The sequence below is a fragment of the Lucilia sericata genome, unplaced genomic scaffold (genome assembly GCF_015586225.1).
Source record: "Lucilia sericata isolate MDLA Ls3-8-SP2 unplaced genomic scaffold, ASM1558622v1 Contig000148F_arrow, whole genome shotgun sequence".
In the NCBI taxonomy this organism is placed as follows: Eukaryota; Metazoa; Arthropoda; class Insecta; order Diptera; family Calliphoridae; genus Lucilia; species Lucilia sericata.
This window is the reverse complement of record NW_023994180.1, coordinates 1-52,206: the sequence shown is the minus strand read 5'-3', so window position 1 is coordinate 52,206 and position 52,206 is coordinate 1. Positions and strand designations below refer to the sequence as shown.

The following is a 52,206-nucleotide window of genomic DNA, read 5'->3' as shown; positions in this document are numbered from 1 at the left end:
TTAATTAATCATATTATTGTTAAAAGTACAAAGTCTGAGGTCTGTTTTTTCATAATTTCTTTAATACGAAACCCTTTTTCCTGATTAATTTGAAGTTAAAAAAATCCCAGCCTTTCTGCAGGACTATCCCTAACTATTTACGTAACCTAGCACTTAAGTTACAAAGAGTACACTCTTGTTGAAAGACGGATTAGATATGTTAGAGGAAATTATTGTCATTTTCGGATACATTGACTCTTTGTCAAACTACCGAGAGTGTACTTAGGCTTTTGCTACACACACACATACAACCATCGCTTTTTACTCTTGTCTTCTACTTAATAAAATTTAATAAACGTCTTTCAAGCCCACTGAAGCGAATTAATTAATTATGTAACTAAAAATTCTTTTAACGTTTTAAATACATTTTAAGCAAAAAGGTAATATTTGCCAAAAAAGGCAATCGTTGCTCTGACAACCTCTTTACCAAAAGGAAATCTTTTATACAACATAATGATGACTAATAAACATTTCAAGTTACAAAATTAAAAAAAAATATACTTGAATAGAAAAGTAAACGAAAGAGAAATATGTGTGTAACTGAAATATACTGAAGAGGAAAACGAAGTTTGTATCTAGAAGATAGAATTGCAGTATTTATATTAAATTACATAACAAATTTGAGAGAAAACTTTAACAATCAAATTTCTAATAATATTTACCTAAACTTGATTTATTAATTTGTTGTTTTTTTTTCAACAAGAACCCATTCTTCCCGATGGAAGTTGATAATATCAAGATTTTCTCCATTTGTAGCCCGAGCAATTCGATCGGCTTATCACATGCGAAAACACCTATATGTGACCAATATTTCTATTTTCAAACTTAAGACAACATAAATTTAATAAAAGATAAAATTAGCAATAGATTTGTTTGATTCAACTAGACTCAACACGAAACATTTTCAACTTCATCATGAATTAAACAGCATATGATGGAATGCGAAAACAACCATCAACTTAATATAAACTAGATCACATAAAGCAACAACTACTTTTCAAAAAAAAGGACATAAAAAAGCTGCAAAAATGAAAATATAGCCAAAAGGGAAAGAATAATTACAAAGGATTAGAATAAAAAAATCAACAATCCATTGCTGACAAAAGTGTGCAAAAAACTGCTGTAATAGAAAATTGAAAAAAGTAAGTTAAACATAGAAAAACGTTGATGTATGAAACTGGACTAGACGTAAATTAACAATCTAGAAGAGTTGAAGAGAATTCTCTTTTTTACTTAAAACAACTGAAGCGAATGTTCGGCAATAGGAAGTCATTGAAGCAGTGTTTTGTCTGTACAAACATATAACTGCAGCAAATGTTGGATAAGAGGAAGTCATTGAAACACAGTTTTTTTACGCTTTAGAGTTTTACAAAATATTTTTTACTGTTGGATAAATACTTTTTTACACTTCTAACCGAAATATAAATTTGTTTTAATGTTTATCATCCTACTAAATAACTTCTCAAGATATTCTAAAATAAAGGGTATGTCTAATTCGACATACTCGAATATAGTACTCTTTGTTGCAGTCATATTCGTACCTAGCACTTTTATGTATATTTGTTAAAAAGTGTTACTTTACATTGTAAAATTATAATTGCAAAAACTATTTTTTTAGCTTTTCGTAAAGTTGTTAAAAGTTTACCATAAAGTTTTCGTTGCCTTGGATAATTAACTACGTTTAAACAATAAGTTTTTTCTGTTTGAACAAATTTTTCACCACCAATAGCCATTTAGATTTATAATTTCTGTGCCAACAGCAATGGTAATAAAGGCAAAGAATTGAAAGTAATAAAAAATGCAAATAATAAGGTATAATTATTAATTAGAATATATTAGTTTTTTTGCACTTTTGCTAAATGAGTTAATTTCAATAATTTATTTTTATTTTTTGGTATTTATTATTATGAAATTATTTATTTCCTTGCATTTATAAATAACTGCCCAAAAACTTTAAATAAATTGTTTGACTAAGTGCATATTTGCTTAATATTTACATACTTATTAGGCTTCGTTTCAAAAAATAAAATGTTTCCCGTTTTTGTGATATCACAACTTTTTAGAAGGTTTTTGCATCAATAATTACTATGCTATAATAATTATTTCAAAATTCCAACTCCTTCCTCTGCATATCTGAGGCGGAAACCACTGATTTTGAGCGACATTTTTTACAGAGCACAAACTGTATAATTTATAGCAAATCATGCTTTAATAATTGATTTTATAGGAAAAATCAATAAGAATGAGCTTAATTTCACACTTTTATAATGCTCCAAAAGTGCATTTAGTATTATTATCCAAAGATACACTTTTTTCAAAAAATATTTCAAAAAAATTTTTTCTTTGTGCATAATCAAAGTATGCTTTTTGCTGAGACAAATGGTGCAAAAACAAAAATTTTATCATTAACCCTTCAGATGTGATAAGACTTTAAATTTTCAGATTTTAAACTTTACAACGCTATATTTCGAAAACCACGAAAGTTATAAGGCCCAAAATTTGTCATTATACATGTTATATATGGAACATTAATTGGATGGAGTTTTATTAAATTCGGAGATGAGGATGAAAAACACCATTTTTTGATGGGAAATTATTAAAATACAACAAAATACATTATAACCATCATAACTCCTAAAGGGCTTACAATAAATTAAAAATGTTAACACTATTTTTAAGGGCATTGAATATTATATTTACGAATGATAAGATCAAGTTTTGAATTTATTTTTTTTTTTTAATTGCATTTTTTCTTTTGCTCTTATGCATTTATAGTGCATCTAAATTATGTCAAATTACGTGTATATATCTTAAATTTTCCTGTAAAATAGTATACTAAAGTCAGATTTGAAATATGTACAGCAGTTTTCGGGCTATAAAAAAATGTCGACCAAAATATGTATTTTGGCGGCAGATATGCAGATGAAGGAGTTGAAATTTTAACAAAATAATTACGCCAATATTAGCGCTGTTCCAAAAACTGTCATAAAAGGTATGATATCACAATTTCAAAAATATAAACAGTAATTACTGATAAGTTGTGAAGTTAGTTATTCGGTTTCTGATGTTGTCTGCAAAGAGAAATATAGAAAAATAATACAGAGATAATTTAAACAATCTATGTTGTCAATATAATTACTTATTGTTTCATTTTCAGTCAAAATGTATAGTCGAGCGTGGCCAACCATATGAGTTATGAATATATCTAAAAGATGTATTATTTTTAATAATAAAACATTTATGTTGAATTTTTCCTTCATTGTTTTCAGAAGGGGACTTAGCAAGGGTAACCCTAGCCCGGGCCCGCCATTACGAAATTTTGCAGTATCATTAATGCTTGTATAAAACGTAGGTGTGCCTATTTTTGTTGGATGTTAGTATAGTTGGTATAATTATGAGCTCCAAATCCAAATTTAGGAGGTACGGTTATATGGGGGCTAGTAGAAATAATGGACGATATCAACCAAAATCAATTGGATTCGTCCTTGGGTCAAAGGTTATATGTGTACCAAATTTCATCTAATTATCTTCAAAATTTCGACCTGTAATTTGATTACAAGGTTTACATGGACAGACGGACCATGTCCGAGTTCATGTCCGACCGATGGACGGACATGGCTTAATCGACTCAGAAAATGAAAACTTAAAAGTAGATATAGAACCATTAATACTACGCTTTACAAACAACGGCACAAATCCAATATACCCTCCCCACTAAAGTGGTGTAGAGTATAATTATATGCTATTTCAGGTGGCGGATGAGTGATATTAGGCAATATATGTATTTATGTTGTTCTAAAGCATTGTTCAGGTAGAATTTGGTCGAATTTTCGATATCTTTTGATTGAAATTATAAAATTTGAAGTTTTATATAAGAAATAAAAGAGCAAATATTAACTTATTAAAATGTTCGGAAATAATTAAACAGGTGGCGGATGAGTGATATCAACGACATAGAGACAAAACGGTTATGTTGTTCTAAAGCATTGTACGGGTATACTTTGGTCGAATTTATCCTTCGATATCTTTTGATTGAAATTGAAGTTTAATTTGAAGTTTAATATAAAAATTAAAAAAAAAACTTATTAAAACTTATTAAAATGTCCAGAAATAATTAAAAAGTTTAAATTCATATGAATTTTCAAAGACTTCCAAATTAAATTATGATTTTCAGCACATTTCAATTTACCATTAACAAATTAGGAACATTTTGCAATTAAATTTTAATACATGGTATATTTTCTAAACTATCTATCCGATATTAGTCTTTTTAGTCCTTAATTAAAGTCTATGTCCTGTAGTCTAAGAATACTTTTCTTTAAATATTATAGTTTAAAAATAAGGATAAAATAATAAATATATTGACACGGATACGTTTTTTGTTTATATTTCGGTATAGGTAAGAAATTTCATGTGCAATCATGTGTTTGGCCAAAATTTTCTTTATAGGACAATAATCTATTTTGGTCACTTTTTCGAAAAAACGAGTCAACTTTGCATATTGTATAGCAAGTCCACACCATTCCTATCAGTATGATAACATGCCACACTTCCTCCTAATAAGGACTTATTACAAAATTAAGAGTATAATTACACTAGTTTGTACTATTTCATTTATGTTAAAGTTCCTAGAAAACCATGCAGTAATGCTATTTAATAAAACACGTAATATATAACAAATGTCCTTGCTCTGATAAATACAAATTTGAAATATTTCTAAAAGTAAATATGCCAGCAAATGTTAAAAACTTGTAAACAAAAAGTAAAACTAAGTTTTAATAATAACAAAATATAGGAAAAATATGAGAAAATTTTAAATTCAACTAAAACTGTATAAGAGACCTGCGCTCTTACACCGTAAAATCTACAGTTTAAAAACTACAACAAATTCCTGCGATAATATGTATTTACTTCACTCTTATATTAAGAAATATATTTACTCTCTCGTCCTTGTTAACTGTTATAATAAGTATATTTGTCATTGCAAATGCTGCTGTAAGAATGCTTATATACTCAGCACATTTAACTTTGCATTTTTCACATTTTATTGCATAGTTTTTGGCGCTACACCCCAAAAAACAGTATTATTTTTTTTTGAGTATGTGTTTTTATCTCTTATGTTGTGAAGTTTTATTTTTTTCTCTCATAGTCTATGTACGTGTTCTATAGTAAGGTCAGTAGTAAAATTCCATTCAATCTATCTAAACGCACGTCAATTTACGGTCATAAAAAGGCAAAATATTTTCGTGTTTTACAAGCAAAAAGTGTTTTATTTATTTTTTGTGAATGGTAATAAATTGACGCTTAAATGTGAAATAAATTAGTTGTTTTGCACAAAAAAGTTAGTAAAATTAACTATAACACAAAATATAAAATATTCAAATACTTAAAATAAGTAATTGAACATTACTTCTTTAAACCAAATCTTATATATCCTCCACCAAAGCGTATGAATGTTTTAAATTGAAGTTAACTATGAAAGGTGATTTCGATGTGAATTTGGATTTAATATGCAATCTTGAAATTGAAGTAAATCAATTGTTTTCTCGATATAAAAATATGGAATATTGAATGCCCATTTCAAAATATTTGTTTTAACTAATTATTAAGGGTTCACAATTTATTAGTATAGCAATAGGGCAATTTGTATAAAAATTCTACTAAATTTTTTATCTTGTCTTTAGTTGCCTGTACTAATGTCTCACTGTTATTGAGGTTTTTTATTTACTTGAGAAGAATGCTATTCACTTTTTTTCATTTTAGTCACTAAAAACACCTCTAGATATAGTCGTATCTTACACGTATGGCACGAAATGGCATTTTAACTTTTTAGTGCAAGTATCTCTCAAGTATCTCATTGTTGGTATATAAACATTTTTCATTTTGCTTTGATTTTTATTGTTCGTAGTTTTTTTTTTACAACAAACTTGTGAATAAACAATTAGAATTACAATGTTTGTATGTTTGACAGTATGTGTGTGTGTGGTACATGCAGAAATATGTCATACAAGGAGAAAAGTAACACAAGAACTGAAAAACATATCTAAGCATACATTTGTATAATAGTTACTAATACGAACATATGGATACAGTAGCTAACCAAATGAAAATGATCGCTAATTATTTGGGTGTAAAAATTTGGCCAAAATATAATTCTCTAAATGTACGAAAATATTAGTGTTGAAGAAACAAATCTAAATTTGCAACATGTTTTCCTTCTGTGATGATGAGTAACATCAAGTATGTATTACTTTTTTTAAATATGCCACGAAGATATTTGGCTAAAACTACGTTAATCATATATTTTTAACTACTACTGTATTACGAATTAAAAAAAAACATTTCTTTTATATAAAAACTAAAGAAAAACATATAAAAAGTAGAACAAAACTAAAGATAAAACAACATAATGGCAAATTCAGAGTGTTGTGGTTTTTCTAACTAAAACACCAAAACAGCTGTGATTTTCATATTCATACTTAAGAATATTATACAGCAAAACTGTGGTAAAATTGCGTAATATTTTGTCGTATGGCATGAAAAGTGTAAAGTCGACTTAAAATTTAACCAAAAGAAAATTTAATGCCTGAAATATTTAACTAATGTTTAGTTAATTGATGTAGATATTAGACAAACTAGCAAATAGTTAGTTAAATATATTACTTCTAAAGACAACTGACCACTACTATCATTTTTAGAGGAATCTGAATGAAAAGAAAATCTCAATAAAAGCTTTAGGTTAGTTACACAGTTTTTAAGAAACCTATAACATTATTTATTACACTCTAGAGTAATATTACTTTAAGATAAAACAAAAACATTTAATACTTGTGGTAAAAGTGTAACAACTACAAATGACATCGTTGAGTGTTATGTCTATATTTTTAGTTTTTGCTCGTAAGAGTACTTTTTCTTCTTCTTCTAGTAGTTGTTCTCTTTTAAAATCTGTTACTTTTGTCTAAATTGCATGAAAATATAATATCATCTTATGTTTTATTTTAAACAGAATTTAAACAAATTCTTAATAATTTAATTCATACTTTTAGAAATAACAGTATCATCCTGAAAGTGATAATTAATCAATATATAAAACACTCTAAATTACTAATCGATTGTCAGTTTTTATGGAGCAATGCTGCGTATACTTAATATTTATTTATTACAATATATTAAATATCAATCATACGTATGAAGGTACATGTAATGAATTTCATCTTAATTACACAGGCCAACGAAATTAAGGTTTCTAAAAACTTTTGAAACCTATTCCGATATACCGATTTTAATATATTTTAATGTATTATCTGTTATTCTCTATCACCCACAATTTTCAGAGCCGTGGCGTCACCAGTTAATGTAGTCATATGTATAGTTCATTAATTCTTCCCAGAATGCACTTCTATAACTTAAAGTTTATGTCTAGAGGCAGAGACGACCAAGATTCGTGATTTCTGTAAAAATCTTTAAACATTTAAGACACAACTATAATGTCAGGGAAACTAAAATTTAAAAATGTGGAAAATTGCTTGGTGATACGACTTTTTTTGTTATCATTGGGATTACCACACCACATAATTCTAGGATAAGTGAATATTATTTAAAAAGTTTTTCATCGTTAGCCTGTGTAATTAGTCAAAACGAAAACCAATCCAAATTACTAATCAATTGTCAGTTTTTATGGAGCAATGCTACGTATACTTAATATTTATTTATTACAACGTAATAAATATCAATCATACGTATGACGGTATAACAGTTCATGTTTATTTTATTAATAATTATTATTTTTTTACTAATATTAATTAAATTTTTACCTTAATTCAGAAATATTTTAAAAATTTGTTGACAAAAGAGGGATTTTCGAAAACAGGGGTTAAATGGGGGTAGGAGGTTAATATGGTCCTATCCTTATAAATTTTGGTAGAGAAATTTACGTCTACATTAGTTATTTATGCGGAATATCATTGTGATATTAGTGTTTATAAGTAAATTTTTACTATAAAGTCATTTACTGAAGGGGACTTTAAATGGAGGATATTGCCAAATGAGGCCCGATCAATACGAAAATCGGCAGTATCATTAAGTCTTATATAAAACTAAGTTTTGGCGATTTTTGAAGTGATACAAGAACAGTTAACATACATATTTATGAGCTCAAAAGCCCTATTTGAGGAGTATGGTTGCATGGGGGCTACACGAAATAAAGGACTTAATACCGATGTATTTAAGCAATTTATTGATGAAAAACTAAATTTTTAAAAGAGGCTTTATATGGGAGCTAGGGTCAAATATGGGCCGATCCTCAAAAAATTGGGATGATGAATGTAATTTTATATAAAGATTAGTTATGCTGAATTTTATCGCGATACTGATGATTATAAGTAAACGTTTGGGCGTTGAAGATATTTTTTAAAGGGGGGTTTGTATGGGGTCAAAAATTTAGGGTCAAAAGACGGCCGATCATTATAAAAACTGGCATGGTCATTAATGCTTATATAAAACTTAGTTGTGACAATTTTCGGTGAGATGTAGTAGTATATTTGACATAGTTATGTGTTAAAACCCCAATATCGGAAGGTCAGGTTGTATGAACCGATTTCAACAATTTTCAATAGGCATCGTTCCTGCTTTGAAAAAACTCGTATGGACTAAATTTTATTCAAATATCTTGAAAATTGTGGCCTGTAGCTTGCGCACTAAGTTTACATGGATAGCCAGCCAGCCGGACAGACAAGCGGACGGACAGACGGACGGACATGTCTTAATCGACTCAGAAAGTGATTCTGATACTTTAAGGTGGGTGTAGGATCAATAGTTTTATGCGTTACAAACATCAGCACAAAAGTATAATACCCTCCCCACTCTAGTGGTGTATTTTATAAATAGGCTTTCATTCATTTCGTTTATACAAATACAAGTAGCAAGAATAGATTCCTTGTTTTAACACTTTATTTGAACACTGCGTTTTGGTATGATTATTTATTTATTTAACCTAAATACACAGTACATTAAATTAAAAACACTAATTTAAATTACGTACATTGTTTCATAACAAAGCTCGTATCGGAACTTATGAAAGTATTATGCTCTCTATTCAAAAAGGTTTAGAGTACAAAAAGAATTTTCCTTTTTTTGCGCGAAATATTTAGTGCGAAAGAAATCGTATTATGTCAAAGTTTTTTTGATTGAAGACATTTTCTAAAGCTTAAATTATGTTTGAGAAAAACTTTTATATTTGTAAAGAAATTCTTAGGGAATAACATAAAATACTATGCTTTTCAATTCCATCAGTTAAAGATGAATACTTAGCATCTTCTGTTGTGTATGTTTTACGCCCTCTGAATGTCTGTGAACCGTAGTAATTCGAATTACATTCATACGACACGTGATTTTAAATAAGTTTTTTTTTCGTTAAAAATGTGTTCTAACATACCAAACATTTCTTTACACTTTAATATCACTTAAAAGATGGAAAGTAAAAAAAACTCTTTGAAAGTAAGGCATTAAAATTTTTAAATAAAACTTTTAATGTAAAAGTTATTTAACACTCTATTCATCACTTGTACAGTAGTGAAATATTTAAAATTTGTGAGATTTGCCGATGTGGAGTAGATTCACAGATATGATGGTTTTTATGATGTATTGTAAGATACAGTACAGATTTTATTAGTATAAACATACCTATCGAGCTACACCTCTAAGGTGAGGAGGATATTATACTTTTGTCCAGACATACTTCTAGGCGATTTAAAGTTATTCAAGTTGAAGTATAAGTCATTGCAAAACAATTTAAAAATTATTTAAATATAATTTAAATTTAAAACAATATTATTATTCCAAAAACTTTTATGCAAAACAACTATATAAATAAAGTTTCAAATCATCTTATGTAAACAAACATTGTAATTTTTCATGAAATTATCACTTCAAATGTCAAAAATTTATAAATTGAAAAATATTTATGTAGATTTATGTATATGTTTACTGAATTCATGTCATAATGCTGCTTTTTCAGGGAGAAACAATAATTCAGTTTATATAATTTTTGAAAACACATGATCCAGTAAACATTTTATAATAATTCTAGATTTTCTAGTTGAATATACAGGATATATTATTTCAATTATGCTGTTTTTATTAATATATTAATTGGGTAATATGTTCTCCCACAACAATAACTTTGTGGTTTTGAGCAGAAAGTTTGTCGACCATGAAAATTTAGGAAATTAATTACAACTCATTAAACTAACAATAAAAAATAAAAACAAGTAAGAATTTATAGTCGTCATGGTCGACCATATGATACCCTACCCCAGTGATTATGTCACAAATTTTGATAATTTTTTCAATAATAAACTATTTAATTTCATTTTTACCTTAATTCAGAAATATTTTAATAATTTCTTGACAAAAAAAGGATTTTCTAAAAGAGGGGTTATATGGGGGAAGGGAGTTAATATGGTCCTATCCTTATACTTTTTGGTAGAAGAATTTACGTCTACATCAGTTATTTATGCAGAATATGTACCTGATTTAGTGTTTATAAGTAAATTTTGACTATCAAATCATTTTCTGAATTGGACTTTGTATGGGGGATAGGGTCAAGTGAGGCCCAATTATTATGAAAATCAGCAATATCATTAAGACTTATATAAAACTAAGTCTTGTCTATTTTTGAAGTGATACAAGAACAATTGACATATTTATGAGCTCAAAAGCCCTATTCGTAGGGTACGGCTGTATGGGGGCAATACGAAATAATTGACCATTTTCAACAGGTTTCGTTCCTTGATCAAAAGAAGAGTATATGTCAAATTTCAATAAATTATCTTAAAATTGCGACTTGCAGAGTGTAAGGTTTACATGTACGCACAGATGGACAGACGGACACTGATGTCGAGAGCTTAACGTGAACACCTGCCTTGACGGCCTTAATTTACGGTGGTCTTTTTCAACCAGTGGGTGAACTTGGGACATTTACCACGCGTCCCTGAGCAACTTCCCGGAAAGAGAAGGTCCACTCAAGTGGCAATTTTTGTACATGGCTGATCCTGTCCATGTACAAGCACTTTGCTGAAGAGCTCGAGCTATCTAATCTCTTGCCAAGTGATCACGTTGCGGAAAGACAGGTAGCAAGCTACCCCGAGAGGCTGAAAATTGCGAATCGAAATTGAATCTATAATAATAATCGCACCCATTGAATCTATAATCTCGGGATCAACACCGAGATAGGTCAACAGGTATATGCATAGTCACAAGCGACGCCGTAGCGTCCGCATCCTCTAACGATCTGCACAGGTAGTATTAACAACCAATAGTCGCGCAACCACATCACGAGGCTCTATTGCTTCGGCAACAGCATCTAGTGACAAATTGGTAGATCAAATCACAGATTCCATAATAACTTAACAAGACTTATGTCAGTGGCCATTAGGACCTACACCATGTTAAATAATTCCAAAGAAAGGCCAAGGATACATTTGATCATCACTATAGTCCCGGTAAACTAGAGGTACTGGTAGCACCTCTTTACCCCGGGATTGCTATACACCAAGATGGAGATTTCATCAAGGAAACATACCCCGGGGGGGACAGACAAATAGACAGACGGACGGATGGACGGACGGACGGATGGACAGACGGACATAGCTTAAACGACTCAGAAAGTGATTCTGAGGCGATTGGTATACTTTAAAGTGGGTGTAGGACCAATATTTTTGAGTGTTACAAACATCTGCACAAACGCATTATAACCTCCCCACTATAGTGGTATTAGGCCATAACAATAATAAACTTCAGATATAACAACAAAAATTTTATTCATTGAAATAATTTGTAGCCATTTGTAAAATACAGACATCAGAAAAGGCAATATTTATCAATAAAAATATTGCCGCACAAATTGTGCCATGTAACAAAAACAAAAGCAATAAAAGGCAATTAAAAAAAAAATAATAAATTGTGTGTAAATTTCTAAAATGTCAACAATTATTAAAAGTTCAGTTATAGCAAATCGACAGAAATTTCAATACAGAGTGGCAGAATGAACGAAATTTTGAACGAATAAATGAGTGAATAAAAATAGAAAACTCTACAAAATGTTTGTGAACATTTAAATTTGTTTTCTTTTATTTCTTTTCTTTATTTTATGCCATAAAATAGGGAATAATAGTTCTTGATTTTCTCCCTCTTGTCTCAGACATTGCAGAAATGATGAGCAGACTGCTGCAGTGCACAATTTAATTTTTAAAATTGATATAGTTTTACTTGCACAAGTATTTTTACTTTTTAGATTTTTAAGATGAGAAATGATAAACATAAATTAGCTAAAAAAATTCAAATTTTAATATAATATTTCAACAAAAATGTATGAAGAAGTGTGTTATTTATTAGTCCAAATAAATTATTTGAATGAAAAAATAAATAAGAGTAATCTTACAAGATATTTGAGTCTGAAAGATGCATAAAAAATTACGGAATATTTGTCAATTTAAACAAAGCCTGAAAAATGGTGGTATACGTTTGATTAAAGAAATCTGTTTTTTTACTTAGAAAAATTTATATTGTAGTTATACTGGTATTTTGCTATCAATTCTGAATTTTGCTGGGTTTCTTTTAATATTAAGTATGTCGCTCAAAAGCCTAAAATATTGGTTATACAATCACGGAGATATACCAATCAAGAGTTTTTCCATTAGTCCACCCGTCCGTCCTTCCATGTAAAGTTTGTAATCGAAATAAAACTTAAATTTAGGAACACATCCATTCAAATTTGTATTAAAAATCCTGCCAACTTGTAAAAATACTCACCTAATAATTTAACAATATTTCCAACATTTTCTATTTCCTGAATACTTCCTTTAATTTCCATAACTTTTTATTTTATATTCTATTCGTTTTCTTTCTATCACTTCAAACTCAATTAATTTGTTTGACTTTCTTTTAGTTTTATTTTAATTAATAGTTTTCAACTGCAATTTCAACATTAAAAACTAGTAAGAATGTATAGTCGGACATGGTCGACCATATGATACCCTACATGAGTGAGTATGTTTAAAATGTGGATTATTTCTCTATCAATAAAGCATTTTTCCTTAATTCTGAGATATTTTAACAATTTGTTACCAAAAAAGTAAGAGGGGTTATATGAGGGTAAAGGTAAATATGGTACTATCCGTATAAATTTCAGTATACCGATTAGCGATGACAATAAAGTTATTTATGCAGAATTTTAATGTGATACTAGTGTTTAAAAATGAATTTTTATCTTCAAGTCATTTTTTGAAGGGGACTTTGTATAGGGGTTAGGGTTAAATAAGGCCCGTCATTATTAAATTTGTCAGTCATTCAAAGTTATATGATACCGAGATTTGTAAAATTTTATAGAAATTCTAAAACATTTAAAATACGATTCTATGGGGGCTAGGCGAAATAATAGACCGATTTCAACTATTTTCAATAGGCTCCGTCAAAATATGAATTTCATAAAATTATCTTGAAAGTTGCGACCTGTAGCATGCGCACAGGGCTTACATGGACATACAGACGGACGGACGGAGACGGACATAGCATAATCGACTCAGAAAGTGATTCTGATTGGTATATGATTGGTATACTTTAAGGTGGTTGTAAGACCAACATTTTTGGGTGTTACAAACATCAGCACAAACGCATAATACCCTCCCCACTATAGTGGTGTAGGGTATAATCACGAGTATTTGTTCAAGATTTTTTCTTTCTATCAATTAATATTTCAATAATTGCAACTTTTTGAATGCTGACTTTAGCAGTAAAATAGATTTAAAGGAAATCAAGATTCAAGTTATGAGTTTATTGCCACACACACACACAATCATAGTCATAATTCATGATAAATGTTACATTTTTATAACACTTCCATAAACAAAAAATTTTGATGATGTTTAAGATTTTCTAAGAAAAATATTCACGCATGTCTTTTGGGAAATTTAAAGCTTCTAGTTACGCTCTTAAATATGGTTTCTAACCCCCATATTCATAAATGCTTAATAAAGTTCTTGATGGTTTATGGTAGGAATTTTGTAAGGAAAATATTCATAATTAATAAACGATTTGTATTTTTTATGAATATGGGGGCAAAAGTTTATAAATATAAAAGTTTTTGGTTAATTTTTTCTTTGTGTCACAAGTAAGTGTTGTATTTCTGGTCGACCTTCAACATCATAATGGTTGATTACAATGGTTTACATTTGGTATTCAAGTGAGATTAACAATACCCAGCAGCTTTACAAGAAGTATTCCTTTTGGGTTACCCAAAAAGATTGATATAATCAATAGTTTGGTGTGCCATCCCGAACAACAAGGTCGCAAAAACTACTATAAAAGCCACTAAACTTTCTTGTCAAATCCTTTCAAGCTGTCAAACTCAATTATCTTCCATTCGCTTCATTATAAGGGAAAGGTGAAGGCTTTTATCTCTATGAAGGAAACTTATCAACAACATTCATCAAGAATATAATGAAGGTTTTCTATTATTTGCATATTTTGATTTTTTTCACCATAATTTTTACATAATTTATGTTAAGCTTATGAAACTTATGAAGTTCCTAACCACTTCACAACTATTTGTAAAAACTATGAATAAATTATTTAATTGAATTCAAAATTATATTTTGAACTTGTTTAAATGATTTGAATTAACTCAATTAAAATCCATTTAAAATATTTGTATCTCCCTTTGTTTACACATCTTGTCCAATCCATGCATTCAAATTGCTTGCAACAAACAGGATATCTTCCTTATCTACACATAAATGTAAATATGTAAACCAATAATCGTCTACATACATACATATATTAATGACACAAACTATCCATGTATGTAAGAATGTATGGATAAACGCTCAACATATACAATATAGTTTAATTTAATATTGATAATCTTGTTTACATTATCATTTATGGAATGACTGAAACAAGTGAATGTATCCATTATGGTAAAAACATTAATTTTGATTATTTTCATAGAAAATTAACAGTATTAACAACTATACTCTACTCATGCACCAGAAAGTAGCATGAATTGCTCTACTTATTCGTTGCTTTGTTAACATTAGTGTTAAGTTCAATGAGTTAAGTAAAGTTTAAAGGGTGTTCATAACATTATTAGATGGAATAATAATATTGTTCATATTAATTATCAGATATGGAGTCCTTCTTTTCAATTGGCAATATTGTGTAAAAAAAAATAACTCTATAAAAAAATTTGTCGCACAATATTCTGAAACTTAGTTTCTTGGAAGCACTTCATTAGAATATTTCACACTCTGTTACTGAGGGAAATTAAAATGATCACAAATTTTCTTTTTTCTTTGTTTTTGCCCTAGCGCCCCTAGTTTAGCCAGAAAATGCACTTTTATGTTTTCACTCAAAAAATCGTTTTTTGATATAAAATTAAAGTGATCACAGATTTTCTTTCTTTTTGCCCTAGCGCCTCCAGTTTAGCCAGAAAATGGACTTTTATGTTTTCACTCAAAAAATTGATTTTTGATGGGAAATTAAAGTGATCACAAATTTTCTTTTTTTGCCCTAGCGCCTCTAGTTTAGCCAGAAAATGGACTTTTATGTTTTCACTCAAAAAATCGATTTTTGATGGTAAATTATAGTGATTACAGATTTTCTTTCTTTTTGCTCTAGAGTCTATAGTTTAGCCAGAAAATGGACTTTTATGTTTTCACTCAAAAAATCGATTTTTAATGGTAAATGATTTCACAGATTTTCTTTCTTTTTGCCCTAGCGCCTCTAGTTTAGCCAGAAAAAGGAATTTTATGTTTTCACTCAAAAAATCGATTTTTGATGGTAAATGATAGTGATCACAGATTTTCTTTCTTTTTGCCCTAGCGCTTCTAGTTTAGCCAGAATTTGGACTTTTATGTTTTCACTCAAAAAATCGATTTTTGATGGTAAATGATAGTGATCACAGATTTTCTTTCCTTTTGCCCTAGCGCTTCTAGTTTAGCCAGAAAATGGACTTTTATGTTTTCACTCAAAAAATCGATTTTTGATGCTAAATGATATGATCACAGATTTTCTTTATTTTTGCCCTAGCGCCTCTAGTTTAGCCAGAAATTGTACTTTTATGTTTTCACTCAAAAATCGATTTTTGATGGTAAATGATAGTGATCACAGACTTTCTTTCTTTTTGCCCTAGAGCCTCTAGTTTAGCCAGAAAATGGACTTTTATGTTTTCACTCAAAAAATCGATTTTTTTGTGTGAAATTAAAGTGATCACATATTTTCTTTCTTTTTGCCCTAGCGATCAAAGAATCGATTTTTTGTGGTAAATGGTAGTGATCACAGATTTTCTTTCTTTTTGCTCTAGAGCCTATAGTTTAATCAGAAATTGAACTTTTATGTTTTCACTCAAAAAATCGAATTTTGATGTGAAATTAAAGTGATCACAGATTTTCTTTCTTTTTGCCCTAGAGTCTCTAGTTTAGCCAGAAAATGGACTTTTATGTTTTCACAAAAAAAAAAAATAGATTTTTGATGGAAAATTAAAGTGATCACAGATTTTCTTTCTTTTTGCTATAGAGCGTATAGTTTAGCCAGAAAATAGACTTTTATGTTTTCACTAAAAAAAATCAATTTTTTGGGAATTTCAAAGGATCACAGATTTTTTTCTTTTTGCCCTAGCGCCTCTAGTTTAGCCAGAAATTGGACTTTTATATTTTAACCCAAAAAATCGATCATAGATTTTCTTTCTTTTTTGCTCTAGAGCCTATAGTATAGCCAGAAAATGGACTTTTATGTTTTCGCTCAAAAAATCGATTTTTGATGTGAAATTAAAGTGATTACAGATTTCCTTTCTTTTTGCCCTAGCGCCTCTAGTTTGGCCAGAAAAAGGAGTTTTATGTTTTCACTCAAAAAATCGATTTTTGATGGTAAATGATAGGTATCACAAATTTTCTTTATTTTTGCTCTAGAGGGTATAGTTTAGCCAGAAAATGAACTTTTATGTTTTCACTCAAAAAATCGATTTTTGTTGGGAAATTAAAATGATCACAGATTTTCTTTCTTTTTGCTCTAGAGCCTATAGTTTAGCCAGAAAATGGACTTTTATGTTTTCACCTAAAAAATCGATTTTTTGGGAAATTAAATTGATCACATATTTTCTTTCTTTTTGCCCTAGCGCCTCTAGTTTAGCCAGAAAATGGACTTTTATGTCTTCACTCAAAAAATCGACTTTTGATGGTAAATGATCACAGATTTTTTTTTTTTTGCCATAGCGCTTCTAGTTTAGACAGAAATTAAACTTTTATGTTTTCACAAAAAAAATCGATTTTTGATGTGAAATTAAAGTGATCACAGCTTTTCTTTCTTCTTGCCCTAGCGCCTCTAGTTTAGCCAGAAAGTGGAATTTTATGTGTTCACTCAAAAAATCGATTTTTGATGTGAAATTAAAATGATCACAGATTTTCTTTCCTTTTTCCCTAGCCCCTATAGTTTAGCCAGAAAATGGACTTTTATGTTTTCATTCAAAAAATCGATTTTTTGCCAGAAAATGGACTTTTATGTTTTCACTCAAAAAATCTGACTATCTAAAAGTACTTTAACTTCTGTTTGCACCATATTCAGTAAATCGATTTTTTAAGTTTAGTCATTTGACATGAAATTGCCCTTATACAACTTAAATGACCGTCTAATTAATCCAGTACACTCTTATGACGTTTTCTGCAACTGTATTTGTTCAATTTGTCCATTTCCAAAGAATGCAGAATATATCCAGCTTGGTTTTTTGTCATATGTCCTTTTTACACGAGTGCTTTATAATTACTATCATGTCAATTGCAATTACGTTTATCTTTTCTATTTATAATCCCTTCCAAAGGTATTAACTTGATGATTATAATGGAAAATACTTGCTAAGTATTTTTTAATAAATTGCAATATTTCTAGAAATATATAATTAATTTTACTCATTGAAAATAAACTCAATATCTTGTAGGTTATTCTTAGAAGTAATTTAAGTGTAAATATTATCTAGTTATATATACCCAGCAAAAACTTACATTGAAAATTTACAAAACAAAACTTAAGCTTTGTATAAAAACTATAATTATCGTCAGTGGCAGAGTATATACACACATCCTCCTTTCCCCCTAACCTAATCTGATATAAAAATTTAAATACATAAATGCTTTTTTTACAAAATTACATTGTACAATATCAACACAATTAAGTATTCTGACCAACTCACTAAACAATAAACATTTCATGATAAAAACAATTACAGTAATTTCCTTTTAACGCATACATTTAAAAATAAATTTGTTTTCAACAATCTGAAACCAAAACAATAAAAAGTTTTATCATTAAAAAAAAATTATTTTGGCAAGTTTAAAGCTATTCAAGAAAAATTCTTAACAAGGATTAAAATAAATAAAATTAAAAAAAAGTTTATTTTGCATACAGTATATAACCACATTCATACACAAAAAAAACACAGTTCATGTTCAATGTTAAACTTGAAGTAGTTATAAAAAATTCAATTAAATTGAAATTTAAAATCTTAACAGAAGTGGAATAAAACATGTTAAGCAATTACAAAATATATAAATTAATTGTCTGATAAAGGATTATCTTAGTTTAAAGATGATGAAAGAGAATTTTGTTTAATGAAAATAATGAAGATTTATTGAATTTTAGTAAGCAGATATTGCTTACTTTAAATTATCTTGAATTGAACTTTGTCTCAGATATTCTTTAGCCATTTTTTGTTGAATACAATTGTGAACATTTAAGTCATATTTCGAAGGGAGCTTTGTATAGGGGCTAGGGTCAAATGAGGTCGTATCATCAAAAAATTCATCAGGTTCATGAAGGCTAGTATAGAACTTGGTTTTGCAGCTTTTTGTCGAGATACGATTATATTGAACATAATTATGAACTTAAAAGCCCTATTCGGGCGGTTCAGTTGTATGGGGGTTAGGTCAAATATTGAACCAATGTTACCCATTATCAATAGGATTCGCCTTTAATACAATAAAAGATCATGTACCAAATTTCTTTGAATTATGTTCAAAAATGCGACCTGTAGTTTGATTACAAGTTTGATTACGGTCAGACGGGCAAACGGTCAGACGGACAGACAAACGGACTGGACAGATTGACGGGCAGACGGATGGACATAGCTTAATCGACTCAGAAAATGATTCTAAGCCGATTGGTATACTTTAAGGTGTTTATAGGAATTGTGTCGAATTTCATCGCTATACTCCTACTTTTAAAACAGATATATCCGTTAATGCCGTTTTTTCGGGGGTCCACTAGTATGGAGGCTATATGTGGAGGCTAACGTGGACCGATATTGCCCGTTTTCAATACCAAACAAACCTTACCTATAGAGAATAATTATGGAAAATTTCAACCATCTAACTCATTCCGTTCGGACTCTATCTTGTTTTCAACAGACAGACGGACAGACGGACAAACAGATAGATAGATAGATAGATAGATAGATAGATAGATAGATAGATAGATAGATAGATAGATAGATAGATAGATAGATAGATAGATAGATAGATAGATAGATAGATTGATAGATAGATAGATAGATAGATAGATAGATAGATAGATAGATAGATAGATAGATAGATAGATAGATAGATAGATAGATAGATAGACAGACAGACAGACAGACAGACAGACAGACAGACAGACAGACAGACAGACAGACAGACAGACAGACAGACGGAGGGACGGACGGACATATATTTCGTATACATCATGTATTTAAAAAAATATAGAATTCTGCAACAAGATTTATGTAAGTGTTCTGAAGATCAATTCTTTGAAATTTGCATTGCTATTAGGTGCAATAATTAACACCTAAAAATAAGTGCAGTAAGCAGATCTTGTAAAGTTTCTCAGATCTATTATATTACAAAAGAATTAAACTCAAATTAGGAAAATATGCAAGTATTAAAATTAACTAATGCAAATTTGTCTTCATGTGAGATATTCTAAGAAATTCATCGTTTGACCGCTTAATAAAATGTTATGCTTTCTATAGCAAGAAATATTTCGCTCTGCTTTTAAAAATAAATCAAAAAGAATACAAACATGAAACTATTTTTCTAACAGATCTCCAATATGGCAAGGAAATGCATTTTTATGTTTTGTTTTAAATCCCGAACAATTTCCTACAAATAACAACTATAGCAAACAAACCTAAAAATTAGAAAAACAAAAACATGCAGAAAACAAAAAAAAAGTTATAAAAAATGCACTGAAATCAATTAAAACATACAAAACAACGAAAACACAATGTCAGTTGTTCAAAAATATATGTATTTCCACAGAATAAGATTGACTAGCATACTGATTCTACAGTACCAAATGAAAATGGAACATACAAACACAGACAATTTAAAACTGTAGAAAAAAATGGACATTTAGCACAAGCAAAAGTTAAAAAATCAATCAAATCAATCGAGTTAATTAAAATTGTCTTTACACATCAACGACAGCAGCAACAACAAATAGAACATAGAAACACAACTATGTTAGCAGATTTACAATAAATAGTATTGAATATAAAATCACATCAGCTTTATAAAACAATCAGCCAACAGAAGCGATTAAGGTCAAACAAAAACTACAAGAATTGAAATAAAATTTCAAATAGATTTATTTATGATGGATTTTAAGACAAATGACAGCAAACAGTGATAGCAAAGTATTGCACAGATGTTAATAAAAGTGAAAGATTATAAATAAATGTGATAAACTAAAATATTTAATATCTGGCAATAATAAATGATAAATTTCAGTAATAAATTATGAAAGTAACATTTTCAGTTATTTTCTTAAGTTAGTTATTTGAAATTTATACAAGTGTATAAAAGTCTCTGTTTTCAGTTATTTATTAAAGACATTGACATTAATAAAAGTCACCTAGTTTCAGTTTTAACTATATTTCACTTGCTCATAAATACAATGACTGAAGGTCAAATGAAATATGGTCATATTATCTTTAAGCTTTATGACATAAAGGTGTCGGCAAAATAAATGATGATAACTTCCGTTTTTTTTCTGCAAAGTTAACAAAAAAAAATATAAACTGATTCATGTGTACAATGCCACTAGCAGACGATACATTTTTACTTTAGAGGGGGAAACATAAAATGTTATAATGACTTTATGATTTCACACCTGTTTCTTGGTTTATTTTTTGTTACACTAAATAACTTAATAGGTAAATATTACAGAGTAATGAAGAATATAAAAGACAGAATTTTATGTTTTCTTTTTAATGCACGTAAGTTTCTAAATATTAACCCCCTTATTCACAAACAAAATTTTTATTTTATAAACGGTTTATAAATTAGATTTTGTATGAAAATTTTGTTTTATAAAGCTTTTATAAGGGGTAAATAAATAATAAAAATATTTTCTTTGCAAAAAAAACTAGGAGCCAAATTAAAAACAAGGAAGTAAATAAAGTATAGCATGAACGACCATATGATATGCTATAACATTAATGAATAAATTAGTTTTAATAAAGCATTTATATTGAATCTTGCATTAATTTTAATATAAATATTTTAGGAAAATTTTAGCCGATCATTATAAAACTTGTAGCTGTTATATTAATATATTTAACATTATTATTAGCTCCAAAGTCCAATTCGGAGAGTTTGGTTGTAAACCATATTACCTGTAGTTTGATTACAAGATTTACGTGGACAGACAGACGGACGGACGGACAAGCATATCTTAATCGACCCAGAATTATTCTGCAAAAAGCACATTTAAAAACCTTTCACATGATTCTTAACTTGCATATAGTTTCTTTGAAAACCTCATGATGACAAAAGGTTTGAGAAACGATATTTTAGAATGAATTAAACTTTAATTTTTGGTGGAAACATTAGTACCTTATTGTACGCTTCACCTTCGTGAGATGGGTTTATATGAATATAGACTTCTTACTTGTTACTCCTTCATACATACATAACATTTTAAACATATACAGCAATTAACAATAAAAAAGTGACACCAGTGCCATGGCGTTTTTCCCATTTTCTAAAAAAAACTTTTTATCGTAGTTCTAGGGGCTTTGAGTATAGTTTTGTCTGGTAAGAAATTAACAATGAATGGAGTAAAAATTTAAAACTGAACAACATTTTATAGACAGCACACGTAGAAATATATAATAGAACAATGAACACCAACATAGCTTTAAACATTAATTCATATAGGTTGATATGTGTTCGTTTGACATATTAAACACTGGAAGCTATTATACAGCTGATATACTAGTCAGTTGAATTAACTCAACAGAGATAAATAAATATACCCAATGAACAGTTTTGTGTCGAGAGAATCCTAGTCTAATTACTCAAAATTGATAGACGATTAACTGCTGCGCCTACATTTAATATTTTTAAACTTTAGTGAACTTTCAAGATATATGTTCCAACAATCTTTCTAAAACAATATTTCAAAGTAAAATAGCTTACTGATGGATCTACTTATGTATGTATGGGGTAATGAAGAATTATATTTAGAAGTTTTGATAAATCTATTTTTAAAAAATTGTAACTAAATTGGAATTAAGGGTATACACGAAGTTCTGCCACTAATGAGTATTATATTATTTGATGTTCATTTCTCTTTTTTCCTGTTTTATCTTATTTTTTGTTTACTAGGTTACTCATCAGAGTCAATTATTCTAGTCTATAAATAATGTATTTTTATTTTGAACCCAACTGAAGCATCTAATCGGATATAATAAATTATTCATCAGTTTAAATCTTTGCTTTAGAAAACTTTTTTTTGATTTAAACTATATTACAAACAGAATGACTAATTAATATAAATATGTCCAGCAAAAACTCTAATTAAACTAAAATGATAATGTATTAATTAGGGAAGCCAATATGAAAAACAGAAATATTTAAGTTCCCACCAAAAACATACATGTAAAGTAATGAGTTAAAAAGCCACTTTTCACTACTTATTTATTCGCATCTTAACTCATTATTTTAACCCGATGATGACACTGGAGGCAAATACTTGCTATGCTAGCTTACAAATAATCACTTAAATAAGTACTTACAAATAGGAAGTAAATAGTTGTTTTGTTTTACGCCCAAAAAAATACAAACCTGAGCCTCTTGTTCGTTAGTTTTCAGTCTTACTCACAACACCACTGCTTAGTTATTTTACGTCAAATAATAGGTTTCACGCAGAAAAACAACTTTCTTTCTGTGTGTGTAAAAAACTATCCCGCGATCAAATAAAATGGGCAAATGAAACGGCAATATAAAGTACTTACTTAACTGATTATATGTAAGTCATAGTAAGAGTACTTCAAAGTAATGCAGACTTAATATAGTATTCTTTGAAAAGTAAGTAAAGTTATTACCGGGTTTTTGCGGGGTATTTGTATAAAAATATGGGAAATGTATAAATAAATACAGAATTTGTAAAAAGAGTTTATTAAGTTGTAGTGAGTTTTAGGAATAATCTGTAAATGACCCACTGACAGTAATCAAACTTAACTATGTTATAAAACGAACTACTTCCTTCGACCTACTTCTTTTCCTATAGCGGCCATAATTACCAACTATTGTGGTATATTCGCTCCTTCATTCAGCAGTTGGATTGTTGGTGTTTGTTAACTTGCTCATTGAATGCATAGTTTCTCAACTATAAGTCCAATATAATCATTGTGTTTAAATTCAAACATTTTTGTCCTGTAAGCATACAAAGTTTGGCAGTTAAGTTTTATTAAAACCCCAGGGTTTTAAAGTCACACTGAGCTGTTAATGTAAGTTTATGTATTCGAGTGCAATAAGAAGAGCTCGAAAGGTATTTGAAAATATCTTGAGGAAAACTTGCATAATATAATAAAATATAATAAGGGTATTCATGAAACACGTGTGCAAACTGTTATCTGTATTATTTAGAAGAGAAAATTTAGTTTAAAATTATTAGTTCAAATAGGCGATCAAATGTATCAGTCTTCTAGAAGTAGAATCCCATACAATTTGTATAAAATTTAATGTCAAAAATGCACAGTTTGCGTGGCTTTTAAACATTTATATGAAAACCCTTACTATATTTAAACCTAAATAAACAAATAACCTTACTTGTATTGACTTTACTAGATAAGAAAGTGGAATGAGATTATAATGTTTATGAAATATTTATTATTCTATAGGCGAAAACGTTGGACGTAAACGTTATATTTTGAATTGTATTCAGAATCATTATATATAGCAGAATCGATAAAGATATGTCCCTATGTTTGTTTATTGAAATAAAATTACTGAACTCACTTGTTTTTATTGTGTCCTTTCGCATATTTTTCATTCCAATTAATTTTAAATCTAAAATTTCGTAATAGTCCCCAGTGTAAAACAAAATTTCTAATGCAGAGAAATACACACACTTCAATCTAAACATATACTATGAATACTTCCTCAAAAGAAAATCGTTTGTATGGTGGGTGAGTTGGTAAATCTGAAAGTGTGTTTAGAATACTAAAGTACACGAAAATTAAAGGCTCAAAAAAACATTTTGTTAACAAAAACAACTAGGAAAGTATAGTCGGGCGTGGCCGACCATATGATACCCTACACCATTGAGTATATTAAAAATGTGGATTATTTTTAATAATAAAGCATTTAAGTTGTTTACCTTAATTCCAAAATATTTTAACAATTTGTTGAAAAAAGTAATCTTCTAAAAGAAGGGTTATATGGGGGCAAGGGTACTTGGTTTTACATTAGAGTTATATATGCTGGATTTCATCGTGATACTATAAACACTAGTATCACGATGAAATGAATTATTGACCTTCAAGTTATTTTCTGAAGGGGACTTTGTATGGGGGCTAGGGTCAAATAAAGTCCGACATTTACGAAAATCGGTAGTAGTATTATTAAGACGTATGTAGAACTAAGTTTTGCTGATTTTTGTAGTGATACTGCAATATTTAACATAATTATGAACTCAAAAGCCCTTTTCGGGTAGTAGGGTTGTATGGGGGCTAGGTGAGATAATGAACCGATTTCAACCATTTTCAATAGGCTTCGTCGCTGGGCCGAAAATGGTCCAAATTTCATCAAAATATCTTGAAAATTGCGACCTGTACCTTGCGCACAAGGTTTACATGGACTGCCAGCCGGACCGACGGATGGACGGACGGACAGAATCGACTCAGAAAGTGATTTTGAGTCGATCGGTATACTTTAAGGTGGGGTATACTTTGTGCGTTACAAACATCAGCACAAACGTATAATACCCTGCCCACTATGGTGGTGTAGGGTATAAAAAAACCCAAGAAGTACAACAAACCACAATAAACTTCTTAACTACATTGTAGACTGCGGGTGAATGGAGAACCGAAAAAAAAATATTCTAAGGTCCAGCTAAAAAAATTTATTTCACTTCAAATGTGAAAATAAAAAATAAAACACCAAAAAAATCTGTTATTAAATTTACATCTTATCAGAATAAAAATATCTTTACAGCTTATTGCGTTTAATCTGTATAATTTCTAAAACATTTTTGTGTGTATGTCAAATGTTCTAGAAAAACGGTGCTTATGATTTGTAGTTCTCATTATTATCTTCCTCATATTTTATTCACCCTCGCCACATATTTATAGCCATTGAATCTCATTAAACCTTTGGTATAAATATTTGTTTAAAATTTAAAAGGTATTAAATATCTAAAGTATGTTCTTTTAGTGATTATGTTTCAATTATCTTCTCAAAGTTTATGCTAGTTTTAATTTATGTAAATTATATTTTTAATTGAAGGGTAATTTTTTATATTATTGTTATCAATATCTTCTTTATAAAGTACACAAATTTATATTGTTTGAACATTATTTTGGAACAAGTAGTTGTATTCGTTATTTTACAGAATTATGTATAAAGTATACGCCATGAAGTCCATTGTGAGTTGATAAATCTGTATACATTTATATGCATAAATATACATATATAAAACTAAGCATGCTTTTCAATAGAAATAAGATTTTGTATTTTATGCATTTAATTAGTTGAATGAGAATCTTTAAGAAATATACATAGATACGTATACGTTATTTTATTGAATCATGTAAAATGTATACGCCATGAAGTTGATTATGATCGGTCGAGAACAGTTACAGTGGCAAACTTTACATTTTTGTCGAATTTTCAAGTGATTTCGCAGCTTCCTTCTGAGCACAAAATAAAAAGGGCCTATTTTGGAAAAAAAATAATTGCCAAAGAAAAGTAAAATTTTTTAAAATTATTTTTCCGAATGATCGTAGATATCTAAACTATTTGGAACAATTTTTTCTATAAGCAATAGTTAACATAGATAAGAAAAAATACATTTTCCGCAAAGATGTCAAACTTTGACCCACTGTAACTCAGAAAGTTTTTGACCAATCTTGTTTAAAAATTTTGTCTAAGCTTATTTCTAATAGGACTGATATTAATGATATTGGATCGGAAGACATTGGTTTCAAAATTTGGGTCACATGAAATCTCCCATATATATTTTATGTACATTAGAGGTGTCCAAATATACCTTTTTTGAAAGAAAATTTTATAAAAATATAATTGGCATTGTTTTTGAAGAAATCAAAAAGGTCCTATTTGTACACAATTTTACCCTACTCAATCGATTTCCGGCACGGGTTACTGTTACCCGATTTGACTAAAATTTTACACCAGTAACTTTTAGACACTAATAAACAAAAAATGATGCATCTATTTTTTGGATGCATCTATCTTTATCCTCTAATATACATATGTATATTACGTACACATATACGTAGTTTTAAAACTTTGTTGTTTTGGCAAAAATAATAATTTTCGACATTTCTAAATAATGTTGTTGATTGTAAATTCTTTTTGGTTGTAATATACATAAACAAAGTTTATGGCAATAGAAAACATAAACTTTTGCTGATACAGTGAAAAGCTATATAATGACATACATTCACTCTCTCTCATACATAGAATTATTTTTACAACCATTTTATATAGTTAACCTTGCAAAAAATTTGCAATGACAGACTAAAAAGGACTTTTAAAAATTGTAAACATAAATTTTTAATTTTTATATTATAGAATGTATTCTAAAGAACACTGAAAGATCTAAATAACTTGTATGTTTATTTATGACAAAATATGGCAATGCCAGTATCCTGCTGCATTATCATAATGACTGTTATAACAAGTGATGCCAGGAGATTTTTTCCAGAAATCCCTACGCTTATGAGAAAAAATCCCTTTTTTCCCTACACTCACTTTTTATTTTCCCTACATTTTTCCCTACACTACTTTTTTCCATTTTTTTCAAAGTTTATCTTAAAAAAATACAAAAATAACATAAACCAGTAAGAGTGTTATATTCGGCTATGCCGAATCTTATATACACACCATCACACCTCGTTTGACTCGAATGAAACTTACTTATGTCGAATTTCATCTATATACTCGTATATTTAGGCCAGTTATAAGCGTTAAAGTAATTTTCTGAATGGGACCTTATATAGGGGGTAGGGTCAATTATGGGTCGATCCTCATAAAATTTGGAAGACGGAATTTGGTTCGTATTAAATTTATTTGTGTCGAATTTCATCGTTACACTCGTATTTTTAAAACATTAATGAGCGTTGCAGTCATTTTCTGAAGGGGACCTTATATGAGGGGTAGGGTCAATCATGGACCGATCCTCATAAAATTTTTTAGATAGATTTTGACTCGTATGAAACTTACTTATGTTGAATTTCATCTATATACTAGTATTTTTAAGCCAGTAATGAGCGTCAAAGTCATTTTCTGAAGGGGACCTTATATGGGGGGTAGGGTCAATTATGGACCGATCCTCATAAAATTTTGCATGATTTTGGATCATAAGGAACTTACTTATGTCGAATTTCATCGCTACATTTGTATTTTTAAACAAGATATGGCTGTTAAAGCTGCTTTTCGAGGGGCCACTTGTATGGGGGCTATCCGAAAACGTGGACCGATATTGCCCATTTTCAATACCAAACAAACCTTACCTTTCGGACTCTATCGTGCTTTCAACAGACAGACAGACGGACAGACATGGCTAGATCGTCTTCGAATTTAATGAGGACCCCGAATATATATACTTTTGTGGGTCTATGACCAATATTTCGATGTGTTACAAACGGAATGACAAAATCAATATACCCCCAACTAAAATATTAGCTCCGTTTTATAATATACATATGTATATATATATATATATATATATATATATATATATATATATATATATATATATATATATATATATATATATATATCTATATATATATATATATATATATATATATATATATATATATATATGTACCTATATATATATCTATATATATATATATATATATTTTTTTTTTTTAATTTTTAGGAATGAAATTTCTAGAATTTAAATTTAATTTTTTTTTTCTTTCAATTTTACATCATACAAATCTTCCAACCCTGACTCTTCAGTCAAGATTAAAAAAAAAACAAGACAATTGAAAGATTTATGGCAGTATCACGATCCGATGTTTAAAATTTATTTTATGTACCTCCAACAAAAAAAATTCATAAAATAATTATTTTGAATAAGTATTACTTTTGCGTTTACTTTTTGCGGTTTACTTTTATAAGTTTTCAGAACATTAAATTCATTTTTTAATCCTGAGTTACTGCATTAAGCCCCCGACTACTCTATCTATAAGGAGTCAGAATATATATATATATATATATATATATATATATATATATATATATATATATATATATATATATATATTTTTTTTTTTAATTTTTAGGAATGAAATTTCTAGAATTTAAATTTAATTTTTTTTTTTTCTTTCAATTTTACATCATACAAATCTTCCAACCCTGACTCTTCAGTCAAGATTAAAAAAAAACAAGACAATTGAAAGATTTATGGCAGTATCACGATCCGATGTTTAAAATTTATTTTATGTACCTCCAACAAAAAAAAATTCATTAAATAATTATTTTGAATAAGTATTACTTTTGCGTTTACTTTTTGCGGTTTACTTTTATAAATTTTCAGAACATTAAATTCATTTTTTCAATCCTGAGTTACTGCATTAAGCCCCCGACTACTCTATCTATAAGGAGTCAGAATATATCGCCCTACAGGATTGGAATAATCCAAAAAGTCGTTTCAAGAAAAATGGATATGAATATTTAATGACATTTAACAATTTTTTTAATAACTTTTAAACAAATCAAGGGATTTTAAAAATCCAGATTCAGATAGTTGAGGTTAATATGTTTCTCATCTAACCATCATCAATGAAATTGAAAAATCCCTACAATTGTACAATAGTAAGAAATCTTTCCCCTTTTCCCTACACGTGAAACTTTTGTAAAAATTCTCTACAAAAAGGGAAAAATCCCTACACTTGGCATCACTGGTTATAACGCTCATATACTTACACAACATTTTAAAAATAATTTGTAAAACACAAACTGAAAAGTTACTCACTTTTTACAGTTTTCGCCTCTAAACCTTCCATTACAATTTGTATAACCCTAATGCTTTTTAAGTTTATATAAAGTAACGTTATACATACATATATTGCTGTTTTTATGCAAAAAATATTACTGTTTCATTAAAAGTTTCTATTATATATAATAGTTTTTGTTATTAGAAATAACTCATACATAAGTGGTGGCTACATTTTGCATTGAAACATCCTAAACAGAGAGTAAGCTAAAAAAAAAGATAATTTTTCCATCATTTCAAAAAATTTGTGAAGTAAAAAATACAACACTACAGATAAGCATAAAGGAAGTAATTTGTGAAATATGCATGACAGCAACTACTGACGGATGTTTCTAATAATAGTAATTAAAACTACATCAAGTTCTTTGTACTTATTTATATGGAAAAAGTTATTGAATTAAGTATTTACGTATATTATTGAGGATAATTGAATTTAATTTATGAGCCCATTTGAGGAATATATTTAGGGGAAACATTGGTTAAAAAAAATGCATTATAAATAAATATATAAAAACAAATCTATTGTACATTAATATGTTTATTATGTTGCAAAAAAAATCCGGTGGCGACTGTTTCTAGTATGGAATTTTTTGTTGCAATTATGTTTTGAACATGTGAAGTTTTAACTAACTAACTAACTAACTAACTACTACTAACTACTAACTAACTAACTAACTAACTAACTAACTAACTAACTAACTAACTAACTAACTACTAACTAACTAACTAACTAACTACTAACTAACTAACTAACTAACTAACTAACTAACTAACTAACTAACTAACTAACTAACTAACTAACTAACTAACTAACTACTAACTAACTAACTAACTAACTAACTAACTACTAACTAACTAACTAACTACTAACTAACTAACTAACTAACTAACTAACTAACTAACTAACTAACTAACTACTACTAACTAACTACTACTAACTAACTAACTAACTAACTACTAACTAACTAACTAACTACTAACTAACTAACTAACTAACTAACTAACTAACTAACTAACTAACTAACTAACTAACTAACTAACTACTAACTAACTAACTAACTAACTAACTAACTAACTAACTAACTAACTAACTAACTAACTAACTAACTAACTAACTAACTAACTAACTAACTAACTAACTACTAACTAACTAACTAACTAAATACTAACTAACTAACTAACTACTAACTAAACTAACTAACTACTACTAACTACTACTACTAACTACACTACTAACTACTAACTACTAACTAACTAACTAACTAACTAACTAACTAACTACTAACTAACTAACTAACTAACTAACTAACTAACTAACTAACTAACTACTAACTAACTAACTAACTAACTAACTAACTACTAACTAACTAACTAACTAACTAACTAACTAACTAACTAACTAACTAACTAACTAACTAACTAACTAACTACTAACTAACTAACTAACTAACTAACTAACTAACTAACTAACTAACTAACTAACTAACTAACTAACTAACTAACTAACTAACTAACTAACTAACTAACTAACTAACTAACTAACTACTAACTAACTAACTAACTAACTAACTAACTAACTAACTAACTAACTAACTAACTAACTAACTAACTAACTAACTAACTAACTAACTAACTAACTAACTAACTAACTAACTAACTACTAACTAACTAACTAACTAACTAACTAACTAACTAACTAACTAACTAACTAACTAACTAACTACTAACTAACTAACTAACTAACTAACTAACTAACTAACTAACTAACTAACTAACTAACTAACTAACTAACTAACTAACTAACTAACTAACTAACTAACTAACTAACTAACTAACTAACTAACTAACTAACTAACTAACTAACTAACTAACTAACTACTAACTAACTAACTAACTAACTAACTAACTAACTAACTAACTAACTAACTAACTAACTAACTAACTAACTACTAACTAACTAACTAACTAACTAACTAACTAACTAACTAACTAACTAACTAACTAACTAACTAACTAACTAACTAACTAACTAACTACTAACTAACTAACTAACTAACTAACTAACTACTAACTAACTAACTAACTAACTAACTAACTAACTAACTAACTAACTAACTAACTAACTAACTAACTAACTAACTAACTAACTAACTAACTAACTAACTAACTAACTAACTAACTAACTAACTAACTAACTAACTAACTAACTACTAACTAACTAACTAACTAACTAACTAACTAACTAACTAACTAACTAACTAACTAACTAACTAACTAACTAACTAACTAACTAACTAACTAACTAACTAACTAACTAACTAACTAACTAACTAACTAACTAACTAACTAACTAACTAACTAACTAACTAACTAACTAACTAACTACTAACTAACTAACTAACTAACTAACTAACTACTAACTAACTAACTAACTAACTAACTAACTAACTAACTAACTAACTAACTAACTAACTAACTAACTAACTAACTAACTAACTAACTAACTAACTAACTAACTAACTAACTAACTAACTAACTAACTAACTAACTAACTAACTAACTAACTAACTACTAACTAACTAACTAACTAACTAACTAGCTAACTAACTAACTAACTAACTAACTAACTAACTAAATAACTAACTAATATTAAAACTATATTGCGTGCCACATTTCAGGACTTTTGTAACGTATAAATGTGTTCAAAATATGTTGCCATAGTTAGCTCCGACAGCATATAAATTCCGCGTCAATAGACCTACTCATACTTTGAAGTGAAGTGTATACCCGACTGTGCGCTCTTCATCGACTGAAACAAATTGCAGTTGAACAGGCCAAGGTTTGGATTATAAAGTAGAAAAAATAACTTTTAGCGGACATTTCAACATGTTGCCGAGTATTTTTATGATATAATATTACGCTTTTATGCCTGGCCACTGCAAAGGAATAAATTGCATTTAGTATAGGTTTGCTGTGATAGGAGTTATCGTGATGAATTCATATTTCAACTCAAATATTGATTTGGTGCAAAACTGATTATCTTTTAAATTGCTTAATTACCATTTCCGACATGCGAAATCATCTTCATTTCAATCCTGATTTTAGATTCTGTCTATCATAATTATTTTGAAATTGCTGCTTGAGCAGCTCCTAAGAATTTTTCTTGCTCCTGTTTAGCAAAACACAATCTTTATATGTGATCTTAGCCTTCCGTGTCAAAGAAGAAAAAATAACCAGAATCATATTCTTCACTTTGTTCCGTACATTGGCATACAAAATTATTGACCAGCACCGGCCTATAAACATTTATATGTGTTTTACCTTTTTTAATTCTCCCTAAAGGAAACTTCCTTCAAAAACAATGTATTAATATTTTTCATATTACATTTTAATGTTAAAGATTTATAAAATTCGTAATACTCCAATGAGCCGGTCGCTCCTAGATTTACAAATATTTGCTTTAATTATAAAAACATTATTAGTTTCTACGTGATTGTTTAAAATTCATTACCACCCTATACGAAGTTATTTATCTTCCATCTTGGAACATTGTGAAACATCTTATATATCTTCGATTATATAAACTTTTCATAAAAAAAATTCCGAAAATTTAAGTATTTCAGTATCACGTTTGAATTACTTTACACGTACATACCTTTTTCGTATCACAAAAATATTTACGGTTAAAAAGCGTATACTATTAATACGTATATATGTATGTACTGCTTTCTTTAAGGTCATTGTATTGTATAAAAAATCAATTCAAAATACTAAAAACGTGCCAGTTTAGGCCTTTTTTGTTTGCATTTTGATTTTGTGTTTTTATAAAATTTTTCTTTTTTACTGAAAACACTTCCTGAGGATTAAATAAACTGAGTAGCGAGATTTCAAAACTGCTAATATTTGTTTGTTTACTTTTGTTCTTATTGTTGCTGTCATTATTATTAATGGTTGGTTAGGGCACGGAGAAGGACCTGTAAAAAAGCACATTATTTACACAACTAATGTAATTATGAGCAAGAGCAGTGTAAAGGCAACAATATAAGTATCAGGACTTTCATAGGCACAAGTACTGGAATTAATGTAAAAAATTTAAATTTATTACGTCAATTTACATTGAAAGCAAACAGCGAAAATTCAGATGAATTACATTTAAAATAAAAGGGGATATAAACAATAATTACTGTTTAAATTTTTTGGACTAATATTTTAAAGTGAATTTTTGTTACTCATACGTAAGGTGAGCTAGTTTACCTTTTTAAATTTAATAGAATTTTGCACTTGATTAATTGATATAGGGGGATTTCATTGAAAACGATGTCTTCAGATCGGAATAAAATTGGCACCAAGGGTAGTCGTAATGGGTAGTAGTTCAGAAACAATTTTTCAGCATGATCGTTTAAGTACTCTCTGACTTATAGTGGGTTAAATTTTGACAAATTTTCAAATTTTGTTCTAAGCTAAATTTGTTCCAAATAGACATTTTTTAGTCCTTACGATGCGGTATATAGTAATCAATTAAAACTTATACTAAAAAGAAGTGATATTGTCAACACTTTGTATGTCATCATAAATAACTCAATGTATTATAATTTTTAAAAGCTTTATAATAAAATTTAACTGCAATAAAAGCTGTACAAAAAAAATCAAAATAATAAAACTCTATTAAAGGAAATAAAAAAAAATAAACCTGAAAATTTTCCAGCCATTTGAAATCCATTTTCATCAGAAATAGGTTCAATCTAAAATAACATCAACATCAGAAAATTGTTGGAAAATAACAAAGGAACAAAACTAAATAGATTTTTCATATAAAATACAAAGAAGAAACAGAATACTAAAATAGCTTGCAAAAGTAGTATTTCCTAAATCTTTGAAATATGTATGAATAAGTACATGTCTTTTCTTTAAATATTTTCTGGCTCTGTATTGATTCACCATTTTCATTGTATGCCGAATATATTTACGTTATAGTTGTTACTAATTTGATATTATTCTATTTTACTAAGAAGAACATCATTTACAAGGTAATGACCTATATATACATTTATTGATAAAATTGATTATTATCTGTTATATGAACACAAATCTACTTCAAAAATTAACCGAATCTACTTCAAAAATTAACTGAACTTTTTACACCCTACACCACTATAGTGGGGAGTATATAATGCGTTTGTGCTAATGTTTGTAACGCACAAAAATATTGGTTCTATACCCACCTTAAAGTGTACCGATCGACTTTCTGAGTCGATTAAGACATGTCCGTCCGTCCGTCTGTCCGTCCGGCTGGTTGGCTGTCCATGTAAACCTTTTGCGCAACTACAAGATATTTTGATAATATTTGAACCACACGAGTTTTTCGCTACAAGGACGATGCCTATTGAAAATGGTTGAAATCGGTCCATTATTTAACCTAGCTTCCATACAACTAGACCTACAACTAGGCAAATGGACTGACAGACAGACATAGCTAATCCGCTATCTATAAGAATAAAGTATATATACCTAATGAGGTCGGAAAATTGGAAATTAAAAACGGTATATAACAAATTTGGTGTGATTGCAATCTGGGGAAAAAGGTGCTACCAGTACCTCTAGTCTGAAGGGATATATACAAATGTATCCTCGGCCTTTTCTTGGAAAGATTTGATCTTGGTTAGAACCAGAGAGCCATATAATCATGTATCAAGGGAACCGGTATTAGTTAGTTAGTTAGTTAGTTAGTTAGTTAGTTAGTTAGTTAGTTTTAGTTAGTTAGTTTAGTTAGTTAGTTAGTTAGTTAGTTTTAGTTTAGTTAGTTAGTTAGTTAGTTCGTTAGTTAGTTAGTTAGTTAGTTAGTTAGTTAGTTTAGTTAGTTTAGTTAGTTAGTTTAGTTAGTTAGTTAGTTCGTTAGTTCTTTCGTTCGTTCGTTATTAGTTAGTTTTGTCGTTAGTTTCGTTCGTTCGTTCGTTCGTTCGTTCGTTCGTTAGTTCGTTCGTTCGTTCGTTAGTTCGTTCGTTAGTTCGTTCGTTAGTTTTTTCGTTCGTTTCGTTCGTTCGTTCGTTCTTTAGTTCTTCGTTTAGTTCGTTCGTTCTTTAGTTCGTTGTTCGTTCGTTAGTTCGTTCGTTCGTTCGTCGTTCGTTCGTTCGTTCGTTAGTTCGTTCGTTTGTTCGTTTTCGTTCGTTATTTCGTTCGTTTTCGTTCGTTCGTTCGTTCGTTCGTTCGTTCGTTCGTTCGTTCGTTCTTGTTCGTTCGTTTCGTTCGTTCGTTCGTTCGTTCGTTCGTTCGTTCGTTCGTTGTTCGTTCGTTCGTTCGTTTTCGTTCGTTCGTTCGTTTCGTTCGTTCGTTCTTCTTCGTTCGTTCGTTCGTTCGTTCGTTCGTTCGTTCGTTCGTCGTTCGTTCGTTCGTTCGTTCGTTCGTTCGTTTTCGTTCGTTCGTTCGTTCGTTCGTTCTTTTCTTTCTTCGTTCGTTCGTTCGTTTTCGTTCGTTCGTTCGTTCTTTCGTTTCGTTCGTTATTGTTCGTTCGTTCGTTAGTTCGTTCGTTCGTTCGTTCGTTCGTTGTTCTTGTTCTTTCGTTCTTTCGTTCGTTGTTCGTTCGTTCGTTCGTTCGTTTTTTCTTTCGTTTCGTTTCGTTTCGTTCGTTTTCTTCGTTTTCGTTGTTCGTTTCGTTCGTTCGTTCGTTCTTTCTTTTTTCGTTTCTTTCGTTTCTTTTCGTTCTTTCGTTCGTTTCTTTCGTTCTTTTTTTTCGTTCGTTTTGCGGAGGATGAATAACATCAAATCCGAAGAAACACCTAGGCCTCTATCGGGCCTGTTGTGCGCTCCTTAACCAGTGCCTCAGTGGGAATCGAACCCACCACCTCCGGTCTACCAGACTAGAACACTAACCACTAACCTACCGGAGGCCGGTAACCCATTGGGTATAATATCGGAGTTTGTCCCGGTTATTGGAGAGGTTCCTTCGTGGTGCACTTAGATCCAGTGATTTAAACCCAAACTCGCGGGAAGAGAATGTTGGTAAGAGGACTGACACACTGTTAAATCTATATTTTGAGATAAGTTTGATGCTATTGCCGAATGATAAATGAGAAGTGCGCTTGGTTGAACGTTGATGGTTGTATCTAATTGAAGAGATACGATTAAATTTTCTTGCTTGTCAAGCTATGTTCCAGATTTACTCTGTTCAAATTTGACATACCACACAGTAGGAACTTGTCTTTGGCTTATTTGATGAACTAATATTTCGGTCTGCCGATTACGTCTCTAGGTGTTGTTGCAGAATCAACACATTCCATAACATCTGCGTAATTGTAAACAGAAGTGATGTTTTTGCATCTCGAAAGTTACGCAACGGGGCAGCAATGGTCAGAGATTAAATACCTCGAGTATGAGTGTGAGTAAGGCACAGAAAGGGACGGTGGTGAGTTGTCTAACAGCTCACCCAGAGGTTATAAACCACCGTAATGGCTGGTGTTCATGTAAAGCTTTTCTACTTACACCCGTTTAACGAAGGGGAAGGGCATAATAATTGAGGTCATTCATATTTATTTGTATATACCGATTTGGATTTTTTACAAAAACACACACTCAATTAAAATCCAAATAGATATTCGATTAATAAAAATATTTCACAAAAACTATTTATTGGAGAATTATTTATTATATGAATTTTTACCTATAACGATAAATTTTAAAAACCATTTTAAAATATTTCTATTTAAATATATTTACATACATAATTCTTTAATTTTTTCTATTTACAGCCACAAAATTTCCTAAAAAGTAAAAATAAATTCTAAAAGAAAGAAAAAGCGAAAAATATTACATAAATTTTCATAACTAAGATTTAATAGTCTTCATGAGTACAAGCATACGCCAGCAAAATTTACAAAGTCTAAAAAATATAGTAAAAGACCATAAAAAGAAGAAATAAATGGAGATTTAAAATAAAAGTACTTTTTGTGTAAACAAAAAAAAATAATATCAAAGAAAGAGGAACTAAATACTAAAAAGACCAACTCAAGTAATGGATATTTAGAGCCACTAAAAGTTAAATTAAATTTATAAACCAAACACGTAGAGTTTTATTTATTTCTGCCATCCTTCAAACAGAATGTTGTTCTCTATTAAAGGCTTGTTAGTGGAGAAAAAAAATAAAATCAAGAAAAAAATCTTCCAAAAAGATATAATATAACTGCAGGCAACTAAAAAATCTAAAGAACGATCTACATTATAAGATTTTCTGCAGCTCTCAAGACGCAACAAAAGCCAAACAAATATTCCCTGAAGCAAAAATAAAGTTTTACCTACTAACTACAATCATACCTTGTATTTTCAACTCCAGGGTATATAACTACTAATATATATATGTATTTCTATCTTTGGCAGCTTATTGATTTCTTTACTTCATTATATACACAATCATTAATATTTTGGCAAAATTTCAATATTTTAATACAATTTAAGGCAGATAAGGAGACAGCGATAAATTTAGCAACCTGGCCAACGCCAAGACAAGAATAATAACTATTTAAATACTTTTAAGTATAATAGTTTCAAAAAATAGAAAAAAAGCCCATGAAAATAGCCATTTGAAAAAAACTGACAGCTACTCCAACTAAACACAAACTGAAGTAATCAAAAACATATCAACAAATTTAATTTATCAAGTCAAACAATCGGCTGGAAATTAAAACAAAACTAAGCAGAAGCGAAATATACAACAAATACACACTATTTTAATGATCACTCTATTCATTTTGCAAAGCCAATAACAGAGGAATAAACCAAGCAATAAACCAACTGCAAGCAACAACAGCATCCGCCAAAATAAAAAAAAAAAACAGCAACTGCAACAACCCAGTGATAAACGCCTCTGATTATTGTCCTATAGACAAAATCACACAATTAATCTCAAACAATCACTCGTACTTAAACAGTTTAACATTTAAAGGAAAATAGTTCTACCTTTCATAGTGGTTTTAATAAACTGTTATATTTGCTCAACTGTGTTGCTAGGTGCTGTGTATGAGTGAGTAGTTTTTTGGTTAAATGTCTGTGGTTGAATTAAATTAATCTGAATTTTCGATGTGGAATTTCATTACCATCAGGTGAGTTGCTTTCATTGTGTACTTTTTCAATGAATATTTTACAAAGACAGTTAACTATTTATTATTTCTGGGATAAACGAACCGACAGACATTCAGATACTACTACAAGCCAGCAGTCACACAACAAAAGTTTGTTTTTATATCAAAAAAATTATGGTAAAAGTAAAAAATTGATAACACATCGAAATATTGTTCAAAGACCCGCAAAAGTATATGTATTCTGGGTACTTATTAAATTCTAAGACGATCTAACCATGTCTAACTGTCTGTCTGTCTGTCTGTCTGTCTGTCTGTCTGTCTGTATGTCTGTATGTCTGTATGTCTGTATGTATGTCTGTATGTCTGTCTGTCTGTCTGTCTGTCTGTCTGTCTGTCTGTCTGTCTGTCTGTCTGTCTGTCTTTCTTTCTGTCTGTCTGTCCGTCTGTCTTTCTGTCTGTCTATCTGTCCATCTATCAAAAACCGATGGTGATCGTAAAACATTGATAACACATCGAAATATTGTTCAAAGTATATTTATTGTGGATTCTTATTAAATATTAAGACGATCGAACCATGTCTGTCTGTCTTTCTGTCTGATGAAAGCACTTTACGGTTCGAACGAATGAACTGAAGGGTTGAACTTTAACACAAATATTCACTATAGGAATATTTTTTTATAACGATTTTAACTCTAATTACTGTATTAAAAATTATAATATTAGCGATGAAATTCTACATAAACCAATGCTCTACAAACTAAAATCAATGTACAAAATTTTATGAGGATCTTTCTACAATGTTCGAGATAATGAGTTTGACGAAGTAGTATGATGTACATAAGTATGCTTTTCAAGTATCTGATGTGGTTTCGTTTACCCACGTTATGGATTTAATTCTTTTATAACAAATTTTCAATTTTTACTTTCTTATTTGTTTTTAAAATTAATTTTCTAGTTTTGCGTTTTTGTTTATTTTTTATCTTTTAGCTTAAACTCCGGGACATCCATGAACGCCGATGGTTTGGGTTACATTTCTATTATACTTGACCTCGGTTTCGGGAAACCATAAATGGAAGGAAAATTTGCATTAATCTCTACAGAAACTGAATAAATTTAACTTCCTTATATATGTATATATTTTTTTCTTTGCAGGAATCAATGAACATTTCGATTATAAAATAATTGCTTGTTAATTGTGACAAACTCCCGTAGTTTGTGATTGGTATATTTGTTGTTCCCATTAGATGACCAAACAAATTATATAGCAAATGCATATTTCAGGTTAGAATTGTAGTTGGAATATGGTTTCAAGTAAAAATTATATCTAAAAAAAATTTTGTGTTTAATTTACTTAAATATTTATATTTATGGAAGATATGACACGTAAGTACTAACCAACAAAATAAGAACTTCCAAAGAAGCGAAAGAGAGGTAGAATTTATTCCATAGAAATACTGGAAAAGACCTGAAGAAGTGATGATTTTAACACTGGCTTGTCATAGGAGGGATGTCCTTTTTATTTGATTCCAAATTCACTACTTCTGAAGTCATTCTCAAGAAGTAATTTTAATGCTCTTCTTTGGTTATTCGGTAGAGAAATTGCGGTATTATAGAATATAACTAATTTGACTTAAATAATATTAACATTAATTAGGGTAATAGAAACATTTAATACAAAAGCCCAAATATAAAATGTTTATCTCATAAAAATGTTAGAGCCAAAAATATATTTTTAACATTGAAAAAAATAGAATTATTTTCACTTTTTCGAAAGTCTTTAAACATCACTTCCTCAGAAGGTAAAAAATTCAATTAGTGCTACTTTTGAATTGGTGATAAAGGTTATTCTTTTTACTGGGTAATTTGCTTAAATAAAAGAGGAAATATAATATTCCAGAGAAAATTTAAATATTTTATGGATTTTACGGGCATAGCCGACCATATGATACCCTAATCCAGCGAGTATGTTAAAAAATGTAGATTATTTTTTTAATAATAAAGCATTTATTTTGATTTTTACTTTAATTCAGAAATATTTTAACAATTTGTTGACAAAAAAAGAAAATTTCTAAAATAGTGTGATAGGGGGTTAATATCTTGAAAATGACACCCAGACGGACGGACATAGCTAAATCGACTCAGAAAGTGATTCCGAGCCGATTGGTAGACTTTAAGGTGGATATAGGACCAATATTTTTGTGTGTTACAAACATCAGCACAAACGCATAATAACCTTCCCACTATGTTTTTTTTTTAATAATTGGACCAACACTCAGGGGATGACACCTACTTATGCGAAGCTTGTGTTGGAACTAGGAAAATGGGTTGTGGGAAGGAGGATATCGAAAGTGGCAGGGAATACCTCTGCAGGAAGTTTATTCCACATACGAACAGTGCGGCTGAAGAATGAATTTACCCTGTAGTGTGTTGTGCGGTCCACTGGCCAATCTACCACAAATGGGTGTGTTCTTGAAGAAAGACGTGTGCTACACAAGAATATACGGGTATCCTTTGAAATTAAGGAACTTGTTCCATTGTAGTATCGATAGAACAGTGCAATACACCCCACGTAGCGACGTAGCTGTCACCGATAAGTACCTTCGCCCTCTCCTGTACGCGGTCGAGTAGCTCCAAAATAGACTTCGAAGCTCCGTCCCATACATGAGAGTTGTATTCCATTTTCGTTCGGATATAAGTGGTGTAAATAGCCAGCAAAAATGACTTATACTTACACAACAGCTTACTCGTCAATGACTATTTTATAACATTTGCATTACTATTAAGTAGTCAAATGACTTATTTATGTATAATCTGATACAAAAATACCTATTTTTAGGCTTTTGCCTAAAAGTGGTTATATTAGCTTTTTAAATCATTGTTTTTTTTTTTTTTGTAAGTTTTTGCTGGGAATTTATTGATATTTTTTAATCAAACATTATTCATATTCTACTTAGATTTTACAAAAAAAAAGATTTTCTTATCATTATAAATCCATCTGATAAATTATTATTTAAATTAATATCTTAAATATCACAGAATTTCTATAAAAGCACTTAAAGTTATTAAAATCCCACAGAGCTTTTACATTTTTTTTTTTTTTTCCATTTCAGTATTTAATAAAATATTTCTAACACATTTTTGTCTCCTTCGGTTCATTTCATTTTTATTCATTATTGCTCCAACTAAGCTGCTTTAAAATAATGTAAACAGTATTTTTTTCATGGATTTTCTTTTTTTCCTGACTGTTCTTATGTTGCCTTAAGTCATGCCAAAAAAGTATTTTCTTTTTTAAAATATATGAGATATATAAGAGAAGAGAAAAATTGAAAAGGAAATACGCATAGAATTTCTATATAAGTCCTATATATAGGAATTGCTTTCTTTTTATTTTCACCACATACAAAACTCACAGACAGCGACACTTTTAAATAAATAATCAGACATACATATACTCACAATAATGAATATTTGCCAAAAAAAATTGTGTGTTGAATAGTGAAGCAGAATTTATTATTTTTGTAAAAAGTATTAATCTATATACATATATAAAATAGCAGCGTTACTGACTGACTGATTCATCATTGCACATCCCAAACGGCTGAACCTAGAATCATGAAATTTTGACAGTAGATGTGCTTTTGGTTATGTAGCTCCACTAAGGAGGGATTTTTGGAAATTTATACATTTACGGGTAAAAAGGGGAAAAAACGGGTAAAACAGGTTTTCTTAATTATGTTACACAATATTAGTGATACAAGAACAATTTTAAATGCACCTGTATCTACTCTTAAAATTTTACTTTTTTGAAATTCGTACTTTTAAGGGGTAAAAATGTATAACAAATGTGATTTTGGTACCCTTTTTGGCCCTTTATAAATTTTGAACTAATTAACATAATAAAATTTTTATAAATATTTCAGATACAAAATTATGAGACACCTGTTTCGTACTTTTTTAAAATTCAGTAATTTTTGGGTGTAGAAGGGAGAAAACTGTATTTTTGGTACTTTTTTAAGCACATTAAGAAAACTTTTTCGGTTTATTGAATTATTCCTATTATATTACGGACTAACTCTGTAATATTTATTGTAATAACATTTTTGCTATTTCACTGGGTAAAAAAGTACCAAGAAAGGGAAAAACGGGATTCAAACTCATTGAGCCAATTTTTATAAAATTTGAAAAAGTAGTTTATTAACTCACACAAAATAAGCTATTGGTATATTATTTTGGCATTCGAGTACTAAGGCCTATATAGGACCATATTCGAGTATTGTTTGGTACTTTTTGAAAGCACAATTTTTCTGGAACAAATGAATGCAGATTTGAATCTTTTGAGTTTTATCTGTGATATATAGATTTAAATACGGAACATTTTGTAAACTTAATTCTCGAAAAAGTATATTTCTAAGCGAAAAAGGGCAAAATTGTACTCTTTTTATTAGTACTTTCCACTTAGGTAAAAATTTATTCCACTTTTGGTACTTTTTCTTCTTCAAATGATACTCTTTGTATGTTCTTTAATATGAATTCAAAACACATGAATATTACACATACACGGTCCTCATTGAATAAGATACTTTAAGAGAGAACTTTTTAGTACTTTTTTCTCATAATTTTCTAAAATATTCCACCAAGGAACATTAATATTAATATACATGGCCTTTACTGAATATTATTCTGTAAGTGGATACTATTTAGTACTTTTCTATTCTTCAAATGGTACCTTTTAGATTCTTTATAATGGTTAACCGGAACACACGGTCCTTATTAAATGAGAAATGAGAGGTATTTTTTAGTACTTTTTTTCAAATAGTACTTTCAAAATTTTCTATAATGTAAAAATACAAGCTTCTTACAGAATGCGAATTTAAACATTAAAAAATGTTTAATAAATTTTAATTTTCTATAAAAGTAAACAAAATTGTGTATGTATTTAATTTAAGTTAGGGTAGCGAAGCACCCAGGGTATGCTAGTATTTTCTAAAGGAGATAATTGTCAGTGTGTTTTCTGCTTGCCACAAAGTATAATATTTCCCTAGAATATTCTTAAAATTTAAAATTACAAAAAATCTATACAATACTTATTCCTTCACGTTAATATCTATTAATGTTAAAAAATATCCTTTTAGAGTTTTTTCCAGCGTTTGAGTTTTATGTTGTGACATGTGTTAACTGTAGATAGATTCTTAACTTTATTATATCTTTTATCGTAGAATCACTTTCTATCCCATGCAAAGTATAACTATCCAAAACTTTCACTCTTGTTAAATTTAAAATATACTTCTCATACCCATCTCGTACTATACCAAAATCATATAATTTTCTAACTATTCTCATAAACGTGGGCGATTTCTTAATACTTCCGTTTTTTGCTTATTTCAATTTATTCCACATTAATGTATAAACACATGAATTGGTCTTTTCTTTCGCATATTTCCATAATGTCAAAGTAACTTGATCCTTAATGGTTATTTGTTATGGAAATTCCCCATGGTTTTTATTATATTCCTGACAGTTTTTATTGTGTTAGTTATATTCTAACTATTTGCCTTACTTCCTATCATAATCATTTATTAGAATGTCTAAATCTGTCTTTGAAACAATCAACTAAAGAGTCATGTTTGTTGTGGAAAAACTGTATGAAAATGAGTAAATACTTGCGTGTGTTTTAGTGTATGTTGAACAACAAAAGGCTGTTTTGTATAATTTTTCATTTTAGAATAGATTTCCATTTTTGTCCTTCTTTAATCATACTTGACACATGTAATTGAAATTACAAATACATACATACAGACATTCGTTGGAGATACATTTATGTTTCCATTTTTAAACATTTTTTAAAGATGTGGTAAATGCGCGTATGTATGTATTTGTCAGTGATTTGTATGACATATTTGCGTAGACGGATATTTGTAAATTTTTTTATTTGATTATGTTTTATATATTCTAATAAAAAACATTTTTATATTTTAGTCCCCCTGACTGTATACATGTGTCTCGAATTTCTTTAATTTTATGGAAGTTACGAATTTTTACCGTCTCTGCCTATAGAATTGAACTTTAAGTTATAAAATGTCATTAAGGAAAAATATCGGATGATGGCTCTGAAATGGAAACTGGTTTTTGCAAAAATTTTACCATTTATATATATATTCAATTGGAATATATATTCAACTAGCATACCCTGGGTGCTTTATGTTTCTGTGTTCGATATTATATACAATTCAAAAAATATAATTTGATGAAAGAAAATGTACCAAAAGTCCCTTTCAATAGATTATCATTCACTAAGGTCTCTACATTTTAAATTTTATATTTCTATGTTCAATATCGTAAAAATATCAAAAAGTACCATCGGAAAAATGAAAAAGTACAAAATTCTCTCTCATTAAATTCTCATTTAATAAGGACCGTGTGTCATGTGTTGCGGTTAACCATTATAGATCTTATTCAATGAGGACCGTGTACGTTTAATAATCATGTGTTGTGAATTCATATTATACAACATACAAAGAGTATAATTTGAATAATGAAAAAGTACCAAAAGTGGAATAAATTCTACCTTAGTGGAAAGTACTAATAAAAAATAGTACAATTTTTCTCCTTTTCGTTTAGAAATATACTTTTATGAGAATTAAGTTTACAAAATGTTCCGTATTTCAATCTATATATCGCAGATAAAACTCAAATGATTCAAAACTGCATTCATTTGTTCCAGAAATATTGAGCTTTTAAAAAGTACCAAACAATTTACTCGAATTTAATCCTATATAGGCCTTAGTACTCGAATTCCAAAATAATACACCAATAGCTTATTTTGTATGAGTAAATAAACTACTTTTTCAAATTTTATAAAAATTGGCTAAATGAGTTTGAATAAAATTAAATTTATCGTTTTTCCCCTTTTTGGTACTTTTTTTCTGCAGTGAAATTGTTGAAATTTTGTTTCAACAAATAGAGTTAGTCCGTAATTTAATAGGAATACTTCAATAAATCGAAAAAGTTTACTTAGTGTGCTAAAAAAAAGTACCAAAAATACAGTTTTCTCCCTTTTACACCCAAAAAGGACTGAATTTTAAAAAAGTACGAAACAGGTGTCTCCTAATTTTGGGAGATATATTCAAAATATTTACAAAAATTGTATTTTCTTTATTAGTTAAAAAGTTACAAAGGGACAAAAAAGGTACCAAATCACCTTTGTTACACATTTTCAGCCCTTAAAAGTACGAATTTCAAAAAAGTACCAGACACCCATCTGCTCATTTTAAGAGTAGTTACAGGTGCATTTAAAAGTTTTCTTGTAGCACTAATATTATGTAAGATAATTAAGAAAACCTGTTTTACCCGTTTTTTTCCCTTTTTTACCCCTAAAAGTACAAATTTCCAAAAATCCCTCCTTAGTGGATCTACATAACCAAAAACACATCTACTGTCAAAATTTCATGATTCTAGGTTCAGCCGTTTGGGCTGTGCAATGATGAATCAGTCAGTCAGAAACGCTACGGGCGTGGGTGGTGGCTTCTTCATTCCCCGCTTTAATAAGGTGGTGTGTTTTAAGCTATTTTACAGGCTGAAATCTCTGCTATAAAATGAGCAGGAAACTGGATGAGGTACTATAGGATATACAATGGAAATATTCAAATGTGTACTGAAAGTAAACCTCCTATAAAACCTTTATCTGTCGAATATCGGAATGTCGGATGTCTCTTGATGAGATAGCGAATGATTCATGCCTGGAACTGCTCTGGGTACCGGGTCACTCTTATGTATCTGGAAATATCAAAGCTGACGAACTAGCAAAAACTGGTTCCCTCCTTCACATAGGGGATACATTCACTTTCATGTTCAAATTATCTTGAAAATTGCGACCTGTAGAGACAGACAAACGGACAGACATACAGACGGATAGACAGACAGACAGACACACGGACAGACAGACACACGGACAAGACAGACAGACAGACAGACAGACAGACAGACAGACAGACAGACAGACAGACAGACAGACAGACAGACAGACAGACAGACAGACAGACAGACAGACAGACAGACAGACAGACAGACAGACAGACGAATAAACGGACATAAATCGACTCAGAAAGTGATTCTGAGCCAATTTATATACTTTAAGGTGGGTGTAGGACCAATATTTTTGGGTGTTTAAAACATCAGCACAAACGCATAATATCCTCCCCACTATAGTGGTGTAAGGGTATAAAAATTCAATGCCATTTTGCGAGAAAATTGTGGGTGATGGAGAAAAACAGATATCAGATTCAGTTTCAGCAGCTAAAATACATTAGAATCAGTCGAATTGGTTTCCAAATCTTCATTTCGTTGAGCTGTGTAATCTATTGTAGAAGAGTAAAGATTATGTATTTTAATAAATAAACAAAACTTTTGACTGCCAATTTAAATGGCTTTAATTTGCCTCCCTACTGAATTTATTTTTTGTAATTTTTACTGCCTTCATTGCATTTTATGAAACATTTCGAAAAATTTAACACAAACGTTCTTAATGAAACGAAAAAAAAAATTTTAATATTTGTAATATTTTTTTACAGACTCATGTTTCACAAAACACACCTTAAGTGATGGTTAAATTTTTCCTGAAAACCTACAGCGACACATAAAAAAGTAAATGTTGAGGAAAACATTGTTCTACTTTTATATAAAACTCATAAAGGTTTTTATTTTTTTTCACAAAAAGTTGGAAATCAAACAATAGTCGTTGTGTTTCTGAAAATAAAGTTTTAATTTTTTTCGTCGTTGTTTTTGTAGCAGAATTTCTTTTATTTGTGTTGTGTTTTTATTTAAATTTCAAACGACAAAGTAAGTAAAAAGTTTACAATTTTCAGTTACAGCAGTAGCTGCAGTTTAAGTTCAAAGAATTAAAACGTCCGACAAAAAGCAACATAACGAAAACACACAATTACATCCATCATCATCATCATCACTTTAAAACAAATAGTTTGCGGGAAATAAATTGTGTAAATAGTAAACAATTAAAAAAAGCAACAATTCTGTGAGATATATATATATATCAGTTTGGTTTGATGTAAGTCAAATAAAGCGGAAAATTTATTAAGAAAAATAATAATTATTTATGTTGTTTTAAATATTTATGAGTATTTACCTTGGTTATGAAAAGTGTGGTTTGTATAAAATAATTTTATTGTTTGGAAATTTTTTGTATATACATAGCGTATGAGCAATATTTAATTAAATTTAGTAAATAAAACTTGGTACTCATACGGCATGCGAAGCGTATGAGTATTTTTGAATTCAATAATACGTATACGCATAAAAAGTATTCTATTTAATTAAATATATAGATCAATATATTCAACTTTATTAAATTTAAATACGTTTAAAAGCTTTTTGTATAGCACTTTGCTTTTTTACTTTATAGAGACAAACATTTAAATTATAAATAGTGTTCTATTGATTGGAATGGTTCACTCGAGAAGAGATTCATTATAATTCGAATAAAAATTTGTTTGAGAAAAATTCTAGAAATTCAAAACAATTAATTGTTTGATTACTTACACAATTAATGAACTATAATTATTATAAAAAACAAAATACAGTAACAAATCTTTTATTATTTACTGAATTTTTCTGTCCTTCTGTTCGAATGAAGTGGGTGATTAGTGGTGAAGGTCATTTAAAAGAACCATAAAACACGCACAAATACGCGTTATTGTCAACATTAAAATTTAAAATATAAATATGTCTCTTCTATTGAAATAAGGACATGCGCTTTAAATATTTTCAATAGAAAAGTGTTGCATTTGCTTTAACTTTAAAAACTTTTAAAAACAATGCACACAGGGGCAGGGGAAAAACTTTTTGGCTAAAAGTCTTTATCGTTTTCTAATGTAATTCATTGAACAAATGCCATCAAAATTTATTTGTGCTTTTAGTTATTTATTAAATTTTTATGCTTTCATTTTCGGTGGTAATATCATGTATCACCATCCTACAGATATTTGTAAACTATCTATGTTATGTTCTAATATGGACCCATATCTATAAATTTTTAAAACTTAATTCCTTCCGAAATTCTTTATTATTTTTATAAAACAAAGGAATTAAAAACGTTTTACATTTGAGACTTACCCCCATTTTCTCAATGTCTTGTTATTTTTTATCGAAACGATATTTTGTTTTAGTTGCTTTTTTTCATATTCTATTTTAAAAACTGTTATTTTTATCTTAATTGCATAGAAATTTTATCTCTTTTTGCTCTGGCTAAACATGTTATTATAACAAAAGTCTTTTTAAAAAACAGCTCCCTAAGTTTTATTTTAATAAAAATTTAAACTAATGCTAATAGTACATATTTTTGTACATTGTTGCGTATGCTTAATATTTGTTTTTTGTAATGTATTAAATATCACTCATACGTATGATGGCTTGTATTTTGTTTTCATAAAAAACCTCTTATGTTGGAAAACAGTAAAGAATTTTAGAATTTCTTCTAAAAAAATAGTTCTAGAATTAGTGACAACAGATCCACTTCAGAATTTTAAATAGTGACCAACTATTGAACAATAATTAATTCTGAAAACCACAAATACCTTAGGAACCCAAAACTTCAATGATTCTATCAGACATGCTTTCAAGAAGTTTCATATTTAAAGCCCGTATAACTGGTTAGTAAATACTTGAGTTCAGAGCAAACTCAGAGAAAACCTCTGAAAATTGTATCAAAAAGTGCGACTGAGCATACCTATACAAAAAGAAATAATAACAACAAACAGCTTCAAATATAAAATGTTGTTCTTTTACTTAGTTTGCTTGTTTCTAAAAAATCAGAGATGTAATATTGTATGTATAAAATTAAGCAGGGATTGGAAAAGATAAAAAAATTTAAAAAAATAAAATTTTCAATTTTAAACATAAATGAGAACATTTAAAAAGGGACCTTTTGGTTCCTTGTCGTCCTTAAACTGGTACTTTTTACCTTTCTGTAATGCTGAATAGAGAAACATAAAATTAAACATGTACAGCCCTGAGTAATTGAGAACCCATAAAAGAAGGTTCAAGTGATAATTTTTGAATGTTTTATAGTATTAAACAAGTTAGTTAGTTAGGTAGTTAGTTAGTTAGTTAGTTAGTTAGTTAGTTATTTATTTAGTTAGTTAGTTAGTTAGTTAGTTAGTTAGTTAGTTAGTTAGTTAGTTAGTTAGTTAGTTAGTTAGTTAGTTAGTTAGTTAGTTAGTTAGTTAGTTAGTTAGTTAGTTAGTTAGTTAGTTAGTTAGTTAGTTAGTAGTTAGTTAGTTAGTTAGTTAGTTAGTTAGCTAGTTAGTTAGTTAGTTAGTTAGTTAGTTAGTTAGGTAGTTAGTTAGTTAGTTAGTAGTTAGGTAGTTAGTTAGTAGTTAGTTAGTTAGTTAGTTAGTTAGTTAGTTAGTTAGTTAGTTAGTTAGTTAGTAGTAGTTAGTTAGTTAGTTAGTTAGTTAGTTAGTTAGTTAGTTAGTTAGTTAGTTAGTTAGTTAGTTAGTTAGTTAGTTAGTTAGTTAGTTAGTTAGTTAGTTAGTTAGTTAGTTAGTTAGTTAGTTAGTTAGTTAGTTAGTTAGTTAGTTAGTTAGTAGTTAGTTAGTTAGTTAGTTAGTTAGTTAGTTAGTTAGTTAGTTAGTTAGTTAGTTAGTTAGTTAGTTAGTTAGTTAGTAGTTAGTTAGTTAGTTAGTTAGTTAGTTAGTAGTTAGTTAGTTAGTTAGTTAGTTAGTTAGTTAGTTAGTTAGTTAGTTAGTTAGTTAGTTAGTTAGTTAGTTAGTTAGTTAGTTAGTTAGTTAGTTAGTTAGTTAGTTAGTTAGTTAGTTAGTTAGTTAGTTAGTTAGTTAGTTAGTTAGTTAGTTAGTTAGTTAGTTAGTTAGTTAGTTAGTTAGTTAGTTAGTTAGTTAGTTAGTAGTTAGTTAGTTAGTTAGTAGTTAGTTAGTAGTTAGTTAGTTAGTTAGTTAGTTAGTTAGTTAGTTAGTTAGTTAGTTAGTTAGTTAGTTAGTTAGTTAGTTAGTTAGTTAGTTAGTTAGTTAGTTAGTTAGTTAGTTAGTTAGTTAGTTAGTTAGTTAGTTAGTTAGTTAGTTAGTTAGTTAGTTAGTTAGTTAGTTAGTTAGTTAGTTAGTTAGTTAGTTAGTAGTTAGTTAGTTAGTTAGTTAGTTAGTTAGTTAGTTAGTTAGTTAGTTAGTTAGTAGTTAGTTAGTTAGTTAGTTAGTTAGTTAGTTAGTTAGTTAGTTAGTTAGTTAGTTAGTTAGTTAGTTAGTTAGTTAGTTAGTAGTTAGTTAGTTAGTTAGTTAGTTAGTTAGTTAGTTAGTTAGTTAGTTAGTTAGTTAGTTAGTTAGTTAGTTAGTTAGTTAGTTAGTTAGTTAGTTAGTTAGTTAGTTAGTTAGTTAGTTAGTTAGTTAGTTAGTTAGTAGTTAGTTAGTTAGTTAGTTAGTTAGTTAGTTAGTTAGTTAGTTAGTTAGTTAGTTAGTAGTTAGTTAGTTAGTTAGTTAGTTAGTTAGTTAGTTAGTTAGTTAGTTAGTTAGTTAGTTAGTTAGTTAGTTAGTTAGTTAGTTAGTTAGTTAGTTAGTTAGTTAGTTAGTTAGTTAGTTAGTAGTTAGTTAGTTAGTTAGTTAGTTAGTTAGTTAGTTAGTTAGTTAGTTAGTTAGTTAGTTAGTTAGTTAGTTAGTTAGTTAGTTAGTTAGTTAGTTAGTTAGTAGTTAGTTAGTAGTTAGTTAGTTAGTTAGTTAGTTAGTTAGTTAGTTAGTTAGTTAGTTAGTTAGTTAGTTAGTTAGTTAGTTAGTTAGTTAGTTAGTTAGTTAGTTAGTTAGTTAGTTAGTTAGTTAGTTAGTTAGTTAGTTAGTTAGTTAGTTAGTTAGTTAGTTAGTTAGTTAGTTAGTAGTTAGTTAGTTAGTTAGTTAGTTAGTTAGTTAGTTAGTTAGTTAGTTAGTTAGTTAGTTAGTTAGTTAGTTAGTTAGTTAGTTAGTTAGTAGTTAGTTAGTTAGTTAGTTAGTTAGTTAGTTAGTTAGTTAGTTAGTTAGTTAGTTAGTAGTTAGTTAGTTAGTTAGTTAGTTAGTTAGTTAGTTAGTTAGTTAGTTAGTTAGTTAGTTAGTTAGTTAGTTAGTTAGTTAGTTAGTTAGTTAGTTAGTTAGTTAGTTAGTTAGTTAGTTAGTTAGTTAGTTAGTTAGTTAGTTAGTTAGTTAGTTAGTTAGTTAGTAGTTAGTTAGTTAGTTAGTAGTTAGTTAGTTAGTAGTTAGTTAGTTAGTTAGTTAGTTAGTTAGTTAGTTAGTTAGTTAGTTAGTTAGTTAGTTAGTTAGTTAGTTAGTTAGTTAATATTGCAATAATGATGGATTGGATGGTTAATAAATAACCAGTTAAAATCATTTATTATAAAAACATGTTTTTCAATGCCTTAGTTTTGGTTTATTAAACAGTTGTGCCTCATACAAAACAAAGATTTATTTGTTATGAACAAAAGTTCATTTGGTATAATAATGTTTTTGATAGACCTTCAATACATTAATATGAGGTCTTTATAACAAAAAACTTTCAA

At 29.0% G+C, this 52,206-nt stretch overlaps 1 long non-coding RNA gene across 1 annotated transcript; it reads left to right on the top strand.

The window, feature by feature from the left end:
• The first annotated feature begins 5,224 nt into the window (after nucleotides 1–5,224).
• On the top strand, nucleotides 5,225–39,981 carry LOC119601199. Its single transcript, XR_005231195.1, has 3 exons — nucleotides 5,225–5,328; nucleotides 37,344–38,690; nucleotides 39,657–39,981. It is a non-coding gene; the product is annotated as an uncharacterized LOC119601199 (long non-coding RNA).
• Nucleotides 39,982–52,206: the final 12,225 nt, after the last annotated feature.